This window comes from Salvelinus sp. IW2-2015, linkage group LG16 (genome assembly GCF_002910315.2).
Source record: "Salvelinus sp. IW2-2015 linkage group LG16, ASM291031v2, whole genome shotgun sequence".
Lineage (NCBI taxonomy): Eukaryota > Metazoa > Chordata > Actinopteri > Salmoniformes > Salmonidae > Salvelinus > Salvelinus sp. IW2-2015.
In genome coordinates, this window is record NC_036856.1 from 11,518,082 (window position 1) to 11,590,170 (window position 72,089).

The window sequence follows — 72,089 nt, forward strand, 5'->3', positions numbered from 1 at the left end:
TCAGGTTTGTAGGCCTCCTTACTCGCACACGCTTTTACGCTTTCTGCCCACAAATGTTCTATAGGATTGAGGTCAGGGCTTGTGATGGCCACTCCAATACCTTCACTTGTTGTTCTTAAGCCATTTTCCACCACTTTGGAAGTATGCTTGGTGTTAAATGTGTATGCTTGGACTTAAATGTGTCATTGTCCATTTGGAAGACCCATTTGCGACCATGCTTTAACTTCCTGACATCTTGAGATGTTGCTTCAATATATCCACATAATTTTCCTACCTCATGATGCCATCTATTTTGTGAAGTGCACCAGTCCCTCCTGCAGCAAAGAACCCCCACAACATTATGCTGCCACCCCCGTGCTTCACGGTTGGGATGGTGTTCTTCGGCTTGCAAGCATCCCCCTTTTTCCTCCAAACATAACAATGGTCATTAAGGCCAAACAGTTCTATTTTTGTTTCATCAGACCAGAGGACATTTCTCCAAAAAGTACGATATTTGTCCCCATGTGCAGTTGCAAACCGTAGTCTGGCTTTTTTATGGCGGTTTTAGAGCAGTGGCTTCTTCCTTGCTGAGCGACCTTTCAGGTTATGTCGATATAGGACTCGTTTACCTGTGGATCTAGATACTTTTGTACCTGTTTCCTCCAGAATCTTCACAAGGTCCTTTGCTGTTGTTCTGGAATTGATTTGCACTTTTCACACCAAAGTACGTTCATCTCTAGGAGCCAAAACGCATTTCCTTCCTGAGCGGTATGACGGCTGCGTGGTCCCATGGTGTTTATACTTGCGTACTATTGTTTGTACAGATGAACGTGGTATCTTCAGGCATTTGGAAATTGCTCCCAAGGATGAACCAGACTTGTGGGGGTCTACAATCTTTTTTCTGAGGTCTTGGCTGATTTCTTTTGATTTCCCCATGATGTCAAGCAAAGAGGCACTAAGTTTGAAGGTAGGCCTTGAAATACATCCACAGGTACACCTCCAATTGACTTCAAATTATGTCAATTAGCCTATCAGAAGCTTCTTAAAGCCATGACATCATTTTCTGGAATTTCACAAGCTGTTTAAGGGCACAGTCAACTTAGTGTATGTAAACTTCTGACCCACTGGAATTGTGATGCAGTGAATTATAAGTGAAATAATTTGTATGTAAACAATTGTTGGAAAAATGTCTTGTGTCATGCACAAAGTAGAGAGAGAAAGCGAGAGATAGCGAGATGGAAAGGAAGAGAGAGAGAGACAGAGAGACATAGAGCGAGAGAGAGAGAAGAAAGAGATATATATATAGAGAGAGACAGAGAGAGAGAGAGTGAGAGAGAGAGAGAGAGAGAGAGAGAGAGAGAGAGAGAGAGAGAAGAGAGAGAGAGAGAGAGAGAGGAGAGGAGAGAGACGGAGAGATGAGGAGACGAGAGAGAGAAAGAGAGAGTAACTGCATCAGAGTGTTAGTGTGTGGGGGCTGTGTGTTTGTGGTGAGTCTAGGAGACTAATAATAGGAGGCATTCATCAGGGCTCTTTCTAAGGCAGAAAGGGGGAGGAGGACATGACATAAACAGAGCTGATTGCAGTTGGCCAAACCACAACCTAAGATCACAACACTGGTGCCAAAGCCATGCTCTTTCTAGGAAATCCAGCCCTCTGAATAGCCCCTTTGGGTCCATTCAGCGAGAATACGCACAGCATTCTTGATTAGCTTGGAAATGTCTGTGTTGGCATTCAGCCGGGCCCGTGTTGTGAATTCCCCAAGCGAAGCATGCCTTGGTTGGCTTTGTGTTCTCAAGCAGGGACTCCTTTTGATGGTGATTGTTAATTGCCTTTTTGATCAGTCTGAAAGGCATGGCAATCTCTAGGACTTGTGTAAATCCTGGATGCTGAGTACCATTGGGATGAACACTTTCAGATGAATGTACAGTAAAAACAGCCTCATCCACAAAGCAGCATAGATTAGATGCTCAAATTAGAGGTTGCCCMAACACACAGATCTAGGATCAGATTATCATATCTCCAATGTTAAGCTAACATAGCCTTGATTAAATAATACCTGCCTCTATATCAGCGATTAGGGGAAACTCCTCCCTAATTTGGGTTGGGCAGGCAGGGGAAATAGGGCAGCCTTGTTTTTGCAGCTCAACCTTCCCTGTCCTCCAGTGCAGTGGTGAAAAAAGTACCCAATTGTCAWACTTGAGGAAAATTACTACTTGAGTGCAAAGATACCTTAATAGAAAATGACTCAAGTAAACGTGAAAGTCACCCAGTAAAATACTACTTGAGTAAAAGTCAGAAAGTGTTTGGTTTTAAATATACAGTACTTAAATATCAAAGTAAATGTAATTATGTAACAGAGTATTTGGGTTAGGTAGGTTACTTTTTAAATGTAATCTGTTACAGTTACTAGTTACCTGTCCAAAATTGTAATCAGTAATGTAACTTTTGGATTACCCAAACTCGGCAACGTAATCTGATTACATTCAGTTACTTTTAGATTACTTTCCCCTTAAGAAGCATTAGAAGAAGACAAAAATGTATGTTACCAATTGAACGACATCTATTCTAGGATAAATCAATGTTAAAGTTTACATAGCTAGTCATAAAACAGGTTCAGCCCCTGGTTAGACCATGATCTGGCAGAGTTACTCCACCTCAAGAATTCCATTTGGCAAATTGCTCGGCACACGCATACTCGTTCAGGCAAATTGAAATAAGTGCACTCAGGCTATCCGGAAGGCCAAAGTTAGTTACTTTAAGGAGCAGTTCTCTCTCTGTGGGTTTAATCCCAAAGAAAACGGTTAAAGACCTGGAGAATAAACCCTCCTCCTCACAGCTACCCATGTCCCTTAATGTTGATGATGTGGTTGTTACTGACAAGGAGCACATGGCTGAGCTCTTTTATCACCACTTCATTAAGTCAGGATTCCTATTGGACTCAGTCATGCCTCCTTGCCCGTCCAACATTTCCTCATCTCTCACCCCTTCAAATGCGACTATCCCCGATGCTCCTCCCTCTTTTCCCCCTGCAACGCTACAAAGTTTCTCCCTGCAGGCGGTCACTGAGTCCGAGGTACTAAAGGAGCTCCTGAAACTTGACCCCCAAAAAACATCTGGGTCAGATGGTTTAGACCCTTTCTTCTTTAAGGTTGCTGCCTCTATCATCGCCAAGCCTATCTCTGACCTTTTTAATCTGTCTCTCCTCTCAGGGGAGGTTCCTATTGCTTGGAAGGCAATACAGTTCGTCCTTTATTGAAAGGGGGAGATCAAGCTGATCCTAACTGTTTTAGGCCAATTTCGATGTTGCCCTGTTTATCAAAAGTGTTGGAAAAACTTGTAAATAATCAACTGACTGGTTTTCTTGACATCTGTAGTATTCTCTCTGGTATGCAAACTGGTTTCCGCTCAGGTTATGGATGTGTCACTGCAACCTTAAAGGTTCTATATTATGTCACCATTGCCCTTGATTCTAAGCAATGTTGTGCTTCTATTTTTGACTTGGCCAATGCTTTTGATATGTTAGACCATTCCATTCTTGTTAAATAGTACCCGTAAAACACCGTAAAACACCGTCAACAGTGAAGAGGCGTCTCTCCGGGATGCTGGCCTTCTAGGCAGAGTTGCAAAGAAAAAGCCATATTTCAGACTGGCCAATAAAAAGATTAAGATGGGCAAAAGAACACAGACGCTGGACAGAGGAACTCTGCCTAGAAGGCCAGCATCCCGGAGTCGCCGCTTCACTGTTGACGTTGAGACTGGTGTTTTGCTGGTACTATTTAATGAAGCTGCCATTTGAGGACTTGTGAGGCATCTGTTTCTCAAACTAGACACTCTAATGTACTTGTCCTCTTGCTCAGTTGTGCACTCCCACTCCTCTTTCTATTCTGGTTAGAGCCAGTTCGCGATGTTCTGTGAAGGGAGTGGGACACAGCGTTGTACGAGATCTTCAGTTTCTTGGCAATTTCTTGCATGGAATAGCCTTCATTTCTCAGAGCAAGAATAGACTGATGAGTTTCAGAAGAAAGTTCTTTGTTTCTGGCCATTTTGAGCCCGCAATCGAACCCACAAATGCTGGTGCTCCAGATACTCAACTAGTCTAAAGGCCAGTTTATTGCTTCTTTAAATCAGAAGAACAGTTTTTAGCTGTACTAACATAATTACAAAAGGATTTTCTAATGATCAATTAGCCTTTTAAAATTATAAACTTGGATTAGCTAACACAACGTGCCATTGGAACACAGGAGTGATGGTTGCTGATAATGGGCCTCTGTAAGCCATAAAAAAATCAGCCGTTTCCAACTACAATAGTAATTTACAACATTAACAATGTCTACACTGTATTTCTGATCGATTTGATATTATTATTATATATWTTTTTTTCTTTCAAAAACAAGGACATTTCTAAGTGACCCCAAACTTTTGAATGGTAGTGTTTATATAATTTATAAGTCAAAAAATGGATGCAGCTACTACAGATTGCCCCGTTAAGTCTATCAAAAGTGTGAAAGTTTGAGCAAGTGTCCATTAGACCTATGGATTATAATTTTTTTTATCAGCATGAATTAGATTGAGCGATAAAAGCCCCACTTTTATTCCATAGGCTGGGATCTGCACTATGCAGCTGTTGCAAGAGTCCATTTTTCACTGGCTGTCCACTGGTTTCAAAAGCAATGATTGATAGGCAGCTTAAACTTCTTGAATTCAACTATTATTGGGTTCAAATACACATTTAGATTTCTGAACAGCCATCCACAACAACCCCAATCCGTAAGGCGCAAATATCTAAGTGATAGAGCAGCAGTTTGATTCAATGCGCTATGTAGATTATATTTTTTTATTTAACCTTTATTTAACTAGGTAAGTCAGTTAAGGACAAAATCTTATTTACGATGACGGCCTACCCCGGCCAAACCCTAACGACACTGGGCCAATTGTGTGCCACCCTATCACGGATGGTTGTGATACTGCCTGGAATTGAACCAGGGTCTGTAGTGATGTTTCTTGCACTGAGATGCAGTGCCTTAGACTGCCTTAGACTCAATAATAAGTGATATCCGTTATGCCGTAGAGTACACCACAGCTGTCATCCTTCCAAGTGTTTATTCAAGTTGAATAATCTTCGAATCCCGACAGCAGTCGCACCATTGGAAGACATCACTTGGACTGTAGCCTACAAAAGCCTATTCCTATCCTTTTCCCGCGATCCATCAAGCACATTTGTTGTGTCATCATAGTGGTCTCTGACTTGTGGTCAGACTCGCTCAGGTGGAACAAACATAAACTTGTGCCTTTTTCCAATGCTAATTTGAAGTGTAAAGATTTTTTCCGCAAACATCCTTTCTGAATTAAAAGTAATCCTCGAAGTAATCATCTAGTGTTTAAAGTATCTGTAATCTGATTGCATTATTTTTGCTTGTAATGGATTACAGTTACAGTTTTTTTGTAATCTCTTACATGTAACGGATTACATGCAGTCCGTTACTCCCCAACCCAGCAGAGTGGTTATATAAAAGACATAGGTAGCACTTGCATGGGCTGGACAGGCCCTGTTACCCAAAGCATACACATCAGGCAAGGGACTGAAATACCGGAAAAGGGACAGACTTGGGGGTAGGGGTGTGTGAGGGGAGTTCCTTGTTCTTGTTATTGTTTATTATTAGCTAAGTTTATACAGTAGTCAAATGAGACATTGTCCTTCATTGTTGTTGTTGTTGTTGTTATTGTTGGTGGTGGTGGTGTTGATGATGATGACTATAGTGGTTCTGCAGTGGTAGCCGGAGGTTTAATGCTAGTAGCGGTTATTTCCCGGGGAACAACATAATACGTGCTGTCCTCACTATTTGCTTGTATAAATTGCAAATATCCTTTGTCTGAGACAGGTAGAAAAGGCTAAATGCCACCCCCACATSCCCTGACCACATGACCTGAATTTCGAACAGTATTCATAGATGTGGTAAAGAGATCAACCGAACTCGACCAAAACAATGGAATTGCCAGGTAAGAAGAATGTATGCAGCAGTTAAGGATAACTAACGTGGCAGGTTAGGAGACTTATGTTAAGGTTAGGAAAAGGGTTAGGGTTAGCTAAAATTCTCTCCTAAACTGCTGCGAAAAGTTACTTCTGGTCATAGCTGTACTCCCTCTACTCAAAACCTCAGAATCTCTTCATTCCCCCCCATCAAAATTAGCCTACATTTAGGCTATTGTTTGTATGTGTATTGCACACTATGTTGGGGTAAAAATCTGAGTATAGTAGGTTTATGGATGTCAACCCCAATACATGTTCATGTCATCGTCCCCAAACAACTGCATTACACTTTAAAAAAATGTCTATGCTACCAGCTTATACAAATGGGAGTTAGCATTTAGCAGACATTTTTTCTAACCCCAAAAAGGACTATTTCTAAATATTATGCAGAAAAAACAGCCAAATATATCCACATCGGATTTTAGTAACCACATTGTGGGCCTGTTAGAACACAAAAATCTGGACAGATTTAACAAATATATCCACTTTGTAAAATCAGATATTTTTTGATGTGCACCAATGACTGCGTCCTTGTTCTTTCCCCAATGGTCTGCATTCCATTGATCTCTTTACCGCATGTATCTAATCAATAAGTATCTGTCAGTGCCCCCCGAGAAGCAGAGCTGATCCTTTGTTGAGCCAAGGCGAGAGGACGCTGCCCCACTCCTAAAGCCCATGTCAGATCCATGACCAAGGTTTTTCAATGATCCACATACTGTCACAAAACGGGCCTCTCTGAAATGAGTGGGGGCCTAGCTGAGGGATGATGTCACAGTACTGTATTCTGTGAGAAAAAGGCCAGCTGTTTGTAACTGGTGGCAGTGGGGTCGCCTGCAGTGCAGGAGTGTTATATAAGGTGGTCACCGATACAGACCCAACTGGCTGTGAGGCTTTCATCTGCCACAGTGAGACTTAAGCCTGCCTGCTAGCCTGTCCACACCTTCACTAATATGCAGGGGGCTGGGGACAACCGCTATAAAACTCGGGGAAAAAATTGCTCTGTTTTGTAAAAGTATTTACTGAAAGGATGTGGTAGGGTCAAGGTCACAGTGGTCACTTATGCAATCTAGAATGCAAACAATATAGTGTAGGATGGACAAAAGTCCCGGTGGACGTTTGGTGGATCGCTTTAACACAGCTATTCAAGTAGAATATACACTACCAGTCTGCTTCACAGAGTTCAAGTAACAGACACATCTCAACATCAACTGTTCAGAGGAGACTGCATGAATCAGGCCTTCATGGTCGAATTGCTGCAAAGAAACCACTACTAAAGGACACCAATAATAAGAAGAGACTTGCTTGGGTCAAGAAACACAAGCAATGGACATTAGACCGATGGAAATCTGTACTTTAGTCTGATGAGTGCCAAATGTTAGATTTTTGGTTCCAACCGCCGTGTCATTGTGAGACGCAGAGTAGGTGAACGGATGATCTCCGCATGTGTGGTTCCCATCGTGAAGCATGGAGGAGGGGGTGTGATGGTGTGGGGGTGCTTTGCTGGTGACACTGTCAGTGACTTATTTAGAATTCAAGGCACACTTAACCAGCATGGCTACCACAGCAGTCTGCAGCGATACGCCATCCCATCTGATTTGCGCATAGTGGGACTATCATTTGTTTTTCAACAGGACAATGACCCAACACACCAGGCTGTGTAATGGCTATTTGACCAAGAATGAGAGTGATGGAATGCTGCATCAGATGACCTGGCCTCGACAATCACCCGACCTCAACCCAATTGAGATGGTTTGAGATGAGTTGGACCGCAGAGTGAAGGAAAAGCAGCCAACAAGTGCTCAGCATATGTGGGAACTCCTTCAAGACTGTTGGAAAAGCATTCCAGGTGAAGCTGGTTGAGAGAATGCTAAGAGTGTGCAAAGCTGCCATCAAGGCAAAAGGTGGTTACTTTGAAGAATTTTAAATATAAAATATATTTGGATTTGTTTAACACTTTTTTGGTTACTACATGATTCCATATGTGTMATTTCATAGTTTTGATGTCTTCACTATTATTGTACAATGTAGAAAATACTAAAAATAAAGAAAAACCTTTGAATGAGTAGGTGTTTCCAAACTTTTGACTGGTACTGTTTAAGTAGAGTTACAGTACAGTATATACCGCTCCTGCACTAACACCTAACACGTTCATGAGGTTAAGCAACCCACTGCAGCTGAGGTTTCTCCCACTCTATTAACACTGTTCAGGGCATGTTGTTGTCTACTGTACACATTGTGCCAAGCAAATTGCCCTTTCACCTAAATTATAGTCTCAAGACTTAATACCTTACCTTTGCTCTACTTAACGTTCCCTTATATTTTAGGGAACTGGGGAGGGATTTGTTCAAGACACACGCTGCAGAACTACACCCAATACCTCCCCCCTCAACATGTTAAGGTCACCCTGGCCCACGAGCTGTGCCACAGCCTGGGTGCCGCTGTGAGTACTGGACAATGTCATCCTTGCCTATTGTTATTGTTGTTCCCCATTGGAGTTCCAACACATACTTTTATTTGTTATTTCACAGATTTTTGATGTTTGATATGTCATTATATGCCATTTGATTACATTACCTCTTTTGTTGTACAGGTCTTGTTGCAGCTCTCTGTGTTAATTCATTGCAGGACTTGAACCCTATGGGCAGATGTGTTCTTATCGCTTGAAATTTGAACAGTATTGCACACAATATCTAACTATTACAAAGGAAAACATTAGGCCATAGGGTTAGATAAGATCATGTCCTGGCTTGTTGTCATGCAGGATTCGTTTTGATTGTGTACATGTAGCATGATCAATCCAAAATKAAATCTAATCAAATGTTATTTGTCACATGCGTCGAATACAACAGGTGTAGAACTTACTGTGAAATGCTTACTTACAAGCCCTTAACCAACAATGCAGTTCAAGAAATAGAGTTAAGAAAATATTGACTAAATAAACTAAAGTAAAAAATGTGATAAAAAGTAACACAATAAAATAACAATAACGAGGCCATATACAGGGGTACCGAGCCAATGTGCGGGGGTACATGTTAGTCGAGGTAATTTTTACATGTAGGTAGGGGTAAAGTGACTATGCATAGATAGTAAACGGTGAGTAGCAGCAGTGTAAAAACAATGTGGGGGGAGGGGTGTCACTTGATTAATTGTTCAGCAGTCTTATGGCTTGGGGGTAGAAGCTGTTAAGGAGCCTTTGGTCCTAGACTTGGCGCTCCGGTACAGCTTGCCGTGCAGTAGCAGAGAGAACAGTCTATGACTTGGGTGACTGGAGTCTTTGACGATTTTTTGGGTCTTCCTCTGACACCGCCTGGTATAGAGGTCCTGGATGGCAGAAAGCGTGGCCCCAGTGATGTACTGGGCCGTACGCACTATCCTCTATAGCGCCTTATGGTCGGATGCCGAGCAGTTCCCATACCAGGCGGTGATGCAACCGGTCAGGATGCTCTCGATGGTGCAGCTGTAGAACCTTTTGGGGGATCTGGGGACCCATGCCAAATCTTTTCAGTCTCCTGAGTGGGAAAATATGTTGTTGTGTCCTCTTCGCAACTGTCTTGGTGTGTTTGGACCATGATAGTTTGTTGGTGACATGGACACCAAGGAACTTGAAACTCTCAACCCGCTCCACTACAGCCCCATTGATGTTAACTGGGGTGTTTGTTTGGCCCTCCTTTTCCTGTAGTCCACAATCAGCTCCCTTGTTTTGCTCACATTGAGGGAGAGGTTGTTGTCTTGGCACCACACTGCCAGATCTCTGGCCTCCTCCTTATAGGCTGTCTCATCGTTGTCGGTGATCAGGCCTACCACTGTCGTGTCTTCAGCAAACTTAATGATGCTGTTGGAGTTGTGCTTAGCCACGCAGTCGTGGGTGAACAGGGAGTACAGGAGGGGACTAAGCATGCACCCCTGATGGGCCACCGTGTTGAAGATCAGCGTGGCAGATGTGTTATTGCCTACCGTCACCACCTGGGGGGCGGCCTGTCAAGAAGTCCAGGATTCAGTTGGAGAGGGAGGTGTTTAGTCCCAGGGTCTTTTCCTTAGTGATTTGTGGGCACTATGGTGTTGAATGCTGAGCTGTAGTCAATGAACAGCATTCTCACATACAGTCTCTTTGGAAAGTATTCAGACCCCTTGACTTTTTCCACATTTTGTTTTACGTTACAGCCTTGTTCTAAAATGGATTAAATATTATTATTTCTTCAGCAATCTACTCACAATACCACATAATAACAAAGTGAAAATAGGTTTTTAGAAATGGTTGCAAATGTATTAAACATGAAAAACAGAAAAACCTCTGATTGGAGTCCACCTGTGGTCAAATAAATTGATTGGACATGATTTGGAAAGGCATATAACAGTCTATAGAAGGTCATTCAGTTGACAGTGCATTACAGAGCAAAAAGCAAGCCATGAGGTCAAAATAATTGTCCGTAGAGCTCCCGAGACAGGATTGTGTCGAGGCACAGATCTGGGGAAGGGTACCAAAAAATGTCTGCAGCATTGAAGGTCCCCAAGAACACAGTGACCTCCATCATTCTTAAATTGAAGAAGTTTGGAACCACCAAGACGCTTCTTATTGCTGGCCGCCAGGCCAAACAGAGCAAACGGGGGAGAAGGGCCTTGGTCAGGGAGGTGATGAGATAATGTGTGTGGGTATACATGTCCTGTCAGCAATTGATCAGCCAATCTGTGGGAACCAGATCATGGAGGGGGAGGAGTGTGATCTGGGCCATAACAAGACAGACGTCTGCTGCACAGAGAACAAGGAACCCATGGGAACCCAGTGTTGCCTGAAACCTGGCAACATTGCAGGTAACTTCTGGTCCAAAGTTTGCTGTAGGATCAAATCAAAATCAAAATCAAATCAAATTGTATTTGTCACCTGCGCCAAATACAACAGGTGTAGACCTTACAGTGACTGCTTACTTACAAGCTCTTAACCAACAATGCAGTTTTAAGAAAAATAAGTGTTAAGAAAGTATTTACCATAATATACTGAAGTACACAAAAATAATTTTAAAAATCAGGTAATTGAGGTAATATGTACATGTAGGTAGAGGTAAAGTGACTATGCATAGATAATAAACAGAGTAGCAGCAGCTTAAAAATGGGGGGGACAATGCAAATAGTCCAGGTAGRCATTTGATCAGCTGTTCAGGAGTCTTGGCTTAGTAGGATGAAAAAAGCCCTTTGTGATTTGCTGGTCCTAAATCTGTTTCTATGGGTAATTACTCATTTCTGTCCAAAGTTTACATAACATCTCCCATGGAGCTCTTAATAAGAAGATTAACATGTTTGACAAAGCAGAGTTGTGGTTGTGGCTGAAGGGATAATTACCGCATTCCATACCGTTCAAAACAAAACAGTAAACAACACTCATATGATGAACTTGTCTCTGCCTGCCCACCCACCTGTTTCTTTCCTTCTGTCCCCTCAGTCCCAGTCAGGGACTGCGCTGTGGCCAAGAGAGTATCATAAGCTGTCAGGGGACAGATGTGAGGAGGAGTCGGACTGTCAGCTGGAGAGTGTGTGCTCTGGTCTCTCCCTCATCTGCCCTGAGCCTACAGCCAAGGCCAACATGAACGTATGTAGTCTGGGCACTTGGGTGTGTCTCAATGGAGGGCCAGATAATGACTCAACATTTTCAGTCATTGTACCCACTGTCTCAATGTGATGACATTCCAACGTCAGCAGTATCCACTTTAACAGGATCTATTGTCCTTGGTTGCCATCTTGAGTGAATTTCCTCCATTATTTTATCCTTTCAGATGATACATGTGGTTCTGAGTTTGGAGAGTCGTTCTGATTGGGAACATTTCAATGTAAATTCCATATGTATGGCTCTCTATGGGGGCATACATCATGAAATATTAGATTTGGGCCAGAACCCATTTCTGATGCAGCCTGGATCAGGGAACAAGTTAACTGAACACGGATGTTTAGGATTTGTGAGAATGAGTAGGCCTGTCTGGCACTGTCTAGCAGACATTTTTTTCTGTGAGACTTTGGTGTTCTTTTTCTTGTGTTCTCCTTTCATTCTCTCTATGTCCTCTCCCCTCTCTCCTATATTGTATTTCACCCTCCCTCTTTTCCTCTCTCTCACTATCCTTCCCTGCTCTTCACGTGTCCTTTTCCCTTTCTCCATCTCTCTCTCGCCCGTTCTCCCTCCTTCCCTCTCGCCTATCCTTCTCTCTCTGTCCATTTCTCCATCTATTTCTCAGAATTGTCACTTTGAGTCACAGTGTGTGAGTTACAGCCTGGAGCAGTGTGACTGTCTGGGAGAGTCCAAAAAAGAAAAGTGCCACATGTGCTGCCAACAGCCGGGTAAGCACAATCCCTCTTCTCCTCCCTCACCCTCGTCTCCTCCCCTGCTGCGCTTAAATCTGGGGAATGTGTTTATGATTTGGGGACAAACAAGACCGTGTACATTTGCTTAGTCTTTCCCCTAACAACCAAAAGGGCATCTGATGTGGTGGGCTGTGTAAAAGCAGAATTTAACAAGGATAAGGAGCTTGGTTACCAATGTGTGCATGTGCTTTTTCCCTCAGTAAACTCAATCTTTCACCTTTAACAAAATGTTTACCTGTATTTCCCATGGATTTCTTCACCTTAGACATGCCTGCGACCTGCACCACTTCCTCTGTCCTGACTAAGCAGTTCCAGGGTAAGCGTGTAGCCTTGTTTGCCGGGGAGCCGTGTTCAGCCAAGCAGGTCTACTGTGACAAGTTCCTGGTGTTCTAGGCATCCTGGACACTGACAGGCCCATCGCCAGGCTGAAGAACTCCTTCCTCCACCTGGTAGACCTGGATGAGTTTGACAACCTGGCTGAGTGGATGAAGGTTTGTTTTATAGGGGTCGGCTATCTATCTACCCTATGATGTATTCAGGTTGTTAATTTACAACAGGCCAGAGGATCCTAGAAGATGTAGTGTGTTGAGATGCGTGTTGAGCCCAGTGTGTGTATGGAAAGCTTCCTGTTTTGATGTTCTTCGTTCAGATGTTCCAGCCTCAGTTGGCTTTGAGCTTTGGCCTCGCTTGAAAGTGCGGCGAATCAGGAATGCCCACAGGGATTTAAAAGAGCTACTTGGGTCACACGTCAGGTTGAGTTAGCGAGACGGTGACCCCTACTCAGGGTTGGGGAGTAAGGGATTACAAAAAAACGGTTACAGTAATCAGTCAAGTTACAAGCAAAAATATTGTAATCAGATTACAGATACTTTTGAAAAACTATATGATTACTTTGAGGATTACTTTTAAATTCAGAAAGGATGTCTGCGAAAAAAAACTTTGACACTTTTTATCAATGACATTCAAATTAGCATTGAAAAAGGGCACAAGTTTAAGTTTGTTCCACCTGAGCGAGTCTGACCACAAGTCAGAGACCACTATGATGACACACCAAATGTGTTTGATGGATTGCGGGAAAAGAGTTGGAATAGGCTTTTGTAGGCTACAGTCCAAGCTATGTCTTCCAATGGTGCGACTGCTGTCGGCATCCAAAGATTATCCAACTTGAATAAATACTTGGAGGTAAGGATGACAGCAGTGGTGTAGTCTACGGCGATACGGATATCACTTATTATTGATATTTACATAGTGCATTGATGTGACTCATACTGCTGCTCTCTCATTTAGCTATTTGCGCCTTACGGATTGTGGTTGTTGTGGATGGCTGTCCACAAATCTAATTGTATATTTGAACCCAATAATGGTTGAATTCAAYAAGTTTAAGCTGCCTATCAATCATTGTTTTTGAAACCAGTGGACAGCCAGTYAAAAATGCGCTCTTGCAACAGCTACATAGTGCAGATCCCAGCCTATGGAATAAAAGTAGGGCTTTTATTACTCAATTGAATTAATGCTGATAAACAAAATGATATCCATAGGCCTAATGGACACATGCTCAAACTCGCACACTTTTGATAAGGGGCAATCTGTAGTTGCTACATCCATTTTTGGACAAATTATATATATTGATGTAAAGATAGAATTTAATCGTATTATTATATGTAGTAGAAAGCGATGGGTTAGAAGAAGCCTCCATAACCAACCCATAAAGTAAAATGTAACATTCATGTACAGTATGGCCAGCTATGTAAACTTTAACATTGATTTATCCTGCAATAGATGTCATTCAATTGGTAACATACATTTTTGTCTTCTTCTAATGCCTCTTACAGAATGTAATCAGATTATGTTACTGAGTTTGGGTAATCCAAAAGTTACGTTACTGATTACAATTTTGGATAGGTAACTGTAATGGATTACATTTAGAAAGCGACCTATCCAACCCAGCCCCTACTTGCGCTTAGATGTACCGTTCACTCCCTCTGACCAGGGCTTTTTAGTGTTAATGGATTTTCTATTGTCCGTATCTGTGCATCCATACCCCCTTCCAGCTCAAAGAAAATAAAAAAGTTTTTTTATTTCTCCCCAATTGGCAGTTAGTCTTGTCCCATCGCTGCAACTACCGTACGGACTCGCGAGAAGCGAAGGTCGAGAGCCATGCATTTGCACTGCTTCTTGACACACTGCCRGTTTAAGCCAGCTGCACCAATGTGTCAGAGGAAACACTGTACACCTGGTGACCGAAGTCAGCATACATGCGCCCGGACTGCCACAGGAATCACTAGAGCGCAATTGGACAAGGACATCCCGGCAGGCCAAACCCTCCCCTAACCCGGACAACGCTAGGCCAATTGTGAGCTGCCTCATGGTTCTCCCGATCGTGGCCGGCTGCGACATAGCCTGGGATCAAACCCGGGCTGTAGTGATGCCTCTAGCACTGCACTCGGGAGGCCCGCAGCTCAAAGTTGATGTCTTATCTTTTCTTTGATTCGAGGACAGTACTACATATAACTGGTTTGGGAGCTATGCCAGCTATGGTTAAGGTTATTAGGCTGTGATATGGCAACAGTACTGTTTCCACACCACAGCTGAACCGCTAATGCATGCCCATTGGTTCCATCCAAATCAGTGTGTCACATTTGAAATGTTAACTGACTAACGTCCTGTAGCAAATGGCTTCTTGAAGAAAAGATCACGTCACCTCAAGTCAATGTGAATGAAAGTAAATGGAATTGGAGGTGTTTTGGCTATTAAACAGCTAACTATAGCAGACTTGCACTAGAGTGGGCGAATGTTTGACTTGTTGTGCTCTTGTCGTCCGCAGGCTCACTGGTAGGCTATTCTCCTGGCCATCATGACTCTGTCTGCCGTGATGGTCAGCACCGTGTGTCTGTGTGAATGCACCCTGTAGCTCCATTTCTGTCTCTGACTAGGACAAAGACTATAACCGTCAACTATCTATCTATGTTAACAAGTACGTCATAACTCTGTGCCACGTTCCTCAATGCATGTGTGGTGGAAAAGGGGGTGTTGCCAAGTTTGTTTTGCCCTCACTGATCTACGAGTGGGATGTTCTTTTTTACATACACCTGTCCATTCATGCACTTAATGTACCATTCTTCCTTCCGTCCATGGCTTTCCATCAGTGTCCTTCACTTAGCAATTTGAACCTGAAGGCTAATTTGATCCTTGACAATCATCCAGTTTTCCACCGTTGTGGCATTGTCTCATTTGACACAATGGACCAGCTTGAACCAGTTTGAAGGACACGAGGATTACCTCTAGTCACCTGTATTGTGTATGTCTMTCCATTGGAGTACTGAGGTATATAGATGAGGTGAGGACTAAAATAAGCTGTGTAGACAGACATGGTACACCAGGCAGAATAGTCCAGTTTTACTCAGAACTGTTGCTGTTCATCAGCCATTGTACTGGAGCTTGAAAAGAGAGTGCCGCTGAAAAACAAGAGACCATTTGATTTTGGTGGGTCAGCCAAATGGAAAGGCATCAGAATCTAAGGGACAGCACAGTATTCATTCCCCTTGACTTATGCCACATTTTGTTGTCTTACAACCTGAATTTAAAATGCATTAAATACATTTAGTTGCTCACCCATTTACACACAACACCCCATAATGACAAAGTTACATTTTTGCACATTTATTGAAAATTAAATACAGAAGTATCTCATTTAAATAAATATTCACACCCCTGAGTCAATACATGTTAGAATCCCTTTTGACAAAGATTACAGCTGTGAGTCTTTCTGGATAGGTCTGTAAGAACTTTGCGCACCTGGATTGCACAATATTTTCATATTATTATTATATAAAAAGATTGTGGTTGATGATCATTGCTAAGCATCAATTTTCAAGTCTTGCCATAGATTTTCATGCCGATTTAAGTCAAAGCTGTAACTAGGCCATTCAGGAACATTCAATGTCGTCTTGGTACGCAACACCAGTGTATATTTGGCATTGTGTTTTAGGTTATTGTCCTGCTGAAAGGTGAATTTGTCTCATAGTTTCTGTTGGAAAGGAGACTGAACCAGGTTTTCCTCTAGGATTTAGACTGGCTTAGCTCTATTCCATTTATTTGTATCCAAAAAAACTCCCTATTCCTTGCTGGTGACAAGTATACKCATAACATGATGCAGCCACCAGCATGCTTGAAAATATGAAAAGTGATACTCAGTGATGTGTTGTGTTGGATTTTCCCCGAACATAATGCTTTCTATTCAGGACAGGGGCGCAACTTTCGCTGGGGATGGGGGGAACATGTCCCCACCAGTTTTATCATTGGAATGTGATACAAAACGAGGCAACTGTGTGCTTTAGGACCATGCGGACGCCTCCGGCTGTTTGGAGTGTTTATCCGACAAAAAATAAATGTTATATATGTATATATATCCCCCCACTTCTTAAGCCAAAGTTGCATCCCTGATTCAAGACAAAACGTTAATTTCTTTGCCACATTTTTTGCAGTTTTACTTAGTGCCTAATTGCAAACAGGATACATGTTTTGGAATATTTTTATTCTGTGCTATCTTCCTTCTATTCACTCTGTCATTTAGGTTAGTATTGTGGAGTATGTTGTTGATCCATCCTAATTTTTCTCCTATCACAGCCATTAAACTCTAAATGTTTTAAAGTCACCATTGTCCTCATGTTAGGAAGGATACCTGTATTTTTTGGAGTGGCTGGGTGTATTGATACACCATCCAAAGTGTAATTAATAACTTCCCCATGCTCAAAGGGATATTCAATGTCTGTCCTTTGCGAGGCATTGGAAAACCTCCCTAGTCTTTGTTGAATCTGTGTTTGAAATTCACTGCTCGACTGAGGGACCTTACAGAGATGTGGTCATTCAAAAATCATGTTAACCACTATTATTGCGCAGAGTGTGTCCGTTCAACTTATTGTGACTTGTTAAGCACATATTTACTCCTGAARTTATATAGGCTTGCCATAACAAATGGGTTGAATACTTCTTGACTCAAGACATTAAGGCTTTTCATTTGTAATTTATTTAGAAAATGTTCTAAAAACATAATTCCACTTCGACATTATGGGGTATTGTGTGTAGGCCAGTGACACAAATCTAAATGTAATCCATTTTAAATTCAGGCTGTAACACAACAAAATGGTAAAAAAGTTAAGTGGTGTGAATACTTTGAAGGCACTGTATGTTCTAAAATGGAATGTAGATTGTGTATAATACAGTGCTGAGTTGGTCTCTTCTTGGATGTGTGGATGGGTTTKGATTTTATAGTATACCTAAGCATGATCCTGGACAATTTTACAACCTTGTTTCCATTAAAACACACTCCAACTTCAAAATAGCAGTTCCAATTTATTAAAGTATGTATATGGTCACATTTACAGTACACAGATATCATTTAAAAAGTTAAGACAGTAAAAAATATATCTAGTAATATTTTACCATAGAATCATATGCTAACATGATATTTACACATGGTGCACTTAGTAACTGGTTTAGTAACCCTTTCCTCTGGTTTTCAGTGCAAAAGTTTACCACCTTTTCTAAAGGCTCAATAGAACAGGCAAAAATGAAATAAGTCACAATGATTACAATACCGGTCTCTAAAATGTATATTAGTTATAAATAGCCTACTCAGTGGTGTTAAAATAGTCTGACAATGAGATATTATTACTAGCCAATTCTTAACTGTAACTTGAACTATGATGCAAAGTCCACTGTGCACAGTCTACTGAGGAAGGCTGTCATGTTTCTATTGCTGATGTCAGCACACTTCACAATAACCACTCATTGACTTCTTTGAGTTTAGCTACCTGGTCACAATTATATGGCATACACAGCTAAATGAGCATTATTTGTGTCATAGTTTAGCAGCAACCATGGATATGTTAGTCAAAATACATCACATAAGCACTTGCTAGAGGTAATAGTTCCATATGAATCATTGAAGAAAAAAAAAGCTATAATTGTATAACATTGTAATAACTACAAATATGGTTCACTGATATGCACTGTATTTTGCTGCAAAGGCCTCAGTGCTGGTTTCAAATMAATATACTGTATAAAAATAGCAGCCATTGCATTATTGCTCAAGTGCTTGACTAAATTCAAAGTTCTCGGAATAATGTGCATTTCAGACCTCATGAATATTACTGTCTCAAAGACCAGGTAAAAGAAACAACTCACTATAAAAAAATATAATGTACACCATTAACAAAAAAAACATACAGTAGGTTAAGACAAGTTATTTTAAGGCACACTGAGTCCGATCCTACAATCACATAGTATTGAGGACGACAATGGTGAATGCTTTAAGCATAAATTAAGGAAACACATGAGGTTTGAACTGCAGGTACCTCGAGGCCTCTACTCAGCCGGTCAATGGATCTCTGTCAATCAGAGGCACCAAAGACTTTGTATAAGATCCATCTCTTTGGGGTTGCCAGAAAATCAGCAAAGATGATGGCATTTACTATCCTTTAGCACCACACCGTAGTTGATGCCCCACAAAAGCAGTGCTTACAAACAACAACAAAAAAGAGACTTCACATACATTTTTAAATAACACACAGTTCTAGTTCTGGACACAATGTGATAATGTCTTTGTATAGTTTGAAAGACAAAATAAATTACAGCTGTATAAATAATTACTCTAAGAGCTGCGGGAGGAGGACATTCGTCTGTTGCTCCGTACATTCAGTGGTTCCCCAGGTTCACTCTGTAAAACAAACAGGGTTAATATTTGTCTAATCAATGGATCCCTGACTGGCAATAATTCAGGGGGGGAAAATGGTTGATTAGATCAAAAGAAAATACCTTTTTGAAGTTTTCCTCCATTCGTCCTTGCATTTTACAAACGTAACTTCCTGTTGTAAGCTCAGAGCATGAGGATCTTTAATGCAGAACACCATCCTGGAAAAGAATAGCAAATTTTAAAAAACGAATAAATAACTGTTTTGCACTCTTTCAAAACTATTATATTTCTGATGTTGGTATGGATGAAAATTGTCTCCATTTCATGATTTTAAAGAAATTAGGCCTCTTAAAACTAACTTTTTTTGCGTCTCCCCGACTCTGATGCGTATTTTGTGGACCTCCACTTCAGACTCTGCAGAGTCACCTGACCACCAGGAAGACACCATGTTGAGCTTGAACGAGGCAGACCAGCTAGTAGACTCCTCCCACTTAAACTTCACCATCAGGAGGTCACCAATGTCTTTCTCCGCTACCAGCAGGAAGGAATGGGTCTTATTGGTTGTTATCTTCTCCTTTCTGCCAATGAGAAAGAGCATAGAGGCTCAACTGATTATTGTCAACTCACTTCACAAGAACAAATAATTGACCTTTGAGTGAAGGTGTCAAGTCTAAGCACAGACCACAGTAGCACTAGAACTTTAACTATAGACCATAAAGATTAATGTTATCATAAACAAATGGTGTCAGGTGTCTTATGTTGATGTACTAGCATGTGCTTTGTTGTATGGTTTAACCGCTTGTTGGACCAGGTACTCACAGTGTCAGTTTGAGGTCTTCAACCTCTCCTTTGGTTCCAATCAGGGAGACTGTCAGTGAAGGCTCCATCTCAGACCTGTTCACCTTGCTGGAGAAGTGGATCTTCACCTGGTAGTGATAGACTCTGAACGGCATGGAGGCCCTGGTCTTGGTGTACAGTTTGACGCTACGTGTCTTGCGAACCTTGCTGATATCGTAGCCCACGGTGTTACAGTGGTTCTTGCGGCAGCTGAGGCACATTCCGCGYTCGAACATATCGTCGCTCCCGCAGCGGTACGCCATGCTGGCCTCCTGCTCATTGACCAGGGAGTCGATGAACAGGTGGATGGAGCGCTCGTGGGAACACCTGGGAACATCATTGATAGCTAGGAACATAAAGGGGATAGTTGCATCACTGGTCCACATTAAAAACCTGAGTTGAGGTTCTCAATTGGAGGACAGGCAATCAAATGATAAGTAGATGCATCTAGTAGTATATCACTAATCCTGAGAAAGTTCCATTCCCTAACATTACCATTATAGATAGAGTTATCAACCTTCATTTTGGGGAGCTACAATAGGAGTGATGTTGTTGATGACCTTCTGAAGGGATTTTCTCTAGTCGTGATGTTTGCGGTCCTCTGTTTTTAACAGGCATGAATAGGCCTTTGTCAGGCTGATGGCGACAATGTTAGTCGTYAAGACAGATTAGTYACTAGCTGCACAGTTACMGCAACTGATGTCATGATGTACGTCAGGTTGTACTGACTTCGCCACCCTATTGTTCCTTGTTCACAAGCCTTACCATCTTCCAATAAGTTACAAGCTGACAATTACATGTCTGATTTAGCCAATGATAACGCAGTAACCAGATTGACAATAGAGTCATTGTGGGGAAAGTGATTGTGAATGTTATGTCGAATATTTAACCAATTATATAGAATGACACTAAAATARCAAGATGTGATTCTCACCAAAGAGGCCAAGTTTGGATATTGTTTCCAGAGGGCTTTGCAGATTYCAGCCTGGCTGGAAGCTGCCTCCATTGGGGTAGATGTCCACATGGCCTACAGGCTGCTGGATGCCYATGCTTAAGCCCAGAGAGCCCCGCGTGAACGTGTGTAGAACATCCACAAAGTGGGCATCATCTGGGGACAGGCGGCGGTGAGCGTGCTCCCCCTCGAAGTCTGGACCAGCTGGGTCAAGACCTGTAAAGAGAAGGGAGCAATCAGTGAGGAGTGGGACAAGCCAAAGACCAATGAATTAAAGTTGGTACAGGCCAAAGAGCCAATCAATGATTAGCAACAGTGCTATCATKTTGTCTATGTTTCTCTGTAAGACATATTTACCAGTTATTCTGCCCACTTTATTGGAGGCGTGGCTCCCAGCAAATCCTGCAACATGAGCACCCAGACTGTAGCCAATGAGATGGAGGTTTTCAAGAGGGATGTTTGTTGCCTCCTTGGAAACATATTGGAGTAAAGTGTCAAGTTCATTGCCATGGAAACAATGTACAGTAACTCTTTATACCTTTTGTTTAGAATATGTTATTCATGATTTTATCTGAGAAACAGTGCAGTGTCTTAGATGTTGAGTCATCATACAAACCTCCAGCCAGTCAATGAAGCGAGCAATCTCCTGTCCCACCATCTTGGTGTTCTGGGCAGCTACTGGATAGTGGTTCTGGGCTGTGTACAGCCAGTCCACCACGATCACATTGGCTTCCTGCTCTCTCTTGTACAGCGCCGAAACCAGCTTGGCCACCCAGCTCTCAAACAAGCCGCTCACCTGTTAAGGCAGATGGAAAGAACGAATGGTGTTATTGACGGGGTAATCCAAGTCCATGAGCAATAGTTGTTAAGGATTTAATGTCAGACATGCTGCTACAGATTGGAGGGGCTTACTGTCCAGCCGTGGATCACCAGGAAGGTTTTGGATGTGCTGTTGAAAGTGCATTCTTTGAGAGATTCCGGGTTGCCGGGGATGATGTAGCAGATGTCATCTTCCGGCATCAGAGGCTTCCGGAGGGAGAATTTGGTGTAGGCATGAGGGGTGGCATCGTTGTTTCGGATCAAGTCCTTGAAGTTGTCCATGAAATTATCTGAGAATAATGTAATGTAAACACAAAACATCTGCTTAAGACATTTTGGAAAAGTCATTACTAAATGTTTGAAGATACCATTGCAGTAAAGAGAATGGAAGCTTTAGAGCCATCTATGCTGTTTCTAATCTTTAACCACATTGGTGGGAACTTCTGACTGCACAGGCCCCTCAGTGCCTGGGGGGCTACTAGCAAGGCGGCCAGATTAACAAATCATATACATTTCCGGGACATGGGCCCCGGGGTTTCAGCCCCTGTATTAATCAGGCCCTGGCTACTAGGGTTCAGTCGGTCAGACAGACCCTATAGAAACCACAGCTTTTCCCAGCTTTGTCCCTCTAGCTCTGAAAAATCTCAAAGGGTTTCAAAGTAGCTGTGTTCCCAGTGGGTCAGCTGACTCCTCAGCCAAGGCTACTGCACTGAATGGAGGTTGCATATTCCATGAAGGTTAAAGCAGACACAATAAATATATTATATTTCTAATAATTAAAATAAACAATATACTAAGTATTCATATGCATCAACTGACTATATCTACGTCCTACTTCAGCATTGCCGAAGACAACCTATAATTTTGTATTTTTTTTAAGGGGGAAAAATACATGTACATGTAACGGATGTGAAATGGCTAGCTAGTTAGCGGTGGTGCGCGCTAATAGCGTTTCAATCGGTTACGTCACTCGCTTTGAGACCTTGAAGTAGTGGTTCCCCTTGCTCTGCAAGGSCCGCGGCTTTTGTGGAGCGACGGGTAACGATGCTTCGTGGGTGACTGTTGTTGATATGTGCAGAGGGTCCCTGGTTCGCGCCCGGGTATGGGCGAGGGGACGGACATAAAGTTAAACTGTTACATACAATACCAGTCAAAAGTTTGGACACCTACTCATTCAAGGTTCTTTATTTTTGAAACTATTTTCTACGTTATAGAATAATAGTGGAAGACAACGATGAAATAACACATATGGAATCATGCACTAACCAATTAATTTTAACTATCATTTATATTTCTGATTATTCAAAGTAGCCACACTTTGCCTTGATGACAGCTTTGCACACTCTTGGCATTCTCTCAACCAGCTTCATGAGGTAGTCACCTGGAATGCATTTCAATTAACAGTTGTGCCTTGTTAAAAGTTAATTTGTGGAATTTCTTTCCTTCTTAATGTGTTTGAGCCAATCAGTTGTGTTGTGACAAGATAGCTCTATTTGGTAAAAGACTAAGTCCATATTACGGCAAGAACAGCTCAAATAAGCAAAGAGAAACAGTTCATCATTACTTTAAGACATGAAGGTCAGTCAATGCAGAAAATTAAGAACTTTCAAAGTTTCTTCAAGTGCAGTCGCAAAAACCATCAAGCGCTATGATGAAACTGGCTCTCATGAGGACCGCCACAGGAAAGGAAGACCCAGAGTTACCTCTGCTGCAGAGGATAAGTTTATTAGAGTTACCAGCCTCAGAAATTGCAGGCCAAATAAATGCTTCAGAGTTCAAGTAACAGACATCTCATTATCAACTGTTCAGAGGAGACTACGTGAATCAGGCCTTTGTGGTCAAATTGCTGCAAAAAAACACTACTAACGGACACCAATATTAAGAAGAGACTTGCTTGAGCCAAGAAACATGAGCAATGGACATTAGACCGGTGGAAATCTGTCCTTTTGTCTAATTAGTCCAACTGTTTGATTTTTGGTTCCAACCGCCATCTCTTCGTGAGACACAGAGTAGGTGAACAGATGATCTCTGATGTGTGGTTCCCACCGTGAAGCATGGAGGTGTGATGGTGCTTTGCTGGTGACATTGTCWGGGGTTTATTTAGAATTCAAGGCACACTTAACCAGCATGGCTACCACAGCATTCTGCAGCGATACACCATCCCATCTAGTTTGCGCTTAGTGGGACTATCATTTGTTTTTCAACAGGACAATGACCCAACACACCTCCAGGCTGTGTAAGGGCTATTTGACCAAGAAGGAGAGTGATGGAGTGCTTCATCAGATGACCTGGCCTCCACAATCACCTGACCTCAACCCAATTGAGATGGTTTGGGATGAGTATGACTGCAGAGTGAAGGAAAAGCAGCCAAGTGCTCAGCATATGTGAGACTGTTGGAAAAGCATTCCAGGTGAAGCTGGTTGAGAGAATGCCAAGACTGTGCAAAGCTGTCAAGGCAAAGGGTTGCTACTTTGAAGAATCTAAACTATATATGTTGATTTGTTTAACACATGACTCCATATGTGTTATTTCATAGTTGAGGTCTACAATGTAAAAAAAATAGTAAAAATAAAGAAAAACCCTTGAATAAGTATGTGTGTCCAACCTTTGACTGGTACTGTATATTTGAGATTATGTAGCCTATCAATTTTGTATATTCTTATGTATCAACACTAGAACACATAACGTTTTTTCAATCCCTATGGTAACATTACTCATTGTATGAATGGGCGTTCAGCCTTATACTTATCATGTCCTATACAAACTATTTATTCTAAGTCATCAAACTCATTAGTAGTCTATTATAACACCTCCTGGAAATGTATATAGTAGCCTTATTAGATAAGTGACAGTATCTGTAGGCTGTCAACTACATGAATTAATTATGAGAGATTAAATTCTTCAGAGAATATTTCACTTAAGCGGCACAAATGAAATCAGGACTGCAAAACAAGGTTGAAACGTATTTTTCCTCAATATTGGCTACTCACCAAGTGTAGAAATTGAGTCCCCCTCTTCCAAAGACGCCACATAAAATACTGCATTTAACACAAGAAAGTAAAGACAATGCACTTGCAACCCTTTCATTTCTTTGCAGCCTAATAATTCGTATTTTGGGGAAATCTATGTAAAAGTCTGCAATCTCAGCACAGGGGGGGGAAAAAATGTAACGTAAAACCGTGACAATTTTCCACCGGTTAGAATATTTCCCGTACGTTCTCTGGCGCCTGGTGTTGATATCTGAGCCACCTTGAACTGCCCAGTTCTTAAATAGTACCTCTCCCTCTGTCGCAAACCCATTGGTCGCTTTTCCCTTTCCAACGGGGGGAAGGGGGGTAAAGTAAATTATAATACGAAATCACGTTGATAACTGGCAATGACGTTTTAATAATAATAGTTGTATTCAAGTTATTAGTGTTATTTGTTTACAGTGTGTGAGAACACTCAGGCCTGGATTCAATCAGATCAAGAGTTAACCTGCGTAGCGGATACCTACAAAGCTGATGTTTTGTCGGTCGGGGGTGGAACTGCATTAGAGCTGTCAAATCGGCGAGCAGCTGCTCCTTTGATCATTGTCTTGAAGCCACACCCATCCCACTCACATTAGAAGTTCAGAATGAGAAATTGTTGTCGGCTATATAGGAATAATGATCCTCAAATTGAAAATCATTAAACGAAATAATGAGGATTTCTATCAACCTAATCAAGCTGTAGATTACATCTCATATTCCAGTGACTGAACTTGTAAACAAGGCTGCATGGGTTTTCTCATAATGCGATTTCGGGTTTCCACTAGTTACCATAGCCACAAAGTCTAAATTGGCTAATAGTAAGAATTCATGAAAACAAACAACAATTTTCTTTTTGGTGTTAATTTAAGGTTATGGTTAGGCACAAGATTAGCAGTGTAGTTAAGGTTAGGTATAAAATCACATTTTAAGAAGATAAATTGTAGAAATAGGTGGGTTTTATGATTTTGTTGCTGTGTACATTGATTCAGGGAGCTGCTTGTGTATTTGACAGGGGCGCAACTTTCACTGGGGATGGGGGATAAGTCCCTCCCACATTGTGAAATTGGGTTTTTGTCCCCACCAGTTTTATCATTGGAATGTGATACAAAACGATGCAGCGGTGTGCTTTAGGACCATGCGGACGATTCCGAGTGGTTGGTAGGCTGTTTTGAGTGTTTATCCGTCTGAAAAAATATGTTTAAAAAAAGTTATGTCTCCCCACTTCTAAAACCAAAGTTGTGCCCCTGGAATTTGACAACACAGTTCCACCTCTGACACCATAAWAACTATGTGGATTTCAGCTAAAGTGGATCTGATTGAATCTGCCCTCAAATTCAACCTGGACTCAGGGGTATACGTAACATAGAATACGTACATCTGTCTCCTTCCATTTACTATGATATGTTATGTTTCGTATGGCATGTATTAATTTGTGGATGTCAATCATCCATTTTGTATGACATGTTATGAATTACAATTAAATATTTGCTTTATACGCCTACCCATCGACCCCAACTAACCACCTTACTTTCACATTTGCTTTAAGTAACCTTCTGTCTTATGTGACCACACCAAACGTAACATCCCGGATCTAAGTTTACTATGTTACGGCTAGTCTATGAGACCAGGCTGTCAAATGTTGATTCTGATCTGGCTAGATTGATTTTCTTGTAGCCTATCACTACAAATGGCCTTGCTCTTGAATGCATGAGTGAGGGCGATTTAAGCATAAAGGTTTTTTAGCATGCCTACATTACATTATGTTAACTTAACATTTGCATTATTTGTTCAATTCATATATATAGGCTATTATAATTGTAGCTAGAATGCAAAGTAACTCAGTGGCCTACTGCTACAAGACCTTGAAATTGATACATTGATGACATGATAACATGACACAATAACTATTGGACATATGATCATGTTTTTCTTGTTGTACAACATATCACAGTTCAGAGGGTTTTATGATGTTTGCATGCCAGGGGCACCTCAGCCCACCTAATGTCTGCTTGAGGGGACTGTTTCTCACAGCAGGTACAGAATGTGTTAAGTGGGCCTTGTGGAGTTTAGGAGTACAACTAGAGTGGAACATAATGTTATGAGAAGCTGCGTACGAACCTGTAATGTCATCAACGTTAATGGCTTTAGTTCTAGAAGACTTCCCTGAGTGGAGGTGGCCAGATGGGCCAGTATAAATCATAGTCCAAATCCTAACCAACCACCCCTCTACCCCCTTTCCCAAGCCCCTTCCCCTAGCCACCATTCACCACTCTATACATCCACAGACCCTTCCCCCTAGACCTAGAGAGAGATTGTGGTCTAGCAATTATGCAAAATTTTATCAATAACATTTCTCCCCAGTTTTCTAAGAAAAGCTCTATTTAACCTAATCCAACCTTGCTTTCTGTTGCAATGCAAATATTAACTGGATGTTTAGTATTTGTCTTGTTCTACCAGCACTGACTTTGCTGATAAATACTTTGTTGAGGGAAAATGTACGTGATACGATAGTGGATGTGTTGTTGTACCACCTAGCTATCTGATGATGAATGCACTAATTGTCAGTCATTCTGGAATAGCGGGTCTGCTAAATGATCAAAATGTCAAATGTAAATCTAGTTCGATCATTTGTTTAGGTACATTGAGCGATGTACCCATCCTGTGATCTCTGTGGGTGCACGTGAATAATAAATGCATGCTTTAAGTTTGTTGTTGTTTGACTCTTTGCACTGGGACTTCCATTGCAGTGGCGGTCGGTGCCGTTTAAGATGAGTGAGGACACTTTTTTTTTTCATGAGCATGGCCTTATTTCTATTACAGCATATTGGATGACTGTCATTCATATTCCATTCATCCAGTTCAATGTAACATTGATAGGTTTAAGCTACTAAATGATACTCACATTTTCACCATACCCATCATGAGGTTGCGATAACCTAGCCCGTGAATGAAAGTTTACAACGTAGGTGCACAGGTTGAGAGGAATTTGAGTAATCAAGGTGACAGACATTGACACATTCAATACCGCCTTGTCCAATCTTGCCTGCATCTAACTGATATAGGGTGTAATCATTAGTCCAATAGATGCAAACCAGAGTTTCTATTGAACAAATTCAGGTATGTTTATCTCCGTTTCGTTTGCTTCCATTTAAGAACTATTGTCTTTCTCGCTCTTTGAGTCAACTACTCACCACATGTTATGCACTGCAGTGCTAGCTAGCTGTAGTGTATGCTTTCAGTACTAGATTCATTCGGATCCTTTGATTGGGTGGACAAAATGTCAGTTCATGCTGCAAGAGCTCTGATAGGTTGGAGGACATCCTCCAAAAGTTGTCATAATTACTGTGTAAGTTTATGGAAGGGGGTGAGAAACACAAGCCTCCTACAGTAAGTTTTGTATTGAAGTCAATGTACCCAGAGGAGGACGGAAGCTAGTTGTCCTCCGGCTACACCATGGTGCTGCCCTACAGAGTGCTGTTGAGGCTACTGTAGACCTTCTTTGCAAAACAGTGTGTTATAATCAATTATTTGGTGACGTGAATATATTTAGTATAGTTTTATCTAAGAACTATTTTTATTTTCTGAAATTCACTGAGGAGGATGGTCCTCCCCTTCCTCCTCTGAGGAGCCTCCACTGATCCATTAGTATTACTACTGAGTGTGGAATAGGCCTACAACCAACATGACATAGGCCTAGTTTACCCTCTTCCTCACTTAAGATCATTGATCTTCCAAACATTTACATATAAATAAAATATTGATTTTTTTTGTCATTTAGTAGACGCTTTATCCAGTGAAGCTTACAGTAGTGAATGCATATATTTTCATACCGGTCCCCTGTGGGAATCAAACCCAGAACCCTGGCATTGTAAGTGGCATTGTAAGCATACTCTTCAAACTGAGCCACACCGGACATACTGTATCAGTCAGTGGGGATCTGGAGTTTGTGTGAGTTGTGATTGGTCAGACTCAGAGAATTGTTGGACCAGATTTGTTGGACCATTTTGTTGGACCAAACCTGCGTTTCCATTATCTAAGCAGTGCGCCATTGTGTGTAAAGGACTAAGAATAATGTCACCTGCTACGGTCACATGCTTTCCTTCAGGAATGTGCACATGTTAAGTGTGTCTAGCCTCTATGGTTGACCATTGTTGTTGTCAAACGTCAACCTATCAGAGGCCCCTGGTACCCCTGGTTGCTCGGAATAAGATGGAAACAAAGTTTGGCTCCGATGCTGGTATTTGTCGCTGTTGTTATGTGACACGTGGAACACAAGGAGGGGGGGGGGTGGGGGTGGAGGGGACATAGCAGAAGTTGTCTTATTGTACTGTTGCCAGATTCAACACACACATCCCTCCTGCTGCATGTCCCTGAAGCAGCTCTTGTAGCGGTCCAGTTGGCATCCAATTTAATGTTGCTTTTCTAGGAACATAACAGAGTTTTCCTGTAAAGCAGGAACAGCTGTATTAGATAAACAGATGCATCGCTACGGTGCTGCCATTCTCTTTGCTTTTGAAAGGGAAACTGAATCGCTTCTGAAGGGAAGCGTCTCAGTAAGTGGGATTTTGAGGCAGTTTGCGTTGATAAGAGAAACTGTAAGGTTGTGCTGTAGAGATTTGCAAGAGCCAGTGATTTAGTTTGGAAGCCAACTTAACAACAGCTGTTCCCCAATGTTTTGAAGGTGACAAATTGTTCTGGAATGTTTTTTCCAAGGGTTTCCCAGGCTTCTTTTTAGGGTTCTTTCTAAGAATAACACGCGTGGTTCTGAAGGCTTCAGGAAGTTCTTACTACGTGAACCGAAAATATATCTTAGCTGATTTATCATGCATGTGATGTACAGTGTGTGTTGTGTAACTAATTTACCAGGAAGTGGAGCTTTCTCCCATGAGGAACATAATGTAATTATTATCAACTATTCTATCCTCACTGCCAAATTCATCTCATGTTGTTTGTTTTGTTTTGGGAGCTTTCCATATGATTTCTTATGGAAAATTACAATAACATCTTAGAGGGGCATTCTGGGGACATCAGGTTTGGGTCAATTGGGCCAGTGAACAGTACAGGTTTAAAGGTCATCTTTGTGGGGTCATCTCTCGTCCACCAACACAATAAGGGAATATTTCCATGACCTAAAGGGAGGAGAGAAGTTCACCAGCAAGTTCATGAGACGACACATCACAGTACCCTTCCACTGTCAGGCAACACTCACCCCACCAACACACCCAACATATCTCTGTCCAGAACTTACTTAGACCCATCACCCCTGGTCTAAGTAAAAACATCTGTTATCCCCATTCAGCAAGTTACAGGCAATTGAGGACCGGATTGCTGAAACACAGTGTATTTCCTCATTCCTCACATTACCCGTTTGACTATAACTTGCTGAATGGGGATGACAGATAGTTTTCTTGTTTTTCCCTAATACTTTTAAGATATATGTTATTAATCGATGAAAAATATTTATAAATGAAMGAATTAAAGTTGACCAACTTGAATTAATGTTGACAAAATGTGTAATGTATCTCATGTAGTTTTGTACAGAAATGATCCTGTGATTACAATAGTGAGTAATAGAAAAAATAKCTTTCCTGCCATGTTTCCTTCCTCTTTTTTTGACGCTCCAAATTCCAAGAATTACTCAATAACCCCACTGTTTTTTTACAATCTATGGGATTATTCCATGTATTTCCAACTAAGAGAATTTGGGGTCCAAAGCTATTTGTTATCTTCGTGTATTGCCATTGTGTGTTACACAACTTGTTTTGGGATGTTAGTGTACTGGGCTTTGTGATGATAGGCTCTAATGTGGATGTTGTGCTACTAGCATGTGTCAGACAAGGTTTAAAGAGCCACAGGTGTCAGATTAGGAACAATGAGACCACTGTGTGTAAAGCACAGCAGTAATAATAATGTTATGAGCTATGCCAGCAATTCACCAGTCAGGGGCAGAACAGCAGTAGCCATCCATGTCAAACTATATATATTAGTGTTACAGTATGTGTCTCTTACACAATTAGGCAAATGTTGATGAGACCTGTGAATGACAACTGTCTCTGTATTGATGGCATGTTGCTAAGTATGAGGTCATATGGTTATGGTCTTCAAAGAGATGTAGGACTATTTCCAATGATTATATACAATATTGAACAGAGTGCGAATTACACCGAGACATTCGGGGGTCTCTGTATTTTTTTATAGGCTTAATAATAAAGACGTCATTTAAACGGTAAAAACGTATTACCTTTTAATGTGGCATGAACCCAACCAGTCATGATATTTTCATCTGATTGTCGAACAAGTCACTTCAAAAGTAGGCATGTTTGTCAATTGAAAAAGAAAAAAGAAATAAACGAAGGGCAGATAGTTTGCAGTCTTTCCAGCTTCAGTTTGAAGTMATTGTTTTAGCTGTGTTGTTGGCTAGCTCCTCTYAACAACWGTGTCCTGACMAGWGAGCACATTTTCTATGCCAGGTGAAATAGCGCCTCATTAGCTCATTGTTATGGATGTATCCAAATAAATGTCACTAYAAAACAGCTTAAACAAATGCAAGTGCAGCTACTGTTCTGGCTGTATTGTTTGACGTGACTGTGCGTTAGCCATAGTTGATTAGCTAGCAAGCAAGGGATAAGAACGTTGCCAGACAGTATGGCAATGYAACATTTAAAACGAACGACTGGGTCCATAGATAAAGAACAAAAAGAKRGAACGACTGGGTCGAGTCTCTGGCAACCAAACCAATAGAATGAACGACCAGCCAGCTTGGGTAGCAACCCTAKATTTGTGTCGGGAATATATCTTGTGGAAGGATGAAATAGTATGAATAAATTCACCAAAATATATTTTTTAATTAAAATATGTCAATCATTATTTGAATATGTTGGTAACCCATTGTATAAACAGGGATAATGCCCTCGAAGCCGGTGTTTGGAGGATACTGTATATAACAACATCTGTGTCAATATATCCTCCAAACACCGACTTCTCGGGCATAATCACTTAATTAGTAAGCATTTAACAATCGAATTAGAACATTGAACTTAAACCCTGTAGAATCATGGACCTTGTGTAACTACGRCTACATAACATTGGATCAAATATTGATAGAAAATAATAAATAAATAGTCTACTACTTCTGGCACAGAGAACACCAGTACCTGCACAAACAACTGACTGACAAAAGCAAACAATGATAAATCAACGGATAAATCTAATGCATTGGGATAAAGGCTGTTTTTATCAAGGATGCATGACAAACAAATGGCGGAAATTAGGAAGTACCAAGGGAAATCTATGCATAAAGGAGCTCATCTGAGGCCATAATTCAACACTACTGGATGGACAGCAKTGCCACATAGAAATAAATGGGTTCAACAATGACAGAGAGGTTGTTCGTTTCATTGGAAGATTTTATTTTCATATTTACCACTGTAAAACATATTTAACACTGCATTTTAAACAGATATGAGAATGGTTGAATTATTTAGAGCCCCCTTAAAGTTAGACTTTTGTTGCATTTAGGGGAGCTAACATCTTAATCAGGGGAGCTGAATTTATAGTCCCGTGCCCCTTAAAACATTCAACCTCCAGCTGCGTCCCCCCCTCTAGCACCAGGGTCAGCACACTCTCAAATGTWGTTTTTTTGCCATCATTGTAAGCCTGCCACATACACACACTATACGATACATTTATTAAACATAAGAATGAGTGTGAGTTTTTGTCACAACCCGGCTAGTGGGAAGTGACAAAGAGCTCTGATAGGACCAGGGCACAAATAATAATATAATAATCAATAATTTTGCTCTTTATTTAACCATCTTACATATAAAACCTTATTTGTTAATCGAAAATTGTGAATAACTCACCACAGGGTAATGAGAAGGGTGTGCTTGAAAGGATGCACATAGCTCTGCAATGTTGGATTGTATTGGAGAGTCTCAGTCTTAAATCATATTCCACACACAGTCTGTGCCTGTATTTAGTTTTCATGCTAGTGAGGGCCGAGAATCCACTCTCAGAAACGTATGGGGTTGCAAAGGGCATCAGTGTCTTAACAGCGCGATTTGCCAGGGCAGAATACTCTGAGCGCAGCCCAATCCAGAAATCTGGCGGTGGCTTCTGATTAAATTACATTTTCACAGAACCGCTTGTTGCAATTTCGATGAGGCGCTCTTGTTCAGATATCGGTAAGCGGACTGGAGGCAGGGCATGAAAGTGATAACGAATCCAGTTGTTTGTGTCATCCGTTTCTGGAAAGTACCTGCGTAATTGCGCASCCAACTCACTCAGGTGCTTCGCTATATCACATTTGACATTGTCCCTAAGCTTGAGTTCATTTGCACACAAACAAATCACACAATGATGGAAAGACCTGTGTGTTGTCTTTGTTAATGCAGACAGAGAAGAGCTCCAACTTCTTAATCATAGCCTCAATTTTGTCCACCACATTGAATATAGTTGCGGAGAGTCCCTGTAATCCTAGATTCAGATCATTCAGGCGAGGAAAAACATCACCCAGATAGGCCAGTCGTGTGAGAAACTCGTCATCATGCAAGCGGTCAGACAAGTGAAAATTATGGTCAGTAAAGACAACTTTAAGCTGGTTCCTCAATTATTTTTAAACGTGTCAATACTTTGCCCCTTGATAACCAGCGCACTTCTGTATGTTGTAAAAGCGTTACATGGTCGCTGCACATATCATTGCAAAGTGCAGAAAATACACGTGAGTTCAGGGGCCTTGTTTTAACAAAGTTAACCATTTTCACTGTAGTGTCCAAAACGTCTTTCAAGCTGTCAGGCATTCCCTTGGCAGCAATAGTGGCGTCGGGAGCAACTGCTTGCACGTGCGTTACCACTCCACTATGTCTCCCTGTCATGGCTTTTGCGCCATCAGTACAGATACCAACATGAGCAGCAGGTACATTTGGTTACATTACGGACCGTTAGTGGTATTCCCGCAAGAGAGTAATGGTTAATGTGATTGGATGTTAATTATTTGACTAGGCTACCTGTATTTGACATTGTGTTATGATTTCACTGAACACTCGATGGTTTAATTAGATTTTTGGCAGTGGAACGAGGCTACTCAGGTGAGAGAAAAAAAACTCACCCAAAAGCCCCATTGGAAAATATAAATGGACTTATTTTTTTACTAAAATAAAATAAAACAGTTAAATAAAACAAMAAAATGCCCCTGACGGCACTGCGTGTACCCCTGGTTTGTGAATACCTGTTCTAGGGTTAGAATAATATCTAAGGAATTCAAGAACACAATATGTAGCTCAGGGTAGTAAAAAAATCCAAGAATACCAAAATATATAATGTTTTCACTTTATTAAAGTATCATATTCTGTCTTCATAGAGTGCACTGCATTTCAGTTCAGAAAAATAAATGCGCTCATCAGCTGGCATGGAGACCAATTTGATCAGTCTGTCCAAAGCCACTCACATAAKATCACACCGCTTCATCTAGAAAAACAGCGACATCTATGGAAATCTGCCCAAATATATTACAGCTTAATATACAAATATATACAGGTACATTCAATAAATAGAATATTAAACATTCTTGGGATGTTTATGGTTATTATGTAGGGCTGCCCACCCATGTTGGCAAAGTCTCACATATATGTTATACATTTAGTGTAGCATTTTGATTGACCTTTTTAAAGAAAATGGAATGTTTTAGAGGGCATGCTTGACCAATAGGGTTAAGGTAATTGTTTCCACATAATTTTTTACCTATAAAGGAAGTAAAAGTACTAAGGCCATACTAACTTCTCCTTGTGACCTCTATTCTTCAGAAGTCCAGTGACCAATTAAAYAATGATCTGAACATAATCCATTTCAACTAGTTGATGAACGATCAAATTGACTGGACTAACGCCCTTAAAGTGACCAGTGCCAAACACAATAACCAAATGCACACAAAGAACAAGCAGGGAATTCATCTACAATGATAACGCATATATATAATAGTGATTAAAAAGCTATTTACACGGGTCACTGCAATATTCAATTCAGTAGACAATGTCACCATCTTTGTTCCCTGTGATGGTGGCAATTAGTGGTTTAGGCATGACATTAGTGACATGATTATTATAGTGTGCACACTGAATGTGGCAAAAATAAGTGGAAGCTATGTCAATCTCTTTGAATCTGAAGTTTGAATCGGAACTACCTAGTATGGCGTTAGAAATTAATTTATTTGATTTAGTAGGTATACATAAACACAGTTGAGATGAAGGATTAAAAAGATAATGTAGCAACGTTAGACCAAGTCAAAAACATAAAAAAAGCAATTGTAACACTCTCCATGATGACGGTTAATAGAAGAAAAAGCAGGTAAGTTGACTCCCAGCTCAGTGGGATGACGTGATTCCGGGTGGAGATGAGATGACACGGGTTGGGAGGCAGAACATACAGTACAAGTCAGAGACTTACATCCCCTATCTTCTCTCCAGCGTATTCTCCCAGGCTCCATCCAGCTTTGGCTGTGTGGTTCAGTGCGCACTTCGATTCAAGCGTTGCTTAATGCAATGTTATTCTTGAAGTGGCTTCCCTGCATCTTGAGTCTGTGCATCCTGAAGATAAATCAAAATCAAAAGAAGAACATGAGGAAATACGTTTTGAATCCCATCTTTGGTTATGATTGATTTTTCTATATTCAAATGACCAAAGTTTCACAAACTTTTCTTACTTTTTCTCTTTCCGGCTCATGTTGTCCTCTTTTGATTTGACAAAGACTACGTCGTCTTTTCCTCTGATGAGGTAGGCAAACTCTCCATCTTTAGCGCTGAAGATGACCCTGGATTCAGACAGTAAAGACTATCAATAAAGCCTGCTTGACGCCTTTAACATATAACTCCAAAGACTGGCAAAGTGAAAGGCGATGTGCTGTGTCAAAGGTATTCAAATACTGTCCACAGTACTGTTGGGTTTTGATTGATTAATGTAATTAATTGGAGCGAAACCAGCAATGCTGCTGACCTTAAGGTCTGTGAATTTGAATACCCCTTCTACATATAGATATACAGCTCATCATTACTATCATGACTTACCTGGATTGAGTCTCCCCGGCCTTGACACGTATTTTGCGGATGTGGAAGTTTTTGTTGCCCCAAATGTCAGACCAGCTGAAATAGGCATCTTTCTCCCAGCGRAGCTTGACCATAAGCAGCTCCCCGACGTCCACGTCGGTGGTCAGCAGGAATGACACAGTGCTGTTGGTGTTCAGGAAGGGCCTGAGGGGTCACACACAGGTCAAAGGTGAGTGGATCAGTTAATCTTCTGTACTGTATATAGTACCCAGCTGAGGTGGGGTGGTGAGGTGACATTTCCAGGGTTCATTATGCGCTACAATGTCAGTGTTTTATATTCGTAAGTCTGGACTTGTTTAGATATTATATCAAGCATTTCTGGACAACTAAGTATTGCACAAAATGTTTTTGTATTTCCTATAATTTCCTTWTTTGATTATTTTCTTTAATATCAAACCATACGTACATGGTGTAAGGTATGTCAGTCTTCTCATCATGGGTTCCGTACAGAGAGATTTTCATGGGCTGCTCAGTGTAGGCCAGTTTCTCACTGCTGAAGAAATGCACCTTCACTTGGTAATGGAAAACTGTGGAAAGAATGACGGAGACCTTCATTTAGAACCATGCCACATACAGACGAGCGTCACAGAGAAGGTTTTGCCCTCTGAACCCCTGAGTATGTTTTCTTCTTATGGAAACACCTGCAGTCTGCCCAGTTAAGAGACATTCTCCGACAGTTTGAAGTGTTTGTGGCATGTGGCCATAATCCAATCACTGATGCCCACAGTTTGAGCTAAAGATCCTCGCTCACACACTATTGTAGTATCTCAGTGCTTAAGACCTGTCTTTACATAACCATATTATTGATCCACTTACTGCCTTTGTGTGAATAAGGGAAATAAAATGCAGTGTTAAGCTTCAGATTAAATTGTCCAACCTTCCACTCCTTCCACTGTAAAATCAAGTGTTTAGGATCTGAACGCATAACTTAACACTTTTCTGTAACACTTTTTAAATGCGTCAAGGCATTTAGAATTTCAAATGAAAATGTGTCACAGTGTTTAGATTGTAAACACCAGAACATGTTTATTCGCTGTAACACTTTTAACAAACATGAACATGTTTATTCAGCACAAGGTTTTTAGGTTTTGAACACTAAACACTGGGGGTGTTGTTTTAACACTGTAGGGTGTAAAGCCGTATTTGCATATTCCCCAGCATGCCTTTCGCGTGATTYTGAGGGATACCCACCCATGTCTGTGTTTGTAAAAGAGACATTGTTGTTGCATTCAATAACTTCTATTCCTGAAGCCTTCATCAAGTGACTACCTAAGTGAATGCATTTCAATCAAAATAAAACCCTTTATGATCACATATTACACACTTCATAAGGCCTTTAGMTATGGCCTACATTGTGGTCTGAAAATCCTGGCTCATCAGATCTGCAAGTCACAATYTGCTGGTTTATGAAGTGATTAGCAATTCCTATCAGATTCCAGCCAGAGGGAGGATATCCAAGAAATTAGAATATTTTAWCASCCACAACCTGCACTCAGAATGTCTGCTATGGTGAAGACCTCAACAACCAAGACTACCTAAACCATCTAAACTAGAACAACCGTCTCAGTAACGGGTTCCTTGGTTGTGAATGTCCAACCCCTACAGATTGGATTAGTTTAGAAACATTTAAGTTATTTATGTTTGTATACTATGAGCTCAATAAATKAATGTGCATGAGGAAACAAAGATTTTAAAACAAACTATTCTACAAATCAACCTGCACCAAAGCATGCTGGGAAATATGATGAGGCKCCTCCCACATATTTTTCACTCTGKGAGAGTTAACAGAAATGGACTCAAGACWGTTGAGTAACAACAACGTCACGCAATTGAAAATAAATGTCCTGTTCAGTTGTGCTGAAATGTAAGTAAGGTGACAGACATTCCTAACACTGATCTGAATAAAAGGAATGGAAAGTCACATACATTTTTGAATGACTAAATGCACTCTAAACATGACGATGGGAAAGTAAACACCAGTGTTAAAAATCTGAACACTTAGGAGATATAGGTGTTCTCTTGGTTAGAAACTGACTAGAAAAGCTGAATATCTTGTTTAATCTTGCATTCTAAACACCGGTGTTTAAGATGAGAWCCCTTATTGGCTAATCTAAATGCCTAATGTTTAAGTTTTAAACACTGAAGTTTAGGTTATAAACGTGTCACATGCTTCATGGTTTTACAGTGTACTACAGAGATGTTATTGTGTGCCTAAATTCAAAGCCAGTGCCAGAAGCATTTCCAATTGGTGTGGAAAGTTTCCTCTAACTTTCCATCGTAAGAGTTCACGTGCAGTGGTTTCCAGTTACCAAACCACAGCCACTACTGAAATACTAATAGTCTCACTCTCATGTGACCTTCATGGCTTGCGCCATGAACCTTGTTTTATTCCCCCTGCTTGTTTTTGTTTGTCCCTGACGCCACTACCTTATCAGATATGTCAGACTGTGCCAATCCTAGAGTAGTGGGGTGAGGAGGGAGGAAAATGGACGCAGGCTGGGCGGATGTTATAGAATCTTTTATGGATAGTGGGTCAGGTGACTGATAAGGGAAGGACTTGTGTAGACTACAGTAGTTGTTTTCTCAGGGTGGTACAGTATCAATATGGTATGTACACAGTTGGGGCCCGTTGTACTAATGTAACATGCACAGGATGGTAAAGAGACTCAGTGTTCAGGATCCGCCCCTTTTTTCAATTTTCGTTTAAAATGACATACCCAAATCTAACTGCCTGTAGCTCAAGCCCTGAAGCAAGGATATGCATATTCTTGGTACCATTTGAAAGGAAACACTTTGAAGTTTGTGGAAATGTGAAAGGAATGTAGGAGAATATAACTCAATAGCTCTGGTAAAAGATAATACAAAGAAAAAAACAACCGTTCTTTTGTATTTTTTTGTACCATCATTTTTTAAATGCAAGAGAAAGGCCATAATGTATTATTCCAGCCCAGGTGCAATTTWGATTTTGGCCAATAGATGGCAGCAGCGTATGTGCAAAGTTTTAGACTGATCCAATGAACCATTGCATTTCACTCTCCTCAAACAATAGCATGGTATTCTTTCACTGTCGTAGCTTCTGTAAATTGGACAGTGCAGTTAGATAAAAAATATTTTAAGCTTTCTGCCAATATCAGATATGTTTATGTCCTGMGAAATGTTCTTGTTACTTACAACCTCATGCTAATCACATTAGCCTACGTTAGCTCAACCGTCCTGTGGAGGGACACCAATCCCAAAGAAGTTAAAGTTCTCAAGGCCAGCTTGAGCCAGCTCCTAGCCACCACTATAATAACTACATTCAGCCATCCGCACCGATACATTGAGGATTTGGCAATTAATGTACGTCAGGTAACTCTTAACTAAATCTATTTTAGTGCCAGGAAATTAACCTCCTGTTGTGAAAAAGAGTGTTGCTTTGTGCATGCATGCATTCTTGTCTCAAAACAATTCCTCTCTCATCCTTACGTTTGAAGGGCATCATCTCYCGGGTCTTGAGGTACATCTTGGTGCTCCGGGGCAGGCGGACCTTGTTGATGCCGTAGCCCACCTTGTTGCAGCGGTTCTTGCGGCAGTTGAGACACATGCCCTTCATGAAGGCCTCCTTGGAGCTGCAGCGGTAGGCCATGGTCTGATGCTCTGCTGCGTTCACCAGCGAGTCGATAAACAGGTGGATGGAGCGCTCATGGGAACACTTCACAAGCTGGTCCATATCTGCATAGGACAGGCGTAAAACAAGACCATTAGGACCATGAAGTCTGAATCACTGGCTGATTCTCTAATATACACCAGACTAACAATGTGACTGTGTCTGTGAAATGTGCTTATTCTGGCTTATGACGTATGGCTTTCAGTGTTATGGTTAGAAAACTGAGGCCTTTGAAAATGGCACTTTTAATGGAGTCAAAGTACTTGTTGCAGCTGTTTAAACTTCAAGAAACACTCCTCTTGAAGATTTACTACAGTATAATAACAGACTTTGATGTTACACTATGGTCTACTATATATATGTCAGACAGCAGAAATATGGAGAAGCTAGAATAGTAGAAGGCATTCTACAGTACAGTGTCCAGTTCCAGTACGTACTACGGATGCCGGTGGTGGCGATCATCATCATGGTGTTCTGCAGGTCACAGCCTGGCTGGAAGGTTCCTCCGTTGGGGTAGATGTCCACGTGGCCCACGGGTCTCTGGATGCCGATGCTGCGGTCTGGGGAGCCCCGGGTGTTMGTGTGCAGGACGTCCACGAAGAGAGCATCGTCAGGGGACAGGGTGCTCTGGGCGTCAGCAAACTCAAAGGTCGGGCCGGCCGGGTCCAAACCTGGGAGCCAAGATGGAGGGAGAGAGAGGGAGAGAGAGAGAGAGATAGAGAGAGATAGAGAGAGAGAGAGAGGTAGAAGTAGAGACAGAGAGGGAGAGAGAGAGGGGTAGAAGCAGAGAGAGAGGAGAGAGAGAGAGAGAGAGGGAGAGAGAGAGAGGGGTGAAAAGCAGAGACAGAGAGAGAAAGAGAGAGAGAGAGGAGAGAGGAGAGAGAGAAGAGAGAGAGAGAGAGAGAGAGAGAGAGAGAGAGAGGAGAGAGAGAGAGAGAGAGAGAGAGAGAAGAAGAGAGAGGAGAAGAGAGAGAGAGAGAGAGAGAAGAGAGAGGAGGGGTAGAAGCAGAGAGAGAGAGAGGGGTAAGCAGAGAGAGAGAGAGAGAGAGAGAGAGAGAGAGAGAGAGAGAAGTGAGAGGGGTAGAAGCCAGAGAGAGATAGAGGGGGAGAGAGAGAGAGAAGGGGGAGGATAAGAGAGAGGGGTAGAAGCCCACAATGTGCTTTAGTGATGATTTGATTATGGTTTTCAATGGCCTCGAGATGTAATAGTTGGGTAAACTTTATGGAGACAAATGGGAGGACTACTGAGGCTAAATGCATTGAGATAGAACTTGCACATGTAGGCCTATGCATCTACATCGCGACAGACTGATAGATAAACATTAAAACCTCTTCAGCAGAGAAGGGCTGTCTGCTCACCTGTGATCCTGCTGACTTTGTGGTTGGTGAGGAGACCAGCGATGCCGGCTACATGAGCACCCAGACTGTATCCCAGCAGATGTATCTTCTCCCAGGGGTAGTCTAGTGTTTTCTGACAACGGGGGAAAACAGACAAGGTTTTATTTCTATTTTCCAGTCTTGTGACTGTGTAAAGTATTGGCTGTAAAACTTGTTATGCCATCCTAACACCCTCTCAAGTATATTCTGTTCTGTCAGTTATACTGTACGCTTACACATGTAATCATTTCAGGTAGTTTATCATACCAATGTCTCCTAGCCCTATTTTCTAGCAGAGGATATGCTTCACTAGCTCCACCTGCTGTTTCTATCAATAATGAGCTGTGTAATGAGTGGTTGATGTGGATCAACAACATGACTGTAATAAGCTTTTAGGTGTACTAAATCATAGCCAGGAGTAAAATACAACCACAGCATTGACTTCAAAATTAATGTATCATCACCAGTCACATATTGCTTATTTCAAATACGTTTCTGCATTGTCAACATGAAAGTCTGTTCTTGTGTAAACCATGTATTCTATTATGTTTCGGCGGTGCAGATTTTTTTTTTTGCCCATGCGACAAACGGCTGTATCTGTCCGTTAATACAGGACTAGTAAAGGCCCAGTGCACTACTTTTGTAAAAATATATATATATATTAATATTTGTTTTAATTCAGATTTTTCAGGGGGTGCTGTAGCACCCTCAGCACCCCTACTTCCTGTGGCTATGTTCCTATCTACCCAGTGTCCTTGAGATCACCCACCTGCAGCCAATTAACAAACTTGGCCACGTCTTTGCCCACCAGCTTGGTGTTGGCAGCGGAGGTGAGGTAGTGCTGCTGCGCCCGTGTCAGCCAGTCCACCACAATCACGTTGGCCTTGGGCTCCCTCTTGTACAGCGCTGTCACCAGCTTAGGGACCCAGCTCTCAAACAGCCCCGTAACCTGGACAAACACATTTTCGGGGTCAGTGGTTGGCCTGAATCACTGTGACCCTAGCCCTCATTGTTTACTCACTGATTGAAGACTAGCCAAGTGTCAGCACTTTTACACATGAATGAGCACTACAACATTATGCCTAGGGACAGCGTGGGGCTTCTCATCATACATCTACTTATCAATGCTGAATTTATTTTTTGAATCAACATTATTGAGTTATGTCCCTAATTATGCCCAACAAGCCTCATTGAAATGATGATCAACAACTTCTGCTTTTGCGGTAATCATAATAGTGTCCAAGCTTTACCGTCCATCCATGAATGACCACGAACGTCTTATACCCAGGGTCGAATTCACACTTTGGGATGGTTAAGGGCTGGCCGGGAACGATGTAGCACAAGTCATCATCCGGTATCTCAGCAGTTCTCAGGGAGAACTTGGATACAATGTCTGTGTAGTCCTCAAGCCATTCAGTAGAGTTGCTGTTACCTGCACAGACACAGTGATGATGTTAAACTGGCTTCATCAGTCATGTTGTCACTCACCTACTAGTGCATGACCCTTCATGTAAGCACTTTGAACAGTTATCATGGCATACAGGTTACCATTATGCACAAAGCAGGGGAGTCAAGAGTCTATAGGAATCTGCCTTATTCATTACACTATTGTTTACATTTTTAACCAGATACATATTAAAACCTAGTCCAGATGTCCTATTATTTATGACTTTTTCATTATCATGATTGTACAAGGAGGTCACTAGCATTTCAAACACTTTACCATAACCAAAATGTAACTTCTTATTTGCATGAAAAATAAAATCCAGCATCTAAAATGTGTTTACAAAGAAACCAATTGCTGTATTTTTCATTACATCTTTCAAGTGGTGGCAATTCAGCTTTTTTTTTTAAATCTTCAAACACTATCTATTTTGGAAGAAAGTAATTACAAAGACACAATCTGCAGAATCTATCAGTTTATCAATTGGTGTAATCTAATCCAATTACCAGCATGACAAAAAAGATATCGATAGTTTTACCGGTCCAATGTCGCCCCCTTTTGCATCTTTTGAAATTCTACCAAACAAACATTGTAGTAATAACACTATAAGCCTTTTGAAATTAAGTTATTAAGTTAGTTTATATCACAAACATACACAAATAGGCCACATTAAATATCGAATATAATGTCAATAATAATGATAATATATGTTATTATGCATTATGCAAATACGTGTAAAACAACGGGAAAATTGTTATTATACATCAATTAAAAATAGAACAAATATCACATTTTRGTTTTCAAAATATTATTTTAAGTGCACTTGAACATGCAAATAATGTCGTGTCCTTAAAATGCATAATTTGCATTCTGTTGATCAGATTCATTATATATTTTTTGCAATGGTTGAAAAGATTATTCATGAGAGAGGTGCGCACCCTGACAAAATGCACTAGAGTGGGGTACGTCTGACTGAACTGAGGTTACTCTCGGTCACTTGGAGGAGGCTGCATCAATTTTACCCCCTCCCGTTGGCTCTAGTGTTAATTTTATGGGAGAAAATCAACATTGAGTAAATAATGTGTTTATTTAACCTATCTCTAACAAAGCCAAAGTCAGCTCTACAAACAGCTAGGATGAATATCCCTTACTTACCAAAAAGGGTTTGTTCTGGTGTACTTGAAAAAGATACACAGATATTTGCCAGAATTATCCAAACGGTGACCAAAAAGGTATTTTCTTTTCCCATATTATTGTTGATCCAGCGGTTTCTCCGTCAAGTCCCGAATGAAAATGTCCTTGTATGTTGGTTTAGGAGTAGTAGATCCAATTGTATAGGTCAGTAGGACTACTGCTCTGGTCTAAAAGTAAATCTGATGTGTGATAAGAGTGAAGTTTCTGATGAAGTCTGCCACAATTGCCGCTCCAGGTCGTCTTTATGAGTGGCTCATTTGAATAAACAAACTCCATTGGTCGGAAGTGAGTGGGCTGGGCTTGAACTGGTTCCAACGCAAAATTGCTCCAAAATCATTCACAACTCTCTCTGCGCCTTCACCGCTGTTCTTCACATATCCCTTCACCGCTGTACTTCACATATAGACAATTTTGAATCTACTTGCGTAATGTCAAATGTGTGGTATTTTACACGTTTAACTCCGTTCTGAAATATATTGTACGCTAATAAACTCGAAAACATGTTGAATTTATATTCCTGGAAATAAAACAATGTACAGAATTGATCAGATTTAGCGTCAGACTCGATGTGTGGCATAATAGACTACTACTTCAGACAACCCCAGGGAAAACAATAGCCTACACTCTTGGCACTTCCCTATACTGAGAACATCGTGGTGGAGACTCCCATGAGGGAGAGGAGCAATGGGTGTGTTGAGTAAGCCCCTTCTCTCATAGCTCGATCTTTGCTGAACAATTACTTTCAGCTGAATTTGGAAATGACTGAGCTCGATTGACTCACAAATTATTGTTCTCTGTTGAAATTCAGAAGGACATATTTTAATGCATTATGTTAACATGTGCAGTACTGAACTGCACAAACAGTCTCTTGGCATACTCAAATAAATGAATAATTTAATGGGACTATGAAAACCAGATGTTTAAAACACAATTCATATAGTATGTTGGCAGCTAAACCGTTTTAAGGTTCTGTTAACTTTAATCTCTCTTGCAAATAGTGCCAAATATTTTTTTAAATTGAAATTACACTGGTGGAGAGGGAGTGGTGTGGGTGTGAAATTAGTGTGACCATATGACTGGTTTTATGGACAGTGAGTATAACACTGACTCATGTCTTGACAGAGAGGGATGCATTCCAATATCTTAGTCTAAGACATGGGCTTGTTTTCCCCTCCACATTTGTCTTCTACATCAGGCAAAACATATAGTACCCTGAAGGTCAACATGACATAGCTTGATGGGACAGCAATAACATGTAGTGTTTGATTGAGGATAGAATATCATTGGTCTATAAGCATGATGCATATCCACATTTCTGACTAACTCCTGTGATGTATCTTTAGTAAATAGCCTGTCCTCCGACTATAGAACATTCCAAACATATATCTCACACTGCAGTAATATTGTTTCACTAAATCTCATCATCTGTAGAAACAAACTCTCTAAAATAAGCAGAAACCGAGGTCAGGGGAGCATGTAACAACTTAGTGTTATTTGTCAGGGAGGCCTTGTTCTTTGCCCTCGCTAAGYAATTACCCACAGATGCATCTGAGTTGACGTTTAAAAGGTTCTGTGTATCTAATGTGTACAGTAACTTATGCAGGTCACCGTAAACCTGAGATTTGTGGAGAAATTACAACTCTGTATCTTTTCCGASTGCAGATACAGCATTGTTGGCCAAATAAAAACTACAGATAATCTAAAAAATGTTGGTAATCATTCAACTAAGCTTTCCCATTTCAAATATAGCATTTTGTTTTTTAATGTTTTCCAGTGATGTGCATAAAACTAAAGGAATTGATGCTTAGCAAGACCAAAGTGACCAACCCAGCATTTAAGATGGTAATGACACCTAACCTTGGTCTGTGATATCTAACCCACTGAAGACACATTCTAATTAAGAAGAAAGATGCCTATTGGCTGCGCTCCCGCTGCATCTCCCTTATCTCAGACAGACTATCCAATGAGGTTGACATATTTGGCCCAAGGGGGAACCATTATGGTATAAGAAATGTAAGCCTGACTCTGCAATCCACAATCCACACCTGTGGGCTTTCCTGACAACACTGAGGAAAAGTCTACTTGAATCTTCAATTGGTATGGTTTATTAATCAACAGAACCACAGACCCACGTTTCCCAGAGGAGATCTAAAGAATGGTAGTCACACCATGCGGAGACAGCTGGACATGCAGAGGATGACAGAGACAGAGACACAGAGAGAAAGACAGCGAGACATCAGACAGGCAGACGGACGGACATAGCTTTCAAAAAGACAGACATAGTTATCTTTACATGCATGAAAACAGCATGRGCGACGTACAACAAACATGATCATTCACCAAATGATGCACCGTGACATTATTGCCATATTGCAAACTCCAGTCCTAAAACCTGCAGCTCTGTCTAGGAGGTCAATGAGCCCTGTGAGCATGAATTACAAARGTTTACATGAGTAATAAATATWCTGAACAAAAATATAAATGCAACATGCAACAATTTCAACGATTTTACTGAGTTACAGTTCGTATAAGGAAATCAGTAAATTGAAATAAATTCATTAGGCCCTAATTATAGATTTCACATGACAGGGCAGGGTGCAGACATGGGTGGGGCTGGAAGGGCATAGGCCTACCCACTGGGGAGCCAGGCCCAGCAAATCAGAATTAGTAATAATAAACAAAAGGGCTTTATTACAGACAGAAATACTCCTCAGTTTCATCAGCTGTCCGGGTGGCTGGTCTCAGACGATCCCGCAGGTGAAGAAGCCGGATGTGGAGGTCCTTTTCTTGTCCCCAGCACAAGGTGCACCTGTGTAATGATCATGCTGTTTAATCAGCTTCCTGATATGCCGCACCTGTTAGGRGGCTGGATTATTTTGMCAAAGGAGAAATGCTCACTAACAGGGATGTAAACAAATTTGTGCACACAATTTGAGAGAAATACGCTTTATGTGCATATGGAAAATTTCGGGGATCTTTTATTTCAGTTCACACCTTACATGTTCCATTTATATTTTTGTTCAGTAAACTTAATTATAAACATGCATATGCAGTAAATACTACTCCAGCTGGTCTCCTCACTCTCTCTGCATCACACAAACTCACACAGGTCCTCCAGCTGGTCTCTTCACTCTCTCTGCATCACACAAASTCACACAGGTCCTCCAGCTGAGTCTGCAGTCAGTCCATTGTTTATAAGAACTCTTCAACCCTCTTCAAAAGGGCCCATATCTGCATCAAACAACCACACTGCCAAGGTCCCCAGTGTTCTCACTCCAAACCCCCATTTGATTACTCACAGAGTGGAAACGCTGTGGGAAAACTGTAAACAAGCATAAACTTAACTTATATATGTTTCAGGAGGAAGCCAGCGGTGAATCCATGTGTACAGTGCTGTATGTCTGCAGGACTTTGGCTTGTGGTGTCCTCGTTCAGGGGAGTGTGTGTTCTTTGCTTTAGCTGTAGGCCAAGCTGGACGTCCATGCCCTTTGGTCTTGCGGTGTGTAATGAGTATATTGTCTGTGTATACTGTCTGTGACTGCGGTGGATTCAGCACTTTTTCACTATAATCCACCAAAAGTGTTTTGCTTGTGACATACCAAGTCAACACAAAACAAATGTTTCTAGATAGGATCCTGTCTTCAGTTGCAATCCTCCAGTGGGTCTCAGCTCATCATTTGGGAAACACTGTATATCTTAAAACCTCCTCTCCTCTCCTCCCCTCATCTAATCCTCCTCTCCTCTTTTGCTCAGCTGGGAGACTGTTCCCAGAGGCCGTTGGTAATGCTGTCTACAGCTGTGCCTTTTCCGACACCGCCTACAGTAAACTTGCCACCTCAGCCTAGCCCCAATCCTATATCTCCAACTATATCAAGGACCCCTGCTGGCTTGTACTAGCACGCACATGTTGACCCTCTGCCCTGGACCTTGTGCTTGGGGAGGGAGGGAGGGAGGGAGGGAGGGAGGGAGGGAGGGGAAGAGAAGAGAAGAGCAACTCTCCTAGAAACTGTGGGATTTATTGTTGATTGAAAAAGGTTACATAGCACTGTTGTTTTGCATACCAAGTTCTTTATCTGAAAGGGGGTTTGTTGTATTTCCAGTCGTTCCCCCTATCGTCATGTCCTAGACACAACTAGAGAAGACCAAGGTGCTGCTAAAGGCCTCGAGGCCAGCTGAGCTGAAATGTAAAAAACACACATTTAGCCATTAAAACAACCCACATGGCTTATTTCAGTGGGACATTTAAGAGCTAAAGAAAGCACAAATTTGTGACAACACACAAGATTTTGTCTCCATATTTGGAAGTCCCATTAAATAATTCACTATGAGAGGCGGTGGATGATTGGGGCAGTAAATTGGAAAGAATGAACCCAGAAGGGTTGAGTTTTACGACTTTCCTCATTACGGTAAAAAGCCCAGAGTCAAAAAGTAATGGAGAAACACTGGAGAGAGAAAGAAAGAAAACCCTCTCCTGCTTCATCCCTCCGTCCTGACGTGACATGAAGGAAGTGGCCTTGTTCTGTCCTCAGGCTGTGAGCTGTAGACCAATAAGAAAGACAGTTCCATACCTCTCTGCCAATAACAGCTAGTTTTCAGTTTTCCCTTACCACGCAGACCACTACCAGACAGTCCTAGCAAAATTCTTGCTTGAGAAATTGCTTTTGGCTAAGAAGCWATTTTTGTTTATTTTTGACTATTTTAATTGCCAACAATCACAGTAAGGTACTTAATTGTTACCCAGAAATGATTTGATATTGAGATGGAAACGGCTGCATTGGACCTTTAAAGCACAGGGACATGGAGCCTTGCAGGGGGGAACCAGTTTGGCCTCTAATAAGAATCAGACTGTTGTAAGTCCACTCCTCCTCCTCATTCTACTTACACAATCATATTTGGAGACATTCCCGTGTATCTAAACCAGTGGTGTGTTCATTCCACTCTGACCTGAATGAACAATCCTTAAGGGTTTAGTTATGACTGATTAGACAGCTGCAGTACAGCTACAGTTATATATGGTGAAACCTTATTCTGTATTGTACATGACGATGTCCGCCACTGTACCTCCCTCACTCATAGGTGTGCTGTGTCAGTGTATGTAACCCCCCCTTTCATAATTCATGAAAATAAAACACTAATATATCTTYATAAGATAAGTATTCAACCCCCTGAGTCAATACATGTTAGAATCACCTTTGGCAGCGATTACAGCTGTAAGTCTTTCTGGGTAAGWCTCAAAGAGCTTTCCACTCCGGGATTGTGCAACATTTAAACATCACAATTTTCAAAATTCTTCAAGCTCTGTCAAATGGTTGTTGATCATTGCTAGACAACCATTTTTAGCTCTTACCATAGATTTCAAGCAGATTTGAATCAAAACTGTAACTCGGCCAATCAGGAACATTCACTGTCTTCTTGGTAAGCAATTCCAGTGTAGATTTGTCCTTGTGTTTTAGATTATTGTCCTGCTGAAAGGTGAATTTATCTCCCAGTGTCTGGTGGAAAGCAAACTGAACCAGGTTTTCCTCAAGGATTTTGCCTGTGCTTAGCTCCATTCTGTTTCTTTTTTATCCTGAAAAACTCCCCAGTCATTAATTAAGGATTACAAGCATACCCATAACATGATGCAGCCACCATTTACTTCTTTACTTACCTATTGTTCACCTAACACCCTTTTTGCACTATTGGTTAGAGCCTGTAAGTAAGCATTTCACTGTAAGGTCTACCTGTTGTATTCGACGCACGTGACAAATAAACTTTGATTTGATTTGATTGTGCTTGTTAATATGGAGAATGGTACTGAGTAATGTGTTGTTTTGGATTTTCCCCATACCACTTTCTATTCAGGACAAAAAGTGAATTGCTTTGCCATATTTCTTTTGCAGATTTACTTTAGTGCATTGTTGCATAAAGGATGCATGTTTTGGAATATATTTTTATTCTGTACAGGCTTCCTTCTTTTCACTCTGTCATTTAGATTAGTATTGTGGTGTAACTACAATGTTGTTGATCTATGCTCAGTTMTCTCCTATCACAGCCATTAAACTCTGTAACTGTTTTAAAGTCACCATTGGCCTCATGGTGAAATCCCTGAGCCGTTTTCCTTTTTAAATGTTTAAATTGAACCTTTATTTAACTAGGCAAGTCTTTCCTCTCAGGCAACTCAGTTAGGAAGGARGCCAGTATCTTTGTAGTGACTGGGTGTATTGATACACAAAGTGTAATTAATTAACTTCACCATGCTCAAAGGGATATTCAATGTCTTTTTTTAGGTGCGCTTCTATAGGTGCCCTTCTTTGCAAGGCATTGGAAACCCTCCCTGGTCTTTMTGGTTGAATCTGTGTTTGAAATGCACTGCTCGACRGAGGGGCCTTACAGATAATTGTATGTGTGGGGTACAGAGATGATGTAGTCCTTCAAAAATCATGTTAAACATTGTTATTGAACATAGAGTGAGATTTTGTGACTTGTTAAACACATTCTTACTCCTGAARTTATTTAGGCCTGCCATAACGAAGGGGTTGAATACTTATTGACATATACTTAAGACAATTCAGCTTCTTATTTTTAATACATTTGTAAACATTTCGAAAAACACAATTCCACTTTGACATTATGGAGTATTGTGTGTAGGCCAGTGACAAAACATCTATATGTAATACATTTTCAATTCAGGATGTAACACAAAAGAATGTGAAAAAAGGCAAGGTGTGTGAATCCTTTCTGAAGGCACTGTACATCATGCATATAAATACACACACATTCACATCACACACATTCTTAGAAATGGGAAACGTATATGCTGAATGCCACGTTTTTCCACATGATGCCCCTCTGTGTAGGAGACTTGCCTTCGTAACTGGTATAAAACAAAGAGGGACTTCATGAAGGCAAGGGTACTCCATGTCCTTTAACTAATGCTTTTCTCAAATCTACAGATCCCAGGTCCCGTCCCACACATATACGAGCATCAAGATCAGGTCCTACATTGAATTTGCCCCTTTACTTTTTCCACATTTTGTTATGTTACGGCATTATTCTAAAATGGATTAAATACATTTTCTTCTGCATCAATCTACACACAATACCCCATAATGACAAAGTGAAAACACGTTTTTAGAAAGGATGTTCAATGAACCATAAACAATTAATGAACATGCACCTGTGGAACGGTCGTTAAGAAACTAACAGCTTACAGATGGTAGGCAATTAAGGTCACAGTTATGAAAACTTAGGACTAACTTTCTACTGACTCTGAAAACCACCAAAAGAAAGATGCCCAGGGTCCCTGCTCATCTGCGTGAACGTGCCTTAGGCACGTTGCAAGGAGGCATGAGGACTGCAGATGTGGCCAGGTCAATAAATTGTAATGTCTGTACTGTGAGAAGCCTAAGACAGCGCTACAGTGAGACAGGGCGGACAGCTGATCGTCCTCGCAGTGCAGACCACGTGTAACAACAACTGCACAGGATCGGTACATCTGAACATCACACCTGCGGGACAGGTACGATACACAACCAAACTACCCGATTTAACACCGGATCCCAATCCTCCTCCATCACCTCAGACTGTCCAAAATAGGCAGAGAGAGGCTGGACCTGGAGTTTCGTAGCCTGTTGAAGGCAGGTTCACTCACCAAATCACTGAGTCAACTACTTGCTCATTGGGCACAAACCCACCGCCGCTGGACCAGACAGGACTGGCAAAAAGTGCTTCTTCCCCGACGAGTCGCGTTTTGTCTCACCAGGGGTGTGTCGGATTCGTGTTTATCGTTCAAAGGAAATGAGCTTACACTAAGGCCTTGTACTCTGGAGGTGGAGGGTCCGTCATGGTCTGGGCCGGTGTTCACAGCTATCATCGGACTGACGCTCAACGCTGCGCTGTCCCTTACAGGGAAGACATCCTCCTCCCTCATGTGTACCCTTCTGCAGGTCTCATCTGACATGACCCTCCAGCATGACATGCCACCGGCCGTACTGCTCGTTTGGTGAGTGATTTCCTGCAAACAGGATTGTCAGTGTTTCTGCCATTGTCAGTGAAGAGCCCGGATCTGAATCCCATTGAGCACGTCTGGTACCTGTTGGATCGGAGGGTGAGGGCTAGGGCCATTCCCTCAGAAATGTCCGGGAACTTGCAGGTGCCTTGGTGAAAAGAGGGTAACATCTCACAGCAAGAACTGGCAAATCTGTGCAGTCCATGAAGAGGAGATGCACTGCAGTACTTAATGCAGTGGTGGCCACACCAGATACTGACTGTTATTTTTGATTTTGGGCCCTCTTTGTTCAGGGATACATTATTCAATTTGTGTGACTTGTTCAGTTTATGTCTTAGTTGTTAATCTTGTTATGTTAAGTTTGCTGAAAATAAATGCAGTTGACAGTGAAGAGACGTTTCTTTTTTTTGCTGAGTTTATGGAAACAAGATCCTCTGTTCTATGAACCCAGATTGAACTCTTTGGCTTGACTGCAAGCGTCAACCTCACTGAGGAACCTCTACATCCCCACGGGGAAGCATGGTGGTGGGATGTTTTTCAGAGCGCTGACTGGATCGCAGACTCGACTGGCGAAGGTTCACCTTCCAACAGACAACGACCTAAGCACACAGCCAAGACAACGCAGGAGTGGCTTCAGGACAAGTCTCTCATGTCCTTGAGTGCCAGCCAGAGCCCGGACTTGAACCCGATCAAACATCCCTGAGAGGACCTGAGAATAGTTGTGCCATGACGCTCCCCATCCATCCATCTCTGCAGAGAAGAATGAGAGAAAACTCCCCAATACAGGTGTTGCCAAGCGTTGTAGCTTTATTATTAGAGTATTTTTATTTAACCTTTATTTAACTAGGCAAGTCATTAAGAACAAATTCTTATTTACAATGACGGCCCTACACCGGACGATGCTGGTCAATTGTGCGCCGCCTCTATGGACTCCCAATCACGGCCGGTTGTATACAACCCGGGAATACGAACCAGGTGTCTTAGTGATGCCTTAAGCACTGAGATGCAGTTCCTTTAGACCGCTGCACCACTCCAAAGATGACTCAAGTCTGTAATCGCTTTCAAAGGTGCTTCAAAAAAAGCTGTTTAAAGGTCTGTATACTTATGTACATTTCTATAAATTGCTAAATAAAAAAAAAAAAAAACTGTTTTTGCTTAGTCATTATGGGTATGTGTGTCGATTGATGAGGAAAATATGTTTTTTTATGATTCTTTGGGACCATTCAGGCGACGTCCTCACAACTGATACAATGAAATGTACTTGCAATGTTCCATGAAATGTGTCTAGAACATTCATATCTTATATTCTGAGAAAATTGTAACCACATTCTAGATAAGTTCTGCTTGACCTTAACGGATGTCTTCTTCGTAACTTTAACCGACCAAACAGTTCTCAGAAATTTTGATAACATACATACATTCTGTTGGCAAGGGAAACTCACCCATGCTTTTAACATACAGTGTTTTCAATTGCATATTGAATACATGATTACATTGTACATGTTCATACAGTAATTATTACTCAACATGTCCTCACCTTGGATTTTGAAACTCCCAAACTCTTTGGTCACAGCATTCAGATGCTTCCTGCTACGCCACAATGTCTGTGTCAATGATCATTGTTTAAGGCTTTCTGTATAGTTGTCTAATGTTGGTGGGAATATTAACCTGTTTAAATAATATTAATCATCTCTGGTCAATATACGTTTTTCTTGAGTTACTTTTAACAGAGCTGAAATTTACTTCAAAATGCATTCACTGTAATGCTTACATCTATGGACTGTTTCAGATTCACACAGTGCCTAGGAGAAGGGTGAGTTTTTTTGTGATAGGGCCTAACTATACTGACACAATAAAACATTCCCCAGAGATATCCTCTATTGTTAGTGCTTAGGTGTTCGTCATTGATGCTGGTACTTGGGTTAGAACCACTAGCGGAGTCACCCTACTCTCACATTTTTCACATATACAGTATGTTAGTGTCATTATTTGGCAACAGTTACAACACACCTATCTGACCTAATAAACATTTCTCATTGAAAGACGGTAATCAGTAGAATTCTAGATAGCTGAGCATCTTCAAAGAGAACTCTCTTTCGTCTTTTTGAAATTCACAGCACTTACATGTAGAACAAACGTGTGTCTGATAATAAACACATCAACTCTCGTCATTGCATTTCTATCTGTAACGTTCCTAATTGTTGTGCGAAACATGGCCCAGGTATGTTGCTTCTATGAAAACATGACCCAGGGGTAGTTGCTTCTGATAGAAATATAACTAGAACATGGTTGCCGCAACTCTCGAATATCATAAATGTGTATATTTACAGTAGAATGTCTGTACTTTCTCACATTTGCCAATTAAGCAATATGATGCCAGATTATACCAAAGCAATAAAACAAACAGAGTTCCATCTCCCAGTTTAATGTGGACAAATTGACAAATTGCAACGAACTACTTGGGATCAGTTTTTAGTCCAGCGGATAAGAACCAATACACTTTAAACCCGGATGTTTCACTCATATGATAAGGTATCAACTTTTGATACACTTCTATACCCAGATATATCGGAACCATTTTGACAGATAACATGTCTGAAGCATGTCAGTCAACCAGGGCGACCATTTCAATAAAATGGCTACCATTTGGATATCCTGTTAGAATAAAATCATTCCAAACAGTATCTTACTTTGTAATGTTATCTACCCACTAAATACACCCCACAGATAATATAGACAATCATTCTGATCATAAAATACTCTTAAGACCTTCATGGGGGTCATACTGACCATAATCCAGTGACTACGGGAAAATAATATTGACTTTGTGACAGAGCCACCAAATTTCGCACACAGCTGGCGTATTTCTAAAGAAGTATTTTTGGCTATATTGTCATTTCTAATATGGCCACCAACCATCTGCATGAGGCAATATTGGGCAAGATTCACTTGGTCATATATTCATAAATTATTGGTACATACAGCCCAATGATGGCTTAAAATGTTTGAGGGGGTCTGGAAAACCTACTAAAATGACCTAAAGATGCCATACATACATATCCTTTAAACGTTTAGTTATAGAAATTCGTAAAAACACGTGCCAAATTATTTTGTAAATGTTTTCATGACTAGTTACACTAGATTACATGTGAACACTCGAAAAAGTAATATATTTGGGTGTTCCCTGCCCTGTCCCATAGGAATGTACAGCAGAAAGACAGGTTACCCATTTTAACAAAATACTTTTATGATGAGACCTTCCAGCCTTTACACAAAGTAAGTCATTTATTATACTCAGTGGTGTAGTGCAATTCTTTTGCTGCCAGAGTACAAAAATAAGGAAATTATGCCATGTTTCTCAATCAACGCAGCCTGTTGAATAATATAATTTTATATGCATATAACAAAACATCCAAATGTAATGTCTGCCTACCCCTACACACATTGCCTTGAATAAATGTTTTTGTATTTTTAATACCATCAAACACCAAATTAGGCCTACCTGATTTCAAAATAAGTCATCATTACTGTCAATCGTGAATGATAATTCTTCTCATTAACAAACAGACTAGCCCACATGTATTCATCAGAGCACATTTATCCTTAAATCGCATAAGAAATGATGTGGTGTTTTTGGTCTTACAGTAATGTTATAGTATGCTATTGTATTCAGACTGTTATGCAGAATACTAATTCATCATTAATTAAGTGATCTTACGAGACATCGATTAGCCTCTCCAGAGCGCTCCGGCAGCACTACACACCTAACTATACTTCGTTTTCAAAAATGCCCCCCAACCACCTGATGGGGCCATAATGGACATGACTCACATGGCCATATCTCCATAAATAATTGGTACATACAACCCAATGATGGCTTAAAATGATTGAGGGGGTCGGAAGAGCAGAATAAAATGCCCCAAAGATGCCATATATACAGTGCTTTCGGAAAGTATTCAGACCCTTTGACTTTTTCCACATTTTGTTACATTACAGCCTTATTTTAAAATTGATTAAATCGTTTTTTCCCTCATCAATCTACACACAATACCTCATAATGATAAAGGGAAAACAGGTTTTTAGAAAAATATTTTTTGCAAATATATTTCAAATATTCAGACTCTTTGCTATGAGACTCAAAATTGAGCTCAGGTGCATCCTGTTTCCATTGATCATCCTTGAGATGTTTTTACAACTTGATTGGAGTCCACCTGTGGTAAATTCAATTGATTGGACATGATTTGGAAATGCACACATTTGTCTATATAAGGTCTGACAGTGCATGTCAGAGCAAAAACCAAGCCATGAGGTCGAAGGAATTGTCCGCAGAGCTCCGAGACAGGATTGTGTGGATGCACAGATCTGGGGAAGGGTACCCACAAATTTGTGCAGCATTGAAGGTCCCCTATGGTAAAGCGTTGTGGCAGCATCATGCGTTGGGGATGTTTTTTAGTGGCAGAGACTGGAACATTTTCTAAAAACTGTTTGTTTGTGTAGATTGATAAGGAATAATATATATATCCAGTACCAGTCAATTTTGGGTTGGAACCAAAAATCTCAAATTTGGACTCATCAGACCAAAGGACAGATTTCCATTGGTCAAATGTCCATTGCGCATGTATCTTGACCCAAGCAAGTCTCTTCTTATTATTGGTGTCCTTTAGTAGTGGTTTCTTTGCAGCAATTTGACCATAAAGGTCTGATTCACGCAGTTTCCTCTGAACAGTTGATGTTGAGATGTGTCTGTTACTAAAACTCTGTGAAGCATTTATTTGGGCTGCAATTTCTGAGGTACAGTTAACTCTAATGAATTAATCCTCTGCAGCAAAGGTAACTCTGGGTCTTCCCTTCCTGTGGCGGTCCTCACGAGAGCCAGTTTCATCATAGCGCTTGATGGTTTTTGCGACTGCACTTGAAGAAACATTTAAAGTTCTTGAAATGTTCCTCATTGACTGACCTTCATGTCTTAAAGTAATGATGGACTGTCGTTTCTCTTGCATATTTGAGCTGTTCTTGCCATAATATGTCCACATTCTATCTATATAGATATGGTAGGAGTGTTATATTCTCCTACATTATTAAAAAAATTCTACAAATTTCAGTGTTTTCTTTCCAATGGTACCAATTATATGCATATCCTGGCTTCAGGGCCTGAGCAACTGGCAGTTTACTTTGAGCACGTCATTCAGGCGGAAATTGAGAAATAGGGGCCTAGCCCTAAGTTAAATGCAATTCAAAATGGCAATAATGACTAACATATACAGTGTATTCTGAGAACATGGCAACCATGTTTGGTGCAACGTTGATAGAATATTCTCCTAACCCACAGGAAACTGAACACCTGAGCCTACCAAACAAACTAAATGCCTTCTATGCTCAGTCAAGTAACACTGAGCCATGCACCACTGAGCCATGCATGAGAGCACCAGCTGTTCCGGACTACTGCGTGATCTCGCTCTTCGTAGCCGATGTAAGACCTTTGAACAGGTTAACATTCGCAAGGCCACAGGGCRAGACGGAATACCAGGATGCGTACTCAGAGCACGTGCTGACCAGCTGGCAAGTGTCTTCACTGACATTTTCAACCTATTGCTGACCCGGCTGTAATACCAACTTGCTTCAAGCAGACCACCATCCCCATGCCCAAGAACGCCAAGGTAACCTGCCTAAATGACTATTGCCCTGTAGCACTCACATCTAGAGCCAGGAAAGACTGGTCAAGGTTCACATTAACACCATCACAGACACCCTGGACCCACTCCACACTGCCCTCACCCACTTGGACAAAAGGAATACCTATGTACTGTAAGAATGCTGTTCATTGACTACAGCTCAGGATTCAACATCTTAGTCCCTTCCAAGCTCATCGCCAAGCTCAGGACCCTGMGACTGAACACCTCCCTCTGCGACTGGATCCTGGAATTCCTGACGGGCTGTCCCCAGTGCGCCAAGTCTGGAACCAACAGGATCATGAATAACTCCTACCCCAAAGCAATAAGACTGCTAAATAGCTCATCAAATGGCTACCCGGACTTCCTGCATTGACCCCCCCACTCTGGACTCTACCCACACTCTCACACATTCTTACACTGACACACTACATATGCCCACACACACACACTTTCACTACTACTGCTCCACATGCTGCTGCTACAGCTCAGCTCATTATCTATCCTGTTGTCACTTTACCCTTACCTATATGTGCATAGCTACCTTGATTACCTTGTACCCCTGCACATCGACTCGATACTGGTACTCCCTGCACAGTATATAGCCAGTTATTCACTGTGCATTTATTCCTCGTGTCACTATTTCTATTTTTTTTATATTTAACTCATTATTGGTAAAGGACCCGTAAGTAAGCCTTTCCCTCTCTACACCGGTTGTTTACGAAGCAAGCGACAAATAATATTTTATTTGATTCGACATAAATGTTCTTGCAAAAGTCTTATATAATGTATCTAGAACTTTATCTTATATCCTGAGAACATGGCAACCATGTTCTGTGTATGCTTGGTGGGACGCTGATGGAATACTCTCCTAACCCACAGAGAACTGGACTCATGGATGTCTTGAAACGTTCCCATGAATTGTCTAGAACAAGTTCTGAGAACATAGTAGCCACTTTCTGTGTAACTCTATTTGACAATAAGGGAATCGTCTCCTGGAAACATTCCTTGCACATCACAGGAAAATTCCCATGAAAACATTAGCGAATGACCTAATGAGACTCTAAAGGGAACATTCTCTAAAGTTGTGGGAATGTTGGTTGTTAGCTGGGTTAGTTGCTTAACTCAGTTTAGGATTGAAAGTGCTAATGTCTTAATGTGCACTAAGTTTGGGTGCTTGCATGTATACATGCCTGTGTGTATGAGGAATTGCTGTCAGTCAGTTATGTGGGGAATGCAGAATGACCCAACAGAATAATGTATCTTGTGTTCACCCAGGAGCTGACTGACCCTAGGATCCAACCCAGCGCCAGCAGGCCCCATGCACAGCAGTCAGCCAGCCTCCACTGTGTAACAGCATTTCACAACTCATCACATCTACCCATCCACCCAGGCCCAGGAGACAGTCTTGCCAGTCCTGCACTCAGCTTACCCATTTCACAACGGAGCAACTCCATGCCATTATGGCCCATTTATGATATTTTGTATCTTCCTGAAACGAAATCCATCAAACCATCATTTGGGGGAAGGATGTTTGGCATACTTTTGAAATCTGTATCCAAAATAATTATTGAGAAATAACTAATTAAAGTTGTGACATTTTGGCCTTATCCTGGCCTTCTTTTAGACACTTCAACAATGAGTTTGTAGATGCTACATAGCATGTGTTGGTGTCATCTAAAACATTACTGTGTTTTCTGACATATGATTAGTGTTAAAGAATACAATTGATTTGCATGAATTAATGGATAGAGAAATACTGTATATAAAACTTAAATATCTCAAAAGTATTCCCTTTTGATTTTGTTCATCTTTAGACCTGTTTTAAACAAATTTATGCCAAACATCTTTTCCGCAAAGGACTTTTTATGGATTTCATTTCAGGAAGATCCAGTGTGTTTCTCTGCGTGCTTGCATGCACATGCATGAACAGTATGTGTGTGTGAATGTGTTTCCCATGCCAATAAAAGCCCTTAAATTAAAATTGAATTGAACGCATTTGCAATCGTGCATAGGACAGAATCAGAGTACAGGCATGCTGGTATGCATATACTACATGGCTGTGTATGTGTGCATCTACAGTACACTGTGTGGATCTATAAGCATGTGTATTATTCTTGGCGATCAGCCTTGTTGGTCAATTCCATGACCTCTCCTTTTCTTGATGTACTACTGTGGGTCTTATTTATTGTTCTGTTTGACCTCCCCGGAGCTCCAGTTATTTAGCTGAGCTTGAATTCCATGAAATGATAAGGATGTTGTCACAACTTTACTTTCTTCTGTTCAGGGAAGGACCTATGGCGATACGCATGTGCCTCCCACCTCAGTTTGGACCAATCATAATTAAGGCCAGGAGTTTTTCCTGAACTAACCAGAACAACTCTGGGCCCTAATAGTAGCGTAACACTTTTAGGGCCCAGAACCACATGGATGATGTTACAAATGAGCACGTCACACTTACACTTTCTGTTTTCAGGAACTTCCCCCACGTTGTGCTGATGTATCCATCGCACGCATCTCACACAAAATGGGATCAGGTGGGGCTCGGGTACCAGCGGCCATCGTAATGCTATGAACGCTGTGTAAAATGTAAATAAAAAAATGGATTGCAAAAAAGAATATGAACGCTAGCGTGGATGTTGTCCTACTTCCTCTTAAACCTTAGACAGAGTGGGGATGGATGGATGGAGGATTGTTCTGGGAAGAGCCTAGTGACTCCGACATGCTGGTTCTTTTGAAAATATGGGGCTAGCTGTAGCAGGTCAGAAGAGTGATGTCTTGGAGAGTGTAACCAGTGTCCTCAGAGTGCCTTCATGTGCAGGTCTTGTTGGCCTAGCGTGTYTGAGTTCAGGTCCAAACCACTCATCAACAGAAACAACAAGCGAAGCCATTTCCAAAGCCATTTAATGTGGATGAGTGAAGGGATGTTGCTCTGTAGGTGCATGACACAGGGCTGCATTGTGTGTACAGACCAAGGCCTCTGACTGAGGGCGGTTGTCTGTCGCCAGGCCTACGTGTGCTTCCACTCTCTCACCTTAGGCTGTATTGGTGTGGTTGTGTTGACTTTAGACTTCAGTTGCCCTACATCTGGAGAGCCTTTTTTGATGATAGTTGCACAGGGGAGGAGGTAAAGGAAGCAGACGAGAGCTCCAGTCTTACTGTACACATGAGGAGGCTAGAGAGGGGCCAAGGAGATGGTCATGGCTGAACAYGTTCAGACATGGAAAGGGTGGAGATGGGGTGAAGGAAAGATGCAAATACACAGATGATGGGTACAAATGTTGTTTTACACACAGGGAGCCATCAGGGCTCAGATGGTCCTGGAGGAAATGAGTTAATGACTTAAAAGAGAAATCRACATCTATTAAAGGTTCTGACGCATGTACTGAGTTCTAAGGAAAAAACATCTTACTGCTCGGTTTAGTTTGGGAGCTGTTTTTGTGAGTCTGTTTTAAGTTTAGTTTCTGACCCTTAACCACAGTAAAATGAGACAGATGGGAAAGTTCACTCATGGAAATTAAGAGATAAACGAAAGTTTCTGATGTCCAGCCTACATTTACATTAAGTAATTTAGCAGACTCTTACTCAAAGTGACTTGGTTTTATGGTTCCTGCCAGGGTCGGCCTTTTGCGGCCCTAAGCAACATTTTGTTAGGGGCCCTATCATCCCAAATAGTGTCCCTTTGACAAAATGTGCCCCTCCCCCCCGCGTCACAATGGGATTCGATAAACTATTAGCGTCCGTTGCTCTATCAACGGTGTGATGACTTAATGKGTCGAATTGTGGAGATCATTACAGCCTAAATTATGTTKTTTTCATCCCCGCTATGCAAACAAAGCTAATTTCAGCGACAAAGTCTCTGTTTAAACTAGTTATGTTTAGCTAATAAGATGAAACATTACTTCAAACTACTTTTGTGTACATTGWTAACATTTCAACATGAAATCCATGTCTTAAACATTGCTATGTGTAACGCTCGTCGTTGGAATGAGGTGAGGAACAAATGCGCAGCGTGGTAAGTGTCCATAATGTTTCAATTTAATAACTGAACACTAAGAAATACAAAAATAACGTGAAATGATACAACGAAAACGAACAGTCCCGTATGGTGAACAACACAGACACAGGAAAACAACCACCCACCAAACACAAAGGAAAACAGGCTACCTAAATATGCTCCCACATCAGAGACAACGACTGACACCTGCCTCTGATTGGAACCATACTAGGCCAACACATAGAAAATATAACATAGCGCAAAACATAGAAAAAACAACATAGAATGCCACCCCACTCAAGCTCTGACCAAACTAAAATAAGCATAAAAAAGGAACTAAGGTCAGACGTGGACACTATGTTTCGGAATAGCAAAGAAAATCTGCTTGACACAATGTTAARTGTGATCACGAAGTCAGCTAGTTTCCATTCCATTCATATGCAAATACATTTGATTCATACACTGGCTTGTCTGGTTGGCATGTTTTTATTTGAAGCTGCCCTTCCCTTTTATACACTGAAATAATAATATTTTAGTAGTCCTCTATTATGATWWWAAAAAATCTATCTCTCATAGTTTATTAGTACACCCTTGTGGCTGAATACACAGTATAAGTATTTATTGTAGATCCTAGGATACAACAATTAATGATGTTGAACTAACAAATACAATCAAGGGATACCTTGCAATTTACAACAATAAACAACTTGTGAAACAGCTGTGAAAACTAACCTGGCAATATTTCAGATTTAAATATATGAACCTTGATCTTTTTTTTGGTACAGGTGTGTCATTCATTTATTTTCACAGATTTTTTTGTACACACATGACAATCAGACTGAAATACTGAATTCTGTGGAAATAGAGAGGAGATGGGTGTGTGGTTCTGTCTGACTTGTTCACAACAGGCAGRCAGTCTCAGAAGGGGGACTCGAAGAGGGACACTGCAAAGTCCAGGCCCTGCTGCGCTCTTTGTTCTGAGTGTTTGCGGTGSTAATYTTTTTAATTTGTGCATCTGTGTATCTCACATATTATGTGCCCAGTAGAGCATGAAAACTTTCTTAGCAGATAATGCCAACATGACAATAACAGTAGCTGTAGATMATGTAATGAAAAGTTGGAGGGTGGATGGAGGACATCAGGTGGATCCACGTCTGGGTGCTAGACAGATCCCCTAGGTTCTGGAGAACAGGAGTTAAAGGGAAGAGGGGAGGAGACCAAGACGTAAATAAGCAAACACACAGGTTACAGGTAGATCAGGTATGTAAAAATACTGGACAAACTCCTTGGCCAGTTTTGGTACTGCTGACAGCATGGCGATGCCGCCCACCGCGAGGAGGCCTTTACACTCCTGGATGCTACACTTTCAAAAGCTTGAGCATGATCATTTATAAAATTGTCCAACCAGGAGTGTGACGGAAGGATGACTCCCCAAAGGTCCTCTATCCAGCCACAGAGAGTAGCTGGCTTAGCTGCCCCTGTTGGACACTAGTGATGAGAACCTCGCTAGTGTCTTCTAGTCCAGTGACTAGACTTACCTGCCCCTGTTCCTGCAGTCTAACCCAAGCGACRGGTGAGAACATTTMATGGATTAGTGCAGTGTTATACATGGGAGATTATTTTCAACAGTTCTGGAAGGTATAGCCTACTTTAAGCTYGTCCCCCTATGGCTTAGAGCACATAGAATCAGACTGATCCAAATTCACTGYCTCTGGTGGATGGGATACCTCCTGGGTGGCTCGGACAGTCGATGGTCCTAAAGTCATTTGGAGAGGTAAATTGAAGAAGTACATTTTTATAAGCTCAGCATAACTTCCATTTCTTGCTTTCTCAAATGTCAACCAAAGCTTAACATACTTTGTCTCATGTGCTTCTCCAGAGTGTAGGCCGTCAGGGATTTCAGTGGTCAACCGTCCAACTGCTCCAACTAGAGAAGATTGTTGGCTTCCACCAAGGTAACCCTAGGAAGACAAAGAGAAACATGTCAGTATTAGGGAAACGAAAACTAGATTCAGGTTATTTTGTGTGCAAATGCAAATASTTATTATGAGATTTTTATATTCACCTTAACYGATGGTGACCKCAGCTAAGAGCGAAAGAGCAGCAAGGTTTCCCAGGTCTCGCCTTCCTTTCGRCCTTCTTTCAAACCAWGTAATTCGCCCGGATGTCGTAGAACTTGGTCCCCTTATTGATTCTGCTCCGGTAGTTCTCCTTCTGTTTCTCCTGCGCCTTGTTGATATTAAACCTCACCTTGATTGATAATAGGAATATATGCAATTATATTTCATATTATTACAAATACATATCTTAAATATCTCTTGAAGGGCCAGAAAAAAGCGGACAATAATATTTACCAGGACAAAAACCTCCACATCCTTCTCAGCCCGTACCTGAAGGTGGTCCTCGAAGGTGTTCTGATCTCGTTCGACAACTTCCACCATATCAGTGATCTGAAAGTAGCAATAGACAACCATCAACACTAAGTCAATCACACATTTGAAAGACTATAGTATATGCAATAATTGTATAAGTGCATTTGGGAAAGTATTCAGACCCCTTGACTTTTTCCACATTTCTTATTCTAAAATSGATTAAATATTTGTTTCCCTCAATCTATACARAATATCCCATAATGACAAAGCAAAAACTGTTTTTTAGAAGTTTTTGCAAATGTATTTAAAACAAAARAACGTTACATTTACGTAAGCATTCAGACCCTTTACTCAGTACTTTGTTGAAGCACCTTTGGAAGCAATTACAGCCTKGAGTCTTCTTGGGTATGACGCTARGAGCTTGGCACACCTGTATTTGGGGAGTTTGTCCCATTCTTCTCTGCAGATCCTCTCAAGTTCTGTCAGGTTGGATGGGGAGCGTTGCTGCACAGCTATTTTAAGGTCTCTCCAGAGATGTTCGATTGGGTTCAAGTCCGGGCTCTGGCTGGGCCGCTCAWGGACATTCAAAYACTTGTCCCAAAGTCACTCCTGCGTTGTCTTGGCTGTGTACTTAGGGTCATTATCCTGTTGGAAGGTGAACCTTCATCCCAGTCTGAGGTCCTGAGCACTATAAAGCAGGTTTTCATCAAGGATCTCTTGGTACTTTGCTCCGTTAATATTTTCCTTGATCCTGACTAGTCTCCCAGTCCCTGCTACTGAAAAACATCCACACAGKATGATGCTGCCACCACCATGCTTCACCGTACGGATYGTATTGGCCAGGTGATGAAGTGCCTGGTTTCCTTTTTAGATGTGACGCTTGTTATTCTGTCCAKAAATGTTGGTTTAATTTTGGTTACATCAGACCAGAGAATCTTGTTTCTCATGATCTGAGAGTCCTTTAGGTTACTTTTGGCAACTTCAAGCAGGCAGTCATGTGCGTTTTACTGAGGAGTGGCTTCCGTCTGTTCACTATCATAAAGGCCTGATTGGTGGAGTGCTGCAGAGATGGTTGTCCTTCTAGAAGGTTCTCCCATCTCCACATATYAACCCTGGAACTCTGTCAGAGTGACCATCGGGTTCTTGGTTACCTCCTTGACCAAGACCCTTCTCCCCCGATTGCTCAGTTTGGCCGGGCGGCCAGCTCTAGGAAGAGTCTTGGTGGTTCCAAACATCTTCTATTTAAGAATTATGGAGGCCACTGTGTTCTTGGGGACCTTCAATGCTGCAGATTTTTTGGTACTCTTCCCCAGATCTCTGCCTTGACACGATCCTGTCTCGGAGCTCTACGTACAAGTCCTTAGACCTCATGGCTTGATTTTTGCTCTAACATGCACTGTCAACTGTGGGACCTTATATAGACAAGTGTGTGCCTTTCCAAATCATATCCAATCAATTGAATTTACCACAGGTGGACTCCAATCAAGTTGTAGAAGCTTCTCAAGGATAATCAATGGACACAGGATGCACCTGAGCTCAATTTCGAGTCTCATAGTAAAGGGTCCTTAATACTTTTGTAAATAAGATATTTCAGTTTTTTACCTGAGGATTGATTGATGAGGAAAAATMATAATTTAATACATTTTAGAATAAGGCTGTAACGTAACAAAATGTGGAAAAAGTTGTGGYAAATMATTGTTGAAGGGTTGTACAAAGCTAAATCCTTCCAGTTATGTGATAGAAGTTAACTGCTGACTGTAAAGATGGCGCTGAAGGGGATGGCTGACGTTTTACATGCTCCTAGAGCAAGTGCGAAATATTGAAAAAAAACTATGATTGTTGTTAACTTATTTTGTACTTATCTTGTAGCATATAATGTTGCTGCTAACGTTCGTGTTATGACCGACATAATCTTGGGACATCAGAAACTGCGATTACTCACCACAACTGGAAGAGCTTCTTTAACAGAGGTCCGACGCGACAAGATATCTGCTATTCCCGGAAAGGCACACAATCCTCTTATTTTGTGTGAAGAGACCGACGGAAAGAGAACGCAGTCGGGTGGCTACCTTTCTGGAATCTGTTAGGCGCGGCGTAGTGACACTCCCACTGCCATCCTCCTACTTGTGACATGCACATCATTGTAAAAAATAAAATTGCATGACCTTACGGACTACGAATTTACCTTACCACGGGACCATTAGAACTGTATATAGTCTAGACGGCACACAGGAAAATATGAGTGGTGGGTATTTCAATGCACCGGCAGCAACAGAGAAGCTACACCTGGTAAGACAAGATTTGGTGAGTGTTCTTTTTCAAAACAGCGATTGCACTTAGCGTATATCAATATTAAAGAAGTCTCAAAGGTATTCTCGGCCTTGAGTAGGTACCTTATATAGCTCACCACACTATCGACAGGTTCTCATAGTATTAGCGTCTATTACCACCACAGACCGACAGTGTGGCACTAAGACCGCACTATCAAACGCAACTTATAAGGCCAATAAGCAAACATAGATAATTTCTCATTCAGAATATCGAGTTGCATCCTGTGTACGGAGATTTTAAGTGCCAAACTCTCACAACATACAAATGTTTTGCTACCAGCGATATCATGCAACCAGAAGGGGTAAAAACTCTGGACCACCTTTACTCCACACCAAAGCAGTGCATACATAAAATAATAAACAAACCGCCTCCCATTTGGCAAATTGTACCCAGGAATTCTATCCTCTGATCCTGTTCTACAAAGCAAAAACTAAAGCAAGATAGTACCAGTGACTCGCTAATACGTATTAGCGTCCGGACGCCTTATAAAGAGAGTGCTATGCTCCAGTGCCGAAACCATCAACAGCAATATATCATACAGGATAAGATTGAATACCTAATACACTGGCTCTGACACGCGTCGGATGTGGCAGGGGCCTCTGAAAAACCTATTAAAAGTGAGCAGAGGAACCAGACGCAAGCTGGGAGTGTGGCCTACCAGACGAGCTAAAATGCCTTTGATGCTCGCTTTGAGGGCAAGCAACACTGAAGCAGGTACGAGAGCACCAGCTGTTCTTGTGATGGGATAACTTGTTGATAACATTCGCCACTTAGGGTTAGCAAATGTAGAGCCAACGACCTTAAACATGTCAACATTTCACAAAGCCGCGGGGCCAAAATAGGATTACCTTAGGACGTGTACTATCCTGCGGAGCAAGCGGCCAGTGTCTTCACTGACTTTTCAACCTCTCCCTGACGAGTCTCTCCTAATAACTACCCTCGTTGTGCAAAGAAGACCCTATAGTCCCCGTAACCAGGAAAGCGAAGTGTAACCTGCCTTATATGATTATCCGCCCCGTAGCACTCTCAGCCCGTCTTGCAACTTGGATCCTTGGATCCTGATGGCCGCACAAGGTGGTAAGGGTAGGCAACAACACGTCTGCCATGCTGATCCTCAACACTGGGGCCCATCAGGGGTGTGTACTTAGTCCCCTCCTGTACTTCCTGTTCACCCACGGCTGCATGGCCAAACACGACTCCAACACCATCATTAAGTTTGCTGACGACACAACAGTGGTAGGCCTGATCACCGACAACGATGAGACAGCCTTTAGGGAGGAGGTCAGAGAACTGGCAATGTGGTGCCAGTACAACAATCTCMCCCTCAATGTGAGCAAGACAAATGAGCTGATCGTGGACTACAGGGAAAGGCGGGCCGAACATGCCCCCATTAACATCAATGGGGCTGTAGTGGAGCGGGTCGAGAGTTTCAAGTTCCTCMGTGACCACATCATCAACAAACTATCATGGTCCAAACACACCAACACAAAACCTTTTCCCCCTCAGTAGACTGAAAAGATTTGGCATGGGTCCCCAGATCCTCAAAACGTTCTACAGCTGCACCAACGAGAGCATCCTGACCGGTTGCATCACCGCCTGGTATGGCAACTGCTCGGCATCTGGCCGTAAGGCGCTACAGAGGGTAGTGTGTACGGCCCAGTACATCACTGGGTCCAAGCTTCCTGCCATCCAGGATCTATATAATAGGCGTGTCAGAGGAAAGCCCATAAAATTGTTCAGAGACTCCAGTCACCCAAGTCATAGACTGTTTTCTTTGCTACRGCTCGGCAAGCGGTACCGYAGCYCCAAGTCTAGGACCAAAAGGTTCTACCCCCAAGCCATAAGACRGCTGAACAATTYATCAAATGGCCACTGGACTATTTACATTGACATCCCTCCCCCATTCCATTTGTTTTGTACACTGCTGGCACTCGCTGTTTTTTATCAATACATAGTCACTTCACCCGTACCTACATGTACAYATTTCCTCATRTAACCTGTACSCCCGCACACTGACTCGGTACCGGTAATGTTACCCCCTGTATATATTCTCGTTATTGTTATGTTATTGTGTTACMTTTTATTATTATTATTWWATTATTWAATTTTCTTTACTTTAGTRTATTTGGTAAATATTTTCTTAACTCTTCTTGAACTYCACTGTTGGTTAAGGGCTTGTAAGTAAGCATTTCARGGTAAGGTCTACACTTGTTGTATTCGGSGCATGTGACAAATAAAGTTTGATTTGATTTAATGTTAAATTGTGAATTCCTCTGCCCTCTACGAACGTTGCACCTCGTGTCGAGATCAGTGGTGCGTTKAAAGTACTATGCCTGGTTGGAAAGAAAAATCTCCCTCGAGGGATGCCATTGAGGTAGCTGTCAATCTAAAAACAAATCAAATCCAATCAAATGAATAATTACTGTATTGATATGTAATAGATATTTGCTGTAATCTCTATGTCATACATTTGCCAACATTTCCAAAAGCAGTTTTCACTTGTATTTATGTTAAAAAAAAATTTAATCACCTTTATACCAAGGTAGCTTAGGAGAACAAGTTCTCATTTACACTGCGACTGGGCAAGATATAGCAAGAGTGCGACAGTCAAACACAACACAGATTTAACATGGAATAAACAAACATACAGTCATATACAATAAGAAAATCTATATGCAGTGTGTCAATTAGGTAGGATAAGGGAGGGTAAGGCAATAAAGTAGGCATAGTGGCGAAATAATACAATATATACGCAATTAAGACACTGGATTGATAGATGTGCAGAAGTGATGGCAAGTAGAGTACTCCCTGTATATCTCGTTAGTGGGTCAAGGATAGGAGCAAAATAAGAAATTTTATTAACGGAGTGTTATTCGAGGTTGTATGTATAGTTAGTTATTTAGGAATATTGGTTGATTTCATATTTTCTTTAAACATGAAGATCTGAGCATGTTACATGGTAAATGTATGCTTCTTAAGACTTTCTTGAACTGCACGCTGTAGCTGTGCGCTTATGAGTAGCATGCTTGTGATAGCTTTTATGTAACACATTTTTAACAGGATAGAGAAGATAAGAGGCTACTATCACTTCTTGCTATTCGAGGCTTCAGTGATTTTCGCAAGTCGTGACAATCTCAAATTGGTCTATTGATGTGATGCTATAACCTTAAGTGAGAGTGAATCTGCGATCACGATAGCCTATAGCGAACGTGCGAGCGGCCATAGCACGGTCGTGTCGAGAATCTAGTGTGTGAGTGTTCTATAGAGGATGTGAACTCGACCTGTGGAAATAATAAACCATCCTCCGAGGGACTGGATGCGAGCTATGTCTGAAGAAGCTGCTCAATTCTAGGTGCAAAACAAATGTCACTAAAATCCAATCAAATGTATAGTATAGTTGATACCCAGGCCCTTCTTTAGCAGCTGAGAATTCAAGCTGATGAGTCAAAAGGTGCGCTATTTACCAGAAAACCTAGCAAAGACTCAGCTACTAAAAGCACCTAACACACGTGAAAGCAATCCCAGATGGGGTTATATGGACAGGAACGAGAGAGTTGGCTAGGAGACGCACACGAAAGCTTCGCCCTAGAACAGTCAGACCAACAATAAATCCGTAGGAGAGTAAATATATCGCTGGAGTATGGAAAGAAAGACTAAACATATATGTATAGGGTGGTCTCCAGCCCTCTCTTTGAACTGTCGCAGTTGGCCGGGTGGAGATTATAACAAACATGGCAAGATGTTCAAATGTTCATAATGACCAGCATGGTCAAATAATAATAATACATAGTTGTCGAGGTGCAGCAAGTCAGGCACCTTAGCAGATAAATCGTCAGTTGTGCTTTTCATATCGCAAGTATATATAAGATAAGTCATCCTACCTTCACACTCCTGCTGTCTCTAGAGAGTTGAACAGCAGGTCTGGGACAGGTAGCTCCGGTGAACAGGTGTCAGGGTTCCATAGCCGCAGGCAGAACAGTGAAACTGGAGCAGCAGCACGGCCAGGTGGACTGAGGGACGCAAGGAGTCATTCATGCCAGGTAGTCCCGAGGCATGGTCCTAGGGCTCAGGTCCTCCGAGAGAGAGAAAGAAAGAGGAGAAAGAGAGAATTAGAGAGAAGCATACTTAAATTCACACAGGACACCGGATAAGACAGGAGAAGTACTCCAGATATAAAAACTGACCCTAGCCCCCGACACACAAACTACTGCAGCATAATATACTGGAGGCTGAGACAGGAGGGGTCAGAGACACTGTGCCCCATCCGATGATACCCCCAGGACAGGGCCAAACAGAGAATATAACCACCCACTTTGCCAAAGCACAGCCCCCACACACTAGAGGGATATGTTCAACACGCAACTTACCACCTGAGACAAAGGCGAGTATAGCCCACAAAGTTCCTCGCCACGGCACAACCCAAGGGGGGGAGAGGGGAAACGCACGTCATGCTAACGCGTCACCGGAGGCATGGAAAGCACGTACAGTGCTGGTTATGCAGAGATTGGAGGACCGATCCAGAAGCCTTTCCGTCCACTCTCACACTCCTGGGCCGACTACACTCAATCATATGACCCACTGAAGAGATGAGTCTTCAGTAAAGAACTTAAAAAGTTGAGACGAGTCTGCGTTCTCACATGGGTAGGCAGACCATTCCATAAAAATGGAACCTATAGGAGAAAGCCTGCCTCCAGCTGTTTGCTTAGAAATTCATGGACAAGTGAGGACCTGCGTCTTGTGACCGTAGTGTACGTGTAGGTATGTACGGCAGGACCAAATCGGAAGATAGGTAGGAGCAAGCCCAGTAATGCTTTGTAGTTAGCAGTAAAACCTTGAAAATCAACCCTTGCCTTAACAGGAAGCCAGTGTAGGGAGGTCTAGCACTGGATTAATATGATCACATTTTTGGTGGTCTAGTCAGGATTCTGAGCAGCCGTATTAGCCACTAACTGAAGTTTATTTAGTGCTTTATCCGGGTTAGCCGGAAAGTAGAGCATAGAGCATAGAGTAACAAAAGCATGGATAAATTTTTCTGCATCATTTTGACGAAAAGTTTCAGATTTTTGGCAATGTTACGTAGATGGAAAAAAGCTGTCCTTGGAAACAGTCTTGATATGTTTCGTACAAAAAGAGAGATCAGGGTCCAGAGTAAGCAAGGTCTCGACTAGTTTTATTTAGACGACTTTACAACCATCAAGATTAATTGTCAGATTCAAGAAGATCTCTTTGTTTCTGGGACCTAGAACAAGCATCTCTGTTTTGTCGAGTTTAAAAGTGAGAAGTTTGCAGCCATCCACTTCCTTATGTCTGAAACACAGGCTTGAGCGAGGGCAATTTTGGCTTCACTATGTTTATTGAAATGTACAGCTGTGTGTCATCCGCATAGCAGTGAAAGTTAACATTATGTTTTCGAATGACATCCCCAAGAGGTAAAATATATAGTGAAAACAATAGTGGTCCTAAAACGGAACCCTCTGAGGAAAACCGAAATGTACAGTGATTTGTCAGAGGACAAACATTCACAAAGACAAACTGATATCTTTCCGCAGATAAGATCTAACCAGGCCAGAACTTGTCCGTCGAGACCTTTGGTTTTCCAATCTCTTCCAAAAGAATGTGGTGATCGATGGTATCAAAAGGCAGCACACTAAGGTCAGTAAGCACGAGAACAGATGCAGCGCCTCGGTTGACGCCAATAAAAGGTCATTTACACATGCCACATGGCAGTCCAGTACTATGATGGGGTCTAAAACTAGACTAAGCATTTCGTATACATTGTTTCTTCAGGAAGGCAGTGAGGTAAGTGGAAGATTCATTAGGCCGATAGTTTTTTATATTTTCTGGGTCAAGGTTTGGCTTTTCAAGAGAGGCTTTATTACTGCCACTTTTGTGGCAATTAATTATTTATTCTTATTTAACAATATAAATAAAAATAGAGTGTTCTCTTTCCAGTCATTTCACTCTTCTGAAGCAGTGGTCGGCGAATCGCATCTCTGCCAGGTGCCGAATCGCGAATCGCAATCTCTGGCATGTCTGGCAAAGACATATCAGTGGTGGATAGGATCGACACTCAAGCTGAACCTCGGCAAGACGGAGCTGCTCTGCCTCCCGGGAAGGACTGCCGCTTCCATGAATCTGCCATCAACGGTTAACAACTCCATTGTGTCCTCCTCCCAGAGTGCTAAGAACCTTGGCGTGATCCTGGACACACCCTGTCGTCTAACTAACCCATCAAGGCGTGACCCGTTTCTGTAGGTTCAATGCCTCTTACACAACATTCGCAAGAGTACGACCTGCTCAACACAGGA

At 41.5% G+C, this 72,089-nt stretch overlaps 2 protein-coding genes and 1 pseudogene across 2 annotated transcripts; 1 reads left to right on the top strand and 2 right to left on the bottom strand.

The window, feature by feature from the left end:
- Positions 1 to 10,626: 10,626 nt before the first annotated feature.
- On the top strand, positions 10,627 to 17,647 carry LOC139028932 (disintegrin and metalloproteinase domain-containing protein 10-like; annotated as a pseudogene).
- Positions 17,648 to 17,684: 37 nt separating this feature from the next.
- Positions 17,685 to 24,891, bottom strand: LOC111975815 (lipoprotein lipase). The gene is made up of 9 exons (XM_024004423.2): positions 24,645 to 24,891; positions 21,748 to 21,944; positions 21,452 to 21,631; positions 21,193 to 21,304; positions 20,818 to 21,051; positions 19,866 to 20,229; positions 19,406 to 19,624; positions 19,169 to 19,264; positions 17,685 to 19,070 (listed from the first exon to the last, which is right to left on the bottom strand). The coding sequence occupies exons 1-9, from the start codon at positions 24,739 to 24,741 to the stop codon at positions 19,049 to 19,051; spliced, it is 1,521 nt and encodes a 506-aa protein (XP_023860191.1). The 5' UTR covers positions 24,742 to 24,891; the 3' UTR covers positions 17,685 to 19,048.
- A 9,955-nt stretch (positions 24,892 to 34,846) lies between these two features.
- Positions 34,847 to 43,640, bottom strand: LOC111975751 (lipoprotein lipase). The gene is made up of 10 exons (XM_024004313.2): positions 43,384 to 43,640; positions 42,035 to 42,216; positions 41,554 to 41,733; positions 40,767 to 40,878; positions 39,845 to 40,078; positions 39,227 to 39,472; positions 36,168 to 36,288; positions 35,723 to 35,905; positions 35,362 to 35,469; positions 34,847 to 35,245 (listed from the first exon to the last, which is right to left on the bottom strand). Exons 1-10 carry the CDS (start codon positions 43,475 to 43,477, stop codon positions 35,182 to 35,184), a joined length of 1,524 nt encoding a protein of 507 aa, XP_023860081.1. The 5' UTR covers positions 43,478 to 43,640; the 3' UTR covers positions 34,847 to 35,181.
- Between the last annotated feature and the right edge of the window lie 28,449 nt (positions 43,641 to 72,089).